The sequence below is a fragment of the Panicum virgatum genome, chromosome 1N (genome assembly GCF_016808335.1).
Source record: "Panicum virgatum strain AP13 chromosome 1N, P.virgatum_v5, whole genome shotgun sequence".
NCBI classification, from domain to species: Eukaryota; Viridiplantae; Streptophyta; class Magnoliopsida; order Poales; family Poaceae; genus Panicum; species Panicum virgatum.
In genome coordinates this window covers 14692625-14764243 of record NC_053145.1, presented here as the reverse complement: position 1 = coordinate 14764243, position 71619 = coordinate 14692625, and the positions used below count along the sequence as shown (strand labels likewise).

General features: G+C 43.5%; 4 protein-coding genes and 1 long non-coding RNA gene across 8 annotated transcripts; all 5 read right to left on the bottom strand.

Moving 5' to 3' along the window:
* Nucleotides 1-34849: 34849 nt before the first annotated feature.
* On the bottom strand, nt 34850-36514 carry LOC120653976 (putative UPF0481 protein At3g02645). The gene has a single exon (XM_039931619.1). It carries the CDS (start codon nt 36504-36506, stop codon nt 34917-34919), a length of 1590 nt encoding a protein of 529 aa, XP_039787553.1. The 5' UTR covers nt 36507-36514; the 3' UTR covers nt 34850-34916.
* Nucleotides 36515-38479: 1965 nt separating this feature from the next.
* LOC120653975 lies at nt 38480-39640 on the bottom strand. Its single transcript, XM_039931618.1, has 2 exons — nt 39525-39640; nt 38480-39111 (listed from the first exon to the last, which is right to left on the bottom strand). The coding sequence occupies exons 1-2, from the start codon at nt 39571-39573 to the stop codon at nt 38789-38791; spliced, it is 372 nt and encodes a 123-aa protein (XP_039787552.1). The 5' UTR covers nt 39574-39640; the 3' UTR covers nt 38480-38788.
* A 5325-nt stretch (nt 39641-44965) lies between these two features.
* On the bottom strand, nt 44966-46736 carry LOC120653974 (NAC domain-containing protein 76-like). Its single transcript, XM_039931617.1, has 4 exons — nt 46515-46736; nt 46244-46422; nt 45852-46132; nt 44966-45746 (listed from the first exon to the last, which is right to left on the bottom strand). The coding sequence occupies exons 2-4, from the start codon at nt 46410-46412 to the stop codon at nt 45141-45143; spliced, it is 1056 nt and encodes a 351-aa protein (XP_039787551.1). The 5' UTR covers nt 46413-46422; nt 46515-46736; the 3' UTR covers nt 44966-45140.
* Nucleotides 46737-56339: 9603 nt separating this feature from the next.
* Nucleotides 56340-61760, bottom strand: LOC120655279 (RHOMBOID-like protein 9, chloroplastic). 4 transcript variants are annotated; one of them, XM_039933029.1, is made up of 8 exons: nt 61394-61647; nt 61186-61298; nt 60568-61067; nt 60373-60487; nt 59444-59609; nt 58045-58215; nt 57459-57613; nt 56340-56787 (listed from the first exon to the last, which is right to left on the bottom strand). In XM_039933029.1, the coding sequence occupies exons 3-8, from the start codon at nt 61058-61060 to the stop codon at nt 56562-56564; spliced, it is 1326 nt and encodes a 441-aa protein (XP_039788963.1). In that variant the 5' UTR covers nt 61061-61067; nt 61186-61298; nt 61394-61647; the 3' UTR covers nt 56340-56561. The 4 variants fall into 4 exon arrangements, with proteins under 4 accessions (XP_039788963.1, XP_039788965.1, XP_039788966.1 ...); XM_039933031.1 differs by lacking the exon at nt 61186-61298 and having other exon boundaries at nt 61394-61760; XM_039933032.1 differs by lacking the exons at nt 58045-58215; nt 61186-61298 and having other exon boundaries at nt 61394-61666.
* An 8047-nt stretch (nt 61761-69807) lies between these two features.
* On the bottom strand, nt 69808-70594 carry LOC120655278. The gene is made up of 3 exons (XR_005667403.1): nt 70460-70594; nt 70277-70376; nt 69808-70199 (listed from the first exon to the last, which is right to left on the bottom strand). It is a non-coding gene; the product is annotated as an uncharacterized LOC120655278 (long non-coding RNA).
* Nucleotides 70595-71619: the final 1025 nt, after the last annotated feature.

Genomic DNA, 71619 nt, shown 5'->3' with positions numbered 1-71619 from the left:
GAAGGTCAAGGTGCTTTGGACTGATAATGGTGGAGAGTTCTGTTCGAATGCTTTTGATGATTATTGCAGGAAAGAAGGCATTGTTAGGCATCACACCATCCCATACACTCCGCAGCAGAATGGTGTGGCCGAGCGCATGAATAGGACTATCATCTCGAAGGCTCGTTGCATGCTGTCCAATGCTTGAATGAACAAATATTTTTGGGCTGAGGCTGCTAATACAACATGTTATTTTTGGGCTGAGGCTGCTAATACAGGTCGCCTTCTATTCTACTCAACAAGAAGACTCCTATTGAGGTATGGTCTGGTACACCTGCATATTATTCACACTTGAGAGTTTTTAGCTGCACTGTTTATGCTCATGTTGATAATGGAAAATTAGAGCCTAAAGCTATTAAATGTCTGTTTCTTGGTTATGGTTCGGGAGTCAAAGGATATAAATTGTGGAATCCTGAAACTAGAAAGACTTTCATGAGCAGAAGTGTTGTCTTCAATGAGTCTGTGATGTTTACTGACAGTTTGTCCACAGATGATGCTTTAGTTGAAAAATTGCAGCCACAAGTTAGTGTGCAGGTGGAGCTTATGGATGACCAGAAAAATGATGTTGTTGGTAATGATGTTCCAGATAGTGTTCCTGATACTGTTCAGCACTCACCTCCAGTTTCACAGTCTGTTTTGCAGCAAGAGGAGGATCTAGATTTACCTATTGCTATTCGCAGATCAAAGAGGAGTTGTGGACCTCCAAACCGTTTAATTGAGGAGTGTAATCTGACTTATTATGCTTTGAGTTGTGCTGAACAGGTGGAGGATGCTAGTGAGCCAGCAACGTATTCTGAAACCATTGATTCTGTTGATAAGGAGAAGTGGATCTCAGCTATGCAGGAGGATATGCAATCTCTTGAGAAGAATGGCACATGTGAGATTGTTAGCTTGCCTAAGCAAAAGAAGCCTGTTCGCTGCAAATGGGTCTTCAAAAGAAAGAAAGGTTTATCTCCTAGTGAGCCTCCAAGATTTAAGGAAAGGTTAGTTACAAAAGGCTTCAGTCAGATTCCTGGTGTTGATTATAATAATGTGTTCTCTCCAGTTGTGAAGCATAGTTCAATTCGGACTTTCTTTAGTATTGTTGCTATGCATGATCTTGAGCTTGAGCAGTTAGATGTGAAGACTGCATTTTTGCATGGAGAATTTGAGGAGAAAATTTACATGGATCAGCCAGAAGGATTCATAGTGCCAGGCAAGGAGAATTATGTTTGCAAATTAAAGAAGTCCTTGTATGGTTTGTAACAGTCTCCTCGCCAGTGGTATAAGAAGTTTAATTCATTTATGTTGTTACATGGCTTTAAAAGATCTGAATATGATAGCTATGTTTACATTAAGATTGTTGATGTATCACCTATATACTTAGTGTTATATGTTGATGACATGGTTATTGCTGCCAAGAGTAGAGTAGAAATCACTACATTAAAACAATTGTTGAGTAGTGAATTTGATATGAAGGATCTTGGTGCTGCTAAGAAAATTCTTGGTATGGAGATTACTAGAGATAAAAATATGGTTTATTATTTCTTAGTCAGCATAATTACATTAATAAGGTTCTTCAGCGTTTCAATATGCATGATGCAAAACCAGTTAGTACTCCTATTGCACCTCATTTTAAATTGTCAGCCGCTCAGTGTCCTAGTTCTGATGAGAATGTTGAATACATGTCAAAAGTCTCATATTCTAGTGTTGTTGGTTCTTTGATGTATGCCATAGTTTTCTCTCGCCCAAATTTATCATATGCTATGAGTTTGGTTAGCAGATACATGTCTAATGCTGGTAAAAAACACTGGAAGACTGTTCAGTGGATTTTCAGGTACCTCAGAGGGACAACAGATTCTTATTTGAAGTTTGGGAGAACTGATCAGGGACTTATTGGTTATGTGGATTCAGATTATTCTGCTGATTTGGATAGGCGCAGGTCACTCACAGGATATGTGTTCACTGTTAGCAGTTATGCTGTGAGTTGGAAGGCTACTTTGCAGCCTGTTGTTGCTATGTCCACCACAGAAGCAGAATATATGGCTATTGCTGAAGCGTGCAAGGAGTCAGTTTGACTGAAAGGTTTGTTTGCTGAGCTGTGTGGAGTTGATTCTTGCATTGATCTATTCTGTGACAGTCAAAGTGTTATATGCCTCACCAAAGATCAGATGTTTTATGAGAGGATAAAGCATATTGATGTCAAGTACCATTATGTTCGTAATGTTATTTCACAAGATAAATTGAAGGTATGCAAGATCAGTACTCATGATAATCCAGCTGATATGATTACTAAATCAGTTTCTGTAGTTAAGTTTGAGTTTTGCTCAAGCTTAGTTGGTTTGACAGCTTACCCCAAGAGACTATTTGGCGCCAGAAGCTCTGTTCTTTGTTGTGTTCAGGTGACGATTTGATATGCTATAAGAAGGAATTTGTCTCAAAGTGGAGTATGTTATATTGTGATCCAAATTCTATACAAAAAAAAGGCCAACTTCCGCCGGAGCGGAGCGGAGGCCCGTCGCCGGAAGGCTTGGTGGCTAGATTAGGGTTTGCTTCACAGTTCATTATTTCTCTTATAAGCTGCCGCTAGGCGTTGTAAACACACACCCGATATAGTGAAGTTATTGCTGGCTGGCGCCCGTAGTTTTTACCCTTCGCATTGGAGGGATTTTTCACATTAAATCTCGTGTCTTTCTACGGTTTGATCTTTCTATTCTTCGTCGTTTGTTCGCCGTCGCTTCTAACATTTCATCCATGAACATAGCCATCCGACCGCATCCGGCGGACGCCGCTGAAGAATGACATCAGGAGGTCGTAGCCCCGGACCGTGACCGGGTCGACGTCGTCAGGGTCGGCAGGCTCGCCGCACTTGGTGGCCGCCGCGGCGGGCAAGCCAGCCTGCACGGCGAGGTGGTGTGCTATGGTGCCGCCCACCGAGTCGCCGGTGACGAACACGCGCCCGAAGTCAGCGGCGGCGGGGCTCGCGGACTGTTCGTGGAGCCAGAGCAAGAACCCGGCATCGTCATCGACCGCCGCGGGTAGGTGGTGCTCCGGGGTGAGGCAGTACCCCGTGGAGAGCACGATGGCGCCGGCATTCGCGGCGAGGCGAGGCAGACTCCCCTGTTCAGCCCACAAGGCAGAAAAGCAGAAGGGTAAAGACCCATTGCCATCCTAGGTGGTTTAGGCCCAAAACACTCCACCAAAGTTGCCCAAACTACTCAGCATTTGCATACTGCCATCTGGTAAAAGAAAACCTATGAGGCTTCTTTGCAGCCCAACTGCTAGCGTGTGGCCCAACTAGCTGGGATGCCCTAAGCGATCCTCCTAGCCCAGACTTCTCAATGGAAACGATCAAACGATACTACGATAGACGCGAGAGCGGCGTGTATATATGGCACGTGAGAAACCTAGCGGCGGCTTCGTGAGAGATACGCAAATCAAAATGCCACGCGCCGCCGCCGTGCGACCCTGACGAGTACTCGCCGTCCTGTCTCGGTGCTCCCTGGTCCATGGATACTCTTCTTCCCCACCGGGATCAAACACGGCCGCCGCCTTCGTTTCCTGGTACGGAACCCCCCGAATTCTACGATTTTTCTTTTTTCTGTTTTTCCATCTGGATGTATCCACTAGATTTGCGTGTCCTGTGATCCAAGTAAATCTGATGGTTCATCACTATTGATTTCCTCTCGGATTGTGTTGCCAGGGTTTCAATCCAGATTCTTGAAATTGATATTCGTTTGACCATGGTGATCCAAAGACCAAAGCGACCATGCGACCGGCGATCTGATCGCGAAACGGAATCAAGATTTTCCGCATGTGAAGTCGCGACTTCAAAGTAAGATTTCTAATTTCTGCAATATTATAAAGAATATTCAAATATGACAACGAACCAACTGATGAATATCCCACGGCTGATCAGGTCAGCAGGTGAACTCATCAGTCGGGAGACACGTACAATTTCGAGGAGATGATAGATTATCCAACTTTGGACTATATTCCAAATAAATTAAAGGTAATGAGTTAGTATTTGTTGTCTTTGAAAGCTAGCGCGGCTTGTGCTTCTCACTACTCCAATAGCTAAGGAATTCTTCCAACAATGATTTTTTTAGAAAACATGCATTAATTATTCATCGGCAATTCCAAAAAATCGGTTCATAAAAATATCTAGCGTTGCTTGCTATATGGGTAAATGATATCTAGGGTTACCAGCTATGATAATCCATGGCTTTCAAAATTTCGGGCTGTAGGCGGAGTTTATAAATGCAATTTCGCTTCATAAGTACTGCAGGCTGTTTTTTTGGAATTGTTACTGTTGAGCCATATCTTCACTTTGTAAGAGCATCTCCAAGAGCTCTTATATTTATAAATAGCTAAGATCTCGATATAGCTATTATGTAAAACGAAATAGCTAGCGAAAAGAGATGAAATCCAACAACTTCTCCAAAATGCAAAAAGGGATGCCTAGCATTTTAGCGCTAGGCAAACAGAATTTCTGTTGGATGAGGTTTTTTTGTCTTCCTTTTATTTTTTTAGCTAACTCACCCAGTATACAAGATTTCTTGGAGATGCTCTAATGGGCCAGACTGCTGCATTTCATTGATGGCCTGGCTAGGTCTTTGGTTTGCTTATTCTTCTGGTCCTACAAAGCAGTAAGCACTTTCACTGCAAGTTTTTTTTGTTGTCTATTTTAAATTTTCTTTTTTGAAAAATTGGGACTGTAATATATAAAATTATCATTGCTAACACTTTTGACAACCAAATCAAGCAGGATTGATGGTGAACCCAAAATATGATCGAGCTGCCTAAGTGAACTGGGCATGTGGCACATTAAACGGGTCAACTATGCAATTGATGCTCGCAACTGATGGAAGCGATAGTTCTGGTATGGCCAACAACAACAAAGGTAACCAAATGACAACCATCCTTCAAATTTCTATGCTAGCACAATTAGTCAGCTTTCTTTAGACGTGGTTATTTTCGGGGCATGTTATGAAATTCATTCACTAAAGCTAAGTCATTGAACCTATAAGCGGTAAAAGGATATTGGAATTTGAAAATCAAGGCCCGCTCTACGGTTTGGTGGGCCTTGGATAGAACTGGATACTATGGTTCCTTTATGCTAAATATTTTTTTTCATACATGTAGCATAACTAAGTTTCCCCGTTAATTGGTATAAGTGATAAAAATGTTTCATAGCAATACTCAATAATTTTAAAATTTAACAAGGTAAGGCATGGTATCCAAATCAGGGTTCACCAAACCGGCCGGAACCGGTCCGGTTACCGCGGTTACCGGTCAAACCGGCCCGGACCGGTTCCGGTTCCGGCCAGTTTTAAACCGGCCCAAATTCAAATTTTAAATTTGAATTCTAAAAAATGGAATAATCCCAAAAAAAACTTAAAAATACTTCAAGTTGCGACGAATTTAATGATGTCAAATTTTTTCAAATATTCGTTCATTTAGTATACTTTGCGAGCATTTGAAGTTAAACAAAAAAAATGTGCGTACAAAAGTATACAAATACAATGTAAAAGTAGTACAAAAAAGGGTTGGAGGGTTCATTTAGCCTAAAACATGTTATACAAACATTCATTTAGTATACTTTGCGGATATTTGAATTTAAACAAAAAAAAGAAAAAATTGAATTTAGCGGGTTATCAGTCAAACCGACCGGTAACCGGTCAAACCGGACCGGTAAACCGGTCTAACCAGCCGGTTAGCCGTTCGAAACCGGTATAAATGCGGGTTTTGAATTCAAATTTGAGTTTGACCGGTTTTTACCGGTAACCGGTCAAACCGGACCGGTTAGCCGGAACCGGGCGCCGGCGGTTCGGTCCAAACGGTCGGATAAAAAAACCCTGATCCAAATCAACATAACTTGCTATGAAATAGTTTTGCCTATAATGCGCTTAACATATTTTTAACTTATTTAGAAAGTATTCTCCATCGTGCATTTCTGTCAAATATAAAAACATTGGTTATGAAGTTTTGCCTCAATGCCTAACCATATATGTAAATGCCTATTATTGTGTGATTGGTAGTAGTATAATGTCTTGGAAAATACATATTATACTCACTGTACAGGTTGGTGCGCTTTTAGCATGGTTTCATGCATGCATGTATAGTAAAAAGGGTAGCTAGATAAATATGAGTGAGTGATTGAATTATCAATTATGTTAATAAATTATATATATTAAGTTATTAACCGAACATGAGATGGGATTAATCTTAAGTTACTCATCCATGTAAAGATCATCTTTGTGGCAAGCATAATATGCAAATACCGCAATTGTGACCGCAACAACACATTGGAAATCATGGCATAAGTATTCCATGTGAGCTAAGTAGTAAGTACCAATGGATAATCTTCTTGTACAATCCGACCTTCTTGTACAATCTGCATCGACCATGAAACAAATGATATGTCAACTATCAATTCTGAGCAACTGAGCCGACAAGAAGCCACCCTTTCAATAAATGGATATCCAATAACAACAAAAGTGGCACATTCTGAGTTTCATGTGCTGCGTCCAGTGCTGTGATCTTCTTGTACAATCTGCATCGACCATGAAACAAATGATGTATCATCTATCTATTTTGAGTGACTGAGCCGACAAGAATCCACCCTTTCAAAATGGATATCCAATAACAACAAAAGTGGCACATTCTGAGTTTCATGTGCTGCGTCCAGTGTTGTGATCCAACAAACAAGTCCTAGCATAAGCATCAAATTCTTGCAATAGATCACACACACCAGGTCACATCATCAATCAAAACAAATCGGTACTTGTGGTTCGCCAGGTGTGACGGTGATGCAATCCTTGCAGTAGTACTACAGCTCCATCGTAATGAGCAACCTTATGTTGACAGCCACCTTGGCTTTGTCCTTGTGCTGGTGCGCGACCCCCGCCTCCTAGTTCTCCATCGGAACCCAAGAATGCCCCAAGCTGATCAGAGCAGAAGTAGGAAAACACCACCAAAATTGCCACTATCAAATGCGAAAAAATCACCTTGAACCGACGGACGATCTGACCGGTACCGCCGCCTCCTGGTCATACCCAAGACAACGACGTATGATATTTCACTGCAAGAAACTATTTAATTTATGATGAAATAAATTCAATACAGATTGCTAGTCATACCCAGATCATCTTGAACCAACAGTCTGGCTTCAAAAGTATCTATGAAAGATGCTGAACCAGTCTCCACAATGCTGATGCCAACATAAGCATTTATGAACTTCAAAGGGTTGATTTAGTACATATGTGTTTGCATGTTTGTATTGTCGACATAGATCTGAAATGATAGTACCTCATCTGATATAAATCCATTTGTCACGTTTGCACACAGCTGTTTTGTTGTGGCAGTCATGTTACCTATTTGTACCACATCAGCGTCTTGGTAACTCAGTCATACGAAGGCTGCAGCGTCAAAGTCGTTTTGAGTCAAATCGTAATCTTCATCAATAATATGCTTCCTTGGTGGTATATGTGGAGAGGAGTCGCCAAGCCCCTCTGTAGAGGGGACGCCCTGCTTCTGCAAGTTCATTTCCTTCTTTCCATTTTTTGTGATTGTTGGTTCAGCAACAATTCTGCCATATGCCTTAGAGAAACTTAATGTTGGCTGCTGGACCGGTATGTGTGGCGGTACCTGCGATTGGTATTAGTTGTGTTGTAGAGATCAAATAGTTCACTAGCAGTAGCTCTTGTTTATTAGTAGGAGTATGTAATGAGCCATTTAATCCTGATTGCCGGTGCAATACCTAATCATGTGAAGATGTGGGCATATATAGCTTCCCAACATTTCTAGGTGTGGGCATAGATGCCTGAACATATTGAGGTGTAGTTGTAGATGGATGAACCATACTCTGCCCTAGCTGCAGCATCCGCATGATTTCCTGTTGTCCCTTTCGCAATTCTTGTTTTCAGACAAATTATATTAGAGAATGAATGATGAGTGACTAGTTGTCATTCCAAACTCCTAACCTTTTGTTTATCTCTGGATTGCTCATTGTAAAAGTAGCTACAATTAGTACTCTCATGCTGGTTACCTTTCTCACCCTTTCCTCCAATCTTTTATCATTCTTAAGCCTAGATAACTCCTCCTTTTGTGCTATTAGTTTCATATTAAATTTTTTGCTCTATGCTCAATTTTTTTTCTCCATGTCTAATCCAATATCCGTTCTGGTATCGTTCACTGTGTTCTAATAGCTGCTTATACATAAATAGGAAATAATGAATTAGGCACACAAACTAGGTTGGGCAAATAAATAGATGCCATACTTGCTTGTCGATTGTGTAGACCATGCTCACGTATTGGCTTAGGTTCATGCTCACGTTCCTTGCGGTTTGGTATGCTTTGTATCTCTGTTGTTTTATGTTTTGGCTGTATGGTCCGATAAACAGTGTGTTTGATAAGCTGCAAACAATAAATAAGATGGTTAGATTGTACATGTAACAACAGCCACATATTGATGCAATGTTTGGAAACTTACATTTCCTCCATCTAAACCGTCTAAATGGAAAGCCTTCCATCGACAGTTAGCATTGTCTTCATTTGTCACACCCGATTTCGAAGGACAAACCCGGATGTCTCTCATATGTATGCCAGGATCAGTTAAACATACACACAGTGACTTTAAGTGTACCATTACAGTATCATTACATAACGATACGATAGAATTCGGTACAAAAGGACCCATAGGCCTAAAACAAAATATAAATAAAGACATCCAGCGAGAGCAAGTCTTCATTATTCCACAAGCAGTCGTTCAGGGAATCGCCAGCCTAGTACGGAGCATCCGGGTCGAAGTCGTCATCTTCCTAGTACTCCTCTTCCTCTCTAGCCTCTGAGCGCCGATAGGAAAGAACATAGCAGGGGTTGAAAAGGAAACGGTGAGTACATCAAAATGTGTGAGGGGCGCTCAACACATTGCATCAGCACACAAGCAAAGATCCAAATCATTACAAGTTCACGCCACATGCTAAATAAACTAAACAAGCCACGAAGGTTCATTACATGAATAAAATAAATGACGCTAGACGCAAATGACACTAAGATGATTTATTCTATCCAAGGACTCTAAACTCAATCGTCGTCCTCATCGTCTGCTGGCGGGTCCTGTGCTGGCACCACTATAGCTGCATCCTGACGAAGCTTCTTGCAGGGTGGAGAATGGATGGGATCAGGGTGCTCCTCTGGGTCCTCCTCAGCATCGCCGTCCTCCAATGCAAGCTTCTCCTGAAGCTCCTGGATGGTACCCTGGATGTCGTCGTACCTCTCGTACATATCATCTAGTTCGTCGCGGGTCCACAACAGCTCCTGGAGTAGGATCTCGGTGAGGCGAACCTGCTGAACCAGTCTCGCATCGGCCACCCTGTTGGTTGCAGAGAAGATATGCACCAGACTGCCGCCGACACGCTGCGGGTAGAACTCGTACTCTGAACGCCCAAGCACGCCCTAGTGCTGTCCACAGACCACACCGAGCGCCTAAAGTGCTGCGTCACGGATGCATGCGTCGAAGGAGACATGCTGTGCGATGGCCTCGTGGACTCTCTCCACCTGGTAATACCCATCATCTGCAGTCCTCTTGAAGATGGTGACCTTGACCGACCAGCTGTAGCCATGGCCCTCCATTGGGGCGCACCTTCCCACGTAGACTAGCATCTTCTCGTACCGAGCCCCTGAAGTAGCGTCCGTAGCTCACGAGCAGGTCCTCCTGCATGAAGTCCATCAGAGTAGGACTTGGTCTCTGGCTGATGCACCTAGGTAGCTGCTGCAGGTGCACGTGGAGGGATGTAGCCGGTGTCAGACTTCCTGGCAGTGAGCTTGGTGCGGGCCATCCAAATAAAAAATTTGAATAAAATGAGAGATCAGCAACCATATTTATTAAAAAAAATGAGGAACAACTGTAAGGTAGAAAAAGAACAATAATAAATACCTTAATAAAATTAAGGAGGACAAGAATAAAACGAAAGAAAACAAAGAACTAAGGTTTTTAGTAAAATAAAATCCTTATGAGACGACCAAAACTAACTAGGTTTGCGTCCTACGGTCGACGACTCTGATACTACTTTGTCACACCGATTTCAACGGACAAACCAGATGTCTCCCATATGTTTGCCAGGATCAGTTAAACATACACACGATGTCTTTAAGTGTACCATTACATAACGATATGATAGAATTCGGTACAAAAGGACCCGTAGGCCTAAGACAAAATATAAATAAAGACATCCAACGAGAGCGAGTCTTCCATTATTCCACAGGTAGTCATCCGGGATATCGCCAGCCTAGTACGGGGCATCCAGGCCGAAGTCATCATCTTCCTGGTACTCCTCTTCCTCTTTAGCTTCTGAGTGCTGATAGGGAAGAACATGGCAGGGGTTGAAAAGGAAACAGTGAGTACATCGAAATGTACTCCGCAAGTGTGGGAAAAACATGACATGCGGCTGAGAGCAAGGAAGGCTTGTACAAGTTTCGACATGCGCTTAAGCCAACTCCCTAGACTCAACAAAAGCATCCTATTTACTATATGTGATTACTCCAACACCTTGACCAACACCATCTTGATTTCCATCCGGACAATCAAGAACCACCACCAGATTCCATCTGGTTCCCAAACCAAAACCACGAACCAACCAACCATTCCCAACCTGACTAATCATAAAGAAGTCCAAGCCGCTCTTGTCCGTGAGCACTGCTGATATATCAGATTTACACTCTGCAGAGGTTGCACACTTTACCCATGAATCGTGCTTTCCCCTCACACTGAACACCACAAAGGCGATCAGCCAGGGTCATCACACTTCAAGGCCTTTCAAAAGTTGTTGATTCCCACCGGTAGACACCCACTGAGGTTTCACCGCTAACAGCGAGTCTATTGTCCCTCCACTGCAGAAGCCCCCTTTTGTGCCACTCAACTGTCCGACAATGTAAACAGGTGGGGCAACCAATTAATTAGCCAGGTCTAGAGCCACATAGACCTCGTGGTTGCGCGTTTAAGCTAGGTCACTTGTCTATGAACCGGTCCTTTTAATCTGAGCAGTTACTAGCACCAACCCAAACCACCAAAATATATATTCCACCACCAAAACAAACCCTTGCTCGGATTCTCTATACACCATGTTATTAGTACCAACCCAAACCACCAAAATATATTCCACCACCAAAACAAACCCCTGCTCGGATTCTCTATACACCATGTTGCTACAAAAATTACCAACCCGGTTGCATAAGACCTTTAGTCAAGTTATTACTAACCACCCAGCCCAACCATGACTGCGAGCTAAGCATGACTCTGCCCAACCCACGACCCGAGGCTTCAAGGAAGGTATAAACAAATCACTAGTAAACCATAATATGGGATTCCAATTTAGACTCAGCATGCATAAAATGTAAGCTACTCTAATAAAAATAAATACACTGTCAGGACCAGCGTTTACATGGTATAGTAAGTTGGCTCCAGGTTGCATCAAAACATGGGAGCAGATGCAAGATTCTTTCCTTGAGTGCTTCTACAACACTCAAAGAACAGTTGGGTCACAGAATTGACCCAAACACTTCAAAGAGCCAATGAAAAGGCTGCTGACTTTATTAATAGATGGAGGAATTTAAGCCTTCACTGCCCACAGCCCATCACAGAACAAGAAGCAATTCGGATGTGCATGAACAACCTAAGCCCTGATATGGGTGCATCCGATCACTTTTGAAGAATTGGCATTGAAAGCCACAGATATAGAAAATTACATGCAACACATCTCTCGGCAAACAAGGTCACAAAATAAGCCCGCCAAAAAAGGCCAGCGTGATAAGTTGCCCGCAAAACCAAAGCAAACGCAAGCAATGGAAACCACAATAACCCCTCAGAAATACCATACTGGGGGATCTTCCATGAGAGATCAAAACAAGGGAGGCCCATCAGCTCCTAGGAGACCCTCCCTCAGTGAGCGTCAAAACCAAAATTATTCCTTCCCTGCAGAAGAAGTGGAAGACCTCTTCGTGGGTCTTCGTGAATTGGACTTCATAGAACTTCCCAAGCCAAAAAGGCCTGAAGAAGCGTTCAAGTTCAACGAACCAAATTTCTGCCACTACCACCGCATCCTTGGCCATACCCTCAAGGGTTGCTTTTTAGTAAAGAACTTAATACAGAAATTGGTAGATGAGGGCACAATTGATGCAAATCTGCTCAAAAGCATGAAGAAAGAGAAGAAAGTGGCAACGTCAAATGTTGCTACTTTTGAAAATGATCCGGTGAGTTGTGCAATTCCAAATATATCGCCAACTTATGATCAATATATGATGATATCAAATCATGAGTGTACTCATATGACTTTCTCAGGCTATCCGCAACAGCAAGCTGAGTGCCAGCATGAAAGCAAGGCTCTCCTTCAACGGATCCACTGCACTAGACGTGGGCCATCAGTCTCTCGAAGGTCAAGAGAGGGTCGGCAGTAGCTCTCAAGACGACTTGCTCTATGACGACTGATGGAAGAGGATGATGTCCCACGCCTCTCTCAAAATTTAGAGAAGCGTGAGGACCAACCCATGGAAGAGTGTGCTATGCTCGCTATCAGAGTTTTTGAGGACGACAAGGAGTCCCTTCACTTCCCGGAAGAAGAGGACCTAGAAGTTGATGAAATTCAGCTTAGATCGGGTCGTCAACTGCCTGACCCACGTCATCAGTTAAAAAATCCTCAGAACAAACATGTAACTCCTAGTGATGCGACTGACCATTCCCATAATGTGTCAGTCAAATATGATGTAATAGCTCACTTAAAGAAAATACCAGCTATGTTGTCTGTGTATGATGCTCTGTGTCTCTCATCTGATTTACGCAAGGCATTTATTACTGCACTTTGAGTGGAAGTATCTTAGGTTGATGCTGAACTTGCCCAAGCTGAAGATATAACATTCACTGATGAAGATCTATTGCTGGGAAATAAAAAGCATAATAGACCTCATCTCATGTTTGGTGAAATTGATGACATGCCCACCAATCGAATCATGGTTGATGGTGGTTCAGCTATAAATTTGTTACCCTTGCATACTCTCAAAAAGATAGGGTATTCCGTTAGAGATTTAGGTCGCTCAAATGTTATCATTCACGGCTTTAATCAATCTGGTCAAGAAGCCATGGGTACAATTTCTTTGGTCTTGAAGCTAGAAAAGCTTATGACCTATGTAACTTTTCACATGATTGATGCAGCTACATCATATAACGCTCTCATCGGTCACCCATGGTTGCACGAAAATGGAGTAGTGCCATCTACTTTGCACCAATGCATTAAATACAAAGATACTTCAGGGGATATAGTGAGGATCTTCGCTGACAAAAAGCCATTCACAGTGGCAGAATCCTTCTATGCAGATACAAAATTCTATTTTGAGCCTGTTGATAAAGTCTCAAAACCAAAGACGGTGTCAATAATAGAACCAGATTTTCCAGATAAAGAGAGTGGGGGATCTACATTACAAAAGAAGGTATATCAACATATACCAAGCCATCAAAGGAAGAAGGGTGATCCGATATTACGTGTCATAAATAAGACACCCCATGACAAAGGTATTAAGTTTCCAACACCTTTACCTCCTTTGGTGCAATATAAAATAAAATAAAACAAACACAAATTGAGAGGCTTATGAAAAATAAAATGGCCGCTCAAATTACCTTACTATATAGAGACGATGAGATTTTGCCTATCACTTTATATGGTAATAGAGTTCTTTATATGATGCAGCAAATGGGTTATGATACATCTACTGGCCCCTCATTATACGAGGGCCGAGGGCAGCTTGCACCATTTGAAAAGGTGATGTCCCCACTCAGCTTGACGCTTTACATGAAGATCAAACACTAAAAGAAGAAAAGTATGGGCTAGGATATGAAGTTCATATGACTTCTGCAGAGCCTATCAATGTTGTACCAGCATCTCCGCAAATGGAAGATAGAAATCAACCAACCATCGATGAGTTGGAAGAAATCAACATCGAGACACCTAATGACCCTCGTCCCATCTTCATCAGCAAACATCTAGCTAAAGAAAGTAAGGAAGAATATCATAAATTTCTTTCTGCAAACAGAGATGTGTTTGCTTGGTCTTATGAAGAAATGCCAAGTTTGGATCCAACGGTTGCAGCGCACAAGCTGGCTGTGCAAAAGGATGTGCGCTCGGTGAAGCAAGGACAAAGGAGATATCAACTAGAAATTCTTCCACAAATCGAAGCTGAGGTCGATAAACTCATAGCTGCTGGGTTTATTAGACGAGTAAAATACCCCAAATGGGTATCTAGCATTGTACCTGTTGAGAAAAAAATGGTCAAATTCGCATATGTGTCGACTTCAAAGAATTAAATAAAGCATGTTCGAATGGTGATTTTCCTATCCCAATTTCCGAGATCCTTATTGATTCTACTATGGGATATGAAATATTTTCCTTCATGGATGGATTTCTGGTTATAACCAAATAAAAATGGCGCCAGAAGATCAAGAGTTGACTGCATTCCGAACACCAAAAGGGATATATTGTTATATAGTCATGCCCTTTGGATTAAAAAACACCGGTGCTACATATCAACATGCCATGACAATAATTCTTGATAGGCTATTATACGAGATCGTTGAGTGCTATATAGATGATATCGTTGTCAAATCTAAACATGAAAAGGATCACTTAGAACACTTGGCGATGGTGTTTGAATGCCTTAGGAAACATAAATTGAAAATGAATCCAATGAAGTGTGCGTTTGGACCTCCGGAAATTTTTTTTGGCTTCATAGTTACGAAGCGAGGCATTCAAACTGACCCAACTAAAATAATAGCAATTAAAAAAATACCGCAACCCACAAACCTTCGCGAGCTAAAGAGCCTCCAAGGCCACTTAGCATACATTAGAAGGTTTATTTCAAACTTATCTGGGAGATGCATACCTTTTTCCCGGCTAATGAAGAAGGGAGTCCCATTTCAGTGGGATCAAGTATGCCAAAACGCGTTTGAAGATATTAAAAGGTATCTTACAAATCCTCCCATCTTGTGTGCGCCAGTTAAAGGGCGTCCATTGATCCTTTATACGGCTGCTATGCCTACCTCCCTAGGTGCACTCTTGGAACAAAACAATGTCGTTGGGAAGGAAGTATCCCTATATTATCTTAGTCGTACTCTGTTGGGGGCAGAATGCAACTACTCAAACATGGAAAAAATATGTCTAGGACTTGTATTTGCTGCACAAAAGCTCCGTCATTACATGCTAGAACATACAATCCATCTCGTGTCAAGGGCTGATCCGCTCCGGTATATTCTAGGTAAAATGACGCTATCATGCAGATTAGCTAAGTGGGCGATGTTCTTATCACGATTTGATATTGTGTTTGTGCCTCAAAAGGCTGTTGAGGGCCAAGCACTAGCTAATTTTCTGGCTGCTCATCCCGTGCCGGATGACTTCCCTATTGATGATGACTTCCCAGATGAAAAGGTCTTCACTACTACAGTGGTCCAGTCCACATGGAAATGTATTTTGATGGTGCTTGCCGAAAATCTAGAGCCGGCGCACGGGTAATCTTTGTCATGCCCAAAGAGGCAATTATTCCATATTCTTTCACACTTACTTCGGCAATTTCAAATAATGCTGCCGAATATGAAGCTCTAATCATTGGGCTTGAAATAGCTCATAATATCGGGGTAAGTACGCTCATTGTATACGGAGACTCTCAATTGGTCATCAATCAATTGCCGGGAGTATATGCAGTAAAAAAAAAAGGAAGGGCTTGTGCCATATTTTCAAAGAGCAAAGGAACTTATATCCATGTTCCCTATCCTAGAAATTCAACATGTTATACGAAATCAAAATGAAAAGGCAGACGCGTTGGCAAGTCTAGCGGCCAGCATGGCGTTAAATCCAAGCCAAACCATGGATATTCATGTAGAGGAAAGGAGAGTTCTCCCTATACTCGCTGAAGAAGAGGAAGTACAAATCTCTTCCTCAATGACCATTGATACATGTGAAATAGAAGTGGGGGATTGGAGGACACCCTTTTTTGATTATCTGCTTCATGTATATTTACCTTTAGATTCTACAGAAAGGTCTAGAATCTGAAAAAGGTCGATAAATTACACGTGCATAAACGACGTACTCTACCGGCGTTCATGTGATGGCAACCTACTCTGTTGCCTAGCTGGAGCGAAACAATAGAAGCTCTGAATGAAATCCATACTGGAACATGTGGGTCCCACCAATCTGAACCTAAATTACATTACCAGTTAAGACATCTCGGTATTTATTGGCCTACAATGTTTGATGACTATGAAATTTGCAAAAAGGTGTCATCAGTGTCAAATACATGGTAATTTATACATCAACCCCATGAACCTTTACACCCAACAAATATATCTTGGCCTTTTGAAATGTGGGGGATGGATGTAGTAGGGCTAATTTACCCTTCGTCATCTAGGGGGCACAAATTCATTTTAGCCACAATTGATTATTTCTCCAAATGGGCCGAAGCTGTGCCATTAAAAGAAGTCAAAGCTGAGAACGTCGAAGATTTTATAAGAACAAATCTTATATACCGCTTTGGCATTCCTGCCAGAATGATGTCTGATAATGGACCTTCATTCAAAAATAGACAAATAGAGAAGATGTGTGCAAAATTTAAAATTAAGCACCACTTCTCGACGGGGTATAATCCGGCTGCTAATGGCCAAGCCGAAGCTTTTAATAAAGTACTTTTCAAATTTCTTAAAAAGGTGGTGTCTCAAAATAAATGACACTGGCACGTGAAATTACTAGTCATTGTGGACGTATAGAACTACAACTCGTACAGCGACCAGGATGACCCCTTACTCTCTTGTATATGGAGGGGAGGCAGTTCTGCCATTGGAAGTACAAATTGCTTCCTTAAGAGTAGCTATCCATGAAAAGCTTACCGAAGATCAGACGGCCAAACTGCGCTTGAGGGAATTAGATAGACTTGAAGAGAAACGGCTTCAAGCACTACAAAAATTGGAAGCTTATCAAGCTAGAATGTCTCGAGCTTTTGACAAACGCGTAAAAAGAAGGTCATTCAAAGGAGACTTAGTTCTTGCTGTGATCCGACCAATGAATATCACACATCAGATGACAGGGAAATTCGAACCTAAATGGGAAGGACCTTACATCGTGAAAGATGTTTACTCTAGTGGCGCATATAGAATTATTTCTCCGGATGGCGAATATTGTACTCCACGAGTGAATGGGAAATTCTTAAAGCGTTACTATGCTTTAAAGAAAAAAATAAATCAAATAACAAAGCTCCAATGCTATATGAGCCTAAACTGCAAGCAGCAAAAAAATGTGTATCAAATGACAAGCTCCAACGCTTCAAGAGCCTAATCTGTAAGCACTAGAAAAAATCAAATAACAAAGCTCCAATGTTATATGAGCTTAAACTGTGAGCAGCCAAAAAAAAATGTACCAAATGACAAGCTCCAATGCTATATGAGCCTAAACTGTGAGCAGCCAAAAAAATGTATCAAGTGACAAGTTCCAATGCTATATGAGCCTAAACTGTAAGCACTAAAAAAATCAAATAACAAAGCTCCAATGCTATATGAGCTTAAACTGCAAGCATATAAAAAAATAATAATGTTACACTCCATTGCTGCAGAATAAGCTATTAGCAGGGGGAGATCAAGTTGCAGGTAAAAAAAACATTGATGCTGCAAACATCAAGAACTCCAGATTATAATTGATGCAGTAATGCACATTTACGCAATGCTGGCCTTTGTGCTAGCGTTATAGTTGATTGATTCAGGCTAACATAAATTAAAGAGTGCAAAACGTCAACCTGCAGACCCTGTACCCGAGAGTGGAATAAATGAATGGATGCAAGCTCCATCATACAACATCTTGGAAACAAATAAAGGTTCTGACGTGCTCAAATTAAACCGAGGTTCAGAAACAAAACATCTGGTGATTACAAACCGAGTAAATATTCTGAGCTAAGTGATAGAAATACTCAAACTAAAAGTTCTGAAATTAAATAGGGAACTTAGATAAACTGCTGCAAACAGCAAGGGCTTCTAAGCGGAGCTAGAGCCTTCAGATTTGTTAAGACTTGCAAAAAGCTGTGCAGCCTCATCATGCAGATTAGCCGTCTTCGCCTGAAGCTTGTTGGTGACTTGCTGGTTCGCTTTTGCAGTGACATCGCGCAGCTGGCGATCTGACTCCTTCACCCCCAAATCATGTGATGCCCATGTTTTCTGAAGCCGTTCTTCCTTTTGTTCAGCATCTTGCAAAATTACATTAAGCCTAGCAAGCTCTAATGAAGTATCAGCTTTCAGCTTTTTAGTAGAAATAAGTTCCTGGTTGGTGGCCTCAAGAGTTTCCTGCTTGGCTGCAAGAGTGCGCTTGGCTTCACCAATTGCAGGATCTTCTTGCTTTGAAGCTTCCTCAAATTCAAAATCCACTTGCTGCAATTTCTCAGAGATGATGACCAGCTTTTCCAGCATGTTCTTAATCCTAGAAGTGCTAGCAAAATTTTCAAGGATGCAAATTGAAGCGAGTCACAAATCTGAACAACGGCTGGGGTTCTTCAAGGTGACAATGTCCAGCCCTGCTAAGACTTTTGCCAACATCTTGTTTGCTCAAGTGCTGCATCCATGCTCGGCGTGGTCCCTGGAATTGGAGCTGCTTCACCGCTTGACTGATTTCCATGTTCTTGCTATCCACACACTAAAAAAAAGGGATAGAGAACAGCGTCAAACAAATGTGTAATCAGCAAGTAACATACAACTGGTACAAAAGAAATCTGAACAAAATCATATAGTGTACTAAAAAAAAGGAGAAATAAGCAGAAAGAAAATTACGATTGATATAAGCATTGATTTCGCTTGCCTCTACAGCAGGCATATAAATTTGAGTGGTATTAGATGGTAACTCTGATTGATCATGACTTGATTCACCAGCAGCATGTACTAGCGGTATAGAGGGATCAATAAAAGGGAGAGGTTTCGGAATTCCTTCTATTCCTACCAGGGCAAAATCTGCAAGGTCATCATGATCATCTTCTTGAGATTCAGCAACCAAAACAGGAACCTCATTGCTGATTACAGTAGGAGGAGAATTGGTACAGTCCTCTATATCATCCAACACGAGTTTCCTCTTAGCTTTTGAACTTTCCGCCTGATCTAAAGAGGCAGCTTGATTGGATCTCTGTTTCCTATTACCCTCATGCGAGGCTGAAATTTGATTGTCTGCCAAGTTTTCATGGGCTAGTGGATTGTCGATCAATATAGAGTGATCTGCTTCAGCATCCATGTTGGATTTTCCTTAAACAAAAGTGGGAAATATGAAAGAACAGGATTAGTACATGACAAGTAAAAAGTTCTGCTGAGAGCAATACATGTATGTTTCAAAGAAACCTACAAATTCTGGTTGATTTGGAAAAATAGTTTGCACATCCAAGGAAGCAAGTAGTGATCTTTTCCAATGTTGGTCGATAGATGCTGTTTTGTCCTTGATAGACATAATGGGTTGCTGACAACGGTCATTGGCACTTTTTGCACCACAACTAGATCATAAAAAAGAGATTCCGCGAAGTAGATACTGGATGTGTATGATAATCATGGTTTCTGTTTCCATGGTTAATATAATTATATACATTGCTTCCACCAAAGTTGTTCAATATAGGGATGATTGGTTCCATGAACATACTAAACCACCTTATCCAAGCTAGTGTGGGACGCCCAACACGAGTGTCATCTGGAATGAGATGCAGATCGTCATGTACCGGACAAAGCAATCATTGCCAATGGGCATATGTTATTCCGACTGCATTCTCAGTCACCAAACTGGTCAAAGGGGGATATGGTATAACCTAGTGCAATCTAAATTGCATGGCCACACGTTCTGGATGATATGGCTCAAGAATGCAGGAATCTGTTTTGTGTGTAGCAACTCTCCATGGTAGCAGACCACGACGACTTACAACAACAACAACAACAACATAGTCTTTTTTTCTAGGCAAGTTGGGGTAGGCTAGAGATGAAACCCGAAAGAAATAAGTTCAAGGTTCAGGCACATTGATAGCTAGTCTCCAAGCGCTCCTATCCAAAGCTCTCTTTAAAGATATTCCAATCCTTAAGGTCTCTCTTAACCGACTCATCACACGTCAGTTTAGGTCTACCTCTACCCCTCTTTACATTATCGACCCGCTCAAGAACCCCATTACGCACCGTCGCCTCAGGAGGCCTTCGTTGGACATGTCCAAACAAAATGTTTCTCGTACCCGAAGCAGGGTCGTTTGGTCAGCCTGATTGGGGTTAAGTGGCTTGTAATGATTCCACAAGATATTGTTTTCCCTGCACATAAACTTGTGGGCTCTCTCAGGGTCAAAGAGTTTCAGCTTTCTGGACATGGTTTTCAGCAGGCTTGGCCTTATCAAAGGATATGGGCAAGAAGGGATACCTACATTCCTCACCCTACCACCAAAAGCTGGTTGCATATAAGCCTCCATCCAACCAATCAAATAATGGTCAGGCCAAAGTTTCCTTGGATTGGTGAGATCAACAGGTTCTGTACTGAATCAATCTTAAAGAGTAGTACAAAGAACAGAGAGCAGGTTGGGCCAAAGCAAATCGACGACCCAAAGTCATCCATGAAGCCATCACTAGTACACTCGGGCGGATATATGGTCCTCCCCCCACAATTGCAAAGAAGCAGATCCACAATGCCAAAAATGCAGCTGTATATATACGGGAGCACTCGCCGGCATCAGAATGCAAAGGGCCTCTTGGGTGATTGTAAAAATGGTCACACCATTTTTGAAATGATACTTTTCCATGATCCTCAAGGCTGAGCCATACTTTCAAGAGGCATAGTAATGTCCCGGGATATAACAGAGTGGCTGAGTCTAAGTGAGCGGGGTGGAATAAATTCCTCATAAGGTTCTCCATCCAATGGTAAACCCGCCATGCAGTGCATATCAAGGAGGGTAATAGTGCGCTCTCCCCATGGAAACAGAAAGGTATTTGTGTTTGGATCCCACCTCTCTAATAATGCTCTCATGATAGATGGTGAAATAGTATACCTCCCTAAAGAGCAGAATACAGCCCCATAAATGTAATCTGTGCCTGGTTTATTTCCCTTTAAACACAAAGGGTGATTGGTCAATACATCAGCTGCCCATTCATGATATCCAAAAGGAGTCGGTATGTGTTCAATGTCAAAATTTTCCCAACCAAAATTCCCTGACACAACTCTGCTGCTCAAAGGTGAGGCCTTGTCAGATTGGGGCATAGATACTAAAGGGTGAAAGAAAAGAGCAGGAAAAGTAGGTCCCGATCTCCATGGACGGTTAGGATCATTAAGATTGAAATCCCCTGCAACCAGTGATTGCTCTTTGAGGACAGGACTTGCTAACCCATGGGTGATTGGTTCATATAGTCGTAACTTAGCTATTTCAGATAGAGGCATTATATGGGGGCGAGAATGTTGACCCGTGTCATCCATCTACAAAAAAAAAAGGGATGTCTATAAGAGGTCGAGCTAAATGTAGTCATATTTGACTGAAATAATACGAGTGTGTCTCACAGCAAATTGCAATGGACTGACCAAAAAAAAACACATAAGAGCATACCTATATCATTAAATTTTTATTCGGACAAGCCTACGGTAGTGGCTCATGCAAGTCAGGTGGATTTTTTTAAAACAAATAAGGCTCAAGTCTGAAGCCTGAACCCTGGGCGATAAATAGACAGGGATGTGAGTGTGTTATGCTTCCATGTACCCAAATACAACTACATACTGAAAACAGATACAGGGTGATGCGTGGTTGTTATGGACAAAAAAAAAGCATTCGACCAATAGCAAACCGGGATCAAAAAGAAAGCCTACACCAATCCACGCCAAACCCCATGGAAATGGATTAAGCAAGAAATGCTGGATCACGATAATGCAAAGAGAGGTGCAGAGCTGCCTTTCCCACGCCCGGCGCGGCGTCGCGGCAAGCGAGTTGATTCACCACCGAATCCAAACTGAAACTCCTTATTCCCTGAACCTTGTTGATGAGGCAAGAAGAAAGGAAGCAAATGTCAGCGCTGGGGTAGAAAGTAGTTGAAATAAGAGATGCATCCAAGCTAGCATCACCTCACGAAATGCAAGTGATTGCAGATCGAACTCCTGCTGAGTTTTGATTGTTGTGGAGCCTCGTCTCTGCCAGACTGCTTGTGGGCTCAGGATGTCGAGTTCCCCTTGTTTAAGTTAGCGGATGAACATACGTGCTAACTGACTCTTGGAGTTAAGCCAACACTCCACTATCTCCTATACCCCTGGGATTTTGGGTTTTAAAAAAATAGAGATAACAGAAAAGAGGAAATTCAGTTGCCGATGCCTACGTGGGCAGTAAAAAAAAGAAAGAAAGAAAAAACGAAGAAAAAGAAGGCGCATATTTTAAAAAATGTCTATATCTTGTTGTGTGCATATCATGTTTACATGAAAGCAAATCAATTTATAAAGTGTTGACACTCGATTTTGACAAATCCGATGTAAACTGAATTATGAAGATCATCGGATAGTGGCATATGTGCATTAAATTAAGAATATGGTGACCAGTTCGATTCATTAAGGAACATGCATGTGTGGCGTATCAATTCTATGAGGGGGAGACAAATTAATGGTGTTGATATGCACAGTCCATTCTAGTGCGTGGAAATCGGCTATCTTACAGTGGAATCGGCTTATTGCCTGATTTCGAGTCATGGTGACGTACATGCACACAATATTAAAAAGGAAGCAAGAATCTTTGTGCTGGGCAAGCGTATACTTGTGTGCGTGATTGATTTGCGGGGAGCAGAGTTCGAGAAGGAATATACAATAACAGATGGATATGCTCTATACGCCAGTCAAGAGGTTATTATTAGAAAGGATTCCACGAAGGAAATAGGAGTCCGTGTATTTTAGTATTTTCTTTTAGTTTAGATTATGCTTGTCAGACAAGTTAGTCTAGACTATAAATATGTACCCCTTAGCTTCTGTAAAAGGTTATCACACGATCAACAAACAAACTCTACTTTTTACTTGCAATTTACTTTTCGGCGACTTCGCCACTTTTCTTTTCTTTTCGGCGAGTTCTTTCGAGTTGATCAAGGACGCCTCACATTCGAGCAACTTGATCTGCTGGTAAGTTTTTGTTTACCGAGTAAATCTGAGCTTTAGCTTCCAGGCGTATCGCTGTCGCTTCGTTCAGATCTATTCAAAAGTTATCGAATTATATTTAGGCTTTGACTTCCGGGCGTATCACTGTCGTCTCGTCTAGATTAATTCACAATTTATCGATACCTGCTAGTTCTATAGATTTTACCTATTGTTTTAGCTTTTATCGATATCTATCCATCTTTAAATACGTTTGATCGGCTGCTTATTGTGTTATTATATTCAAAAACATCGTATAGCCGATTAGATCTATTTCAGGTTGTCTGATAGCGTTGTTTAGGTTACACATTCGTAGCCTTTATATTGCTCCCCGTGTGCATAGGCTGATCTAGCCGATCGTTTATTTCAAATCGGCTGACCGAAGCCGATTTTGTCGCTTTCTGTATCGGCAATCGCCTGCCGATACAATTTGTGACGGAACCCCAACCGATACACCCTCGAATTTAACGTTTACTCTGTCTCTTTGTCAATCAACATGTCAGATTGACTAGCACGCTTGGTTCACTTTCCGTGCTTGGCGAACACTTGCTCTCGGATTCCAGTGTGTTAATTTTTGCGTCAACATAAAGTCATGTACCCAAATTCAAATTTCGAGCTCCGGATCCGTAGTGCATCCTTTTCGCATCCGGACCACGATGGGGAATCTGTTGACACCAATTTTGGCTCAATCAAAAGAAATACTTATACCTTATCAAATAAAACATGATAATGGATAGATTTTATTCAAAATCAAAAGGCATAAATAAAAAATAAATGCCTTTTCCGCTCGGCTCGAATACGCGGCCGGCAGGCTGGCTACTCCAAAGATACGAATAATATATGAAAGAAAATACTCTCTTGATTCATTAAATAAATAACAAATTAATTGGCTCACGTAGTCTACTATATGAGTTACGTGTTGATCAATGTTTAGTTTTGGCTATCAGACTACCATTTGAGAATGCATGATGCTAAATATGCTAGTTAGAGACTACTCAAACTAGTCTCTCAAAGTCCACTACGGCATACATGATATAAATGCTCTAGTGAAATACTAAACAAAATTACTTTGTTTTGGCTGCATGTGTGACACCCATGATGCATATACATCATGCACAAGCATCATATATGAGCTCCCAAAAAGAAATGGGCTCATGCTATATTCTAAAGACAATGAAACATGCCCCACGGTAAGCATGCATCACCACACGGCATTCATCACTATGACATGAGGACTGAAGATTTTTCTTTCGTAGCTATGTAATAGGCAATCATATGATGTAATCTTTCTTTTATTGTACTTATGTTGGAACTCTTAACCAGGGGTGTTCTCTACGGGGATGTAATTAACATAATTTTTATATAAATATAAGAATTATGAAAGTATGGAGTCGCAACACCTGAATTTATTTACTTTGTTCTACTTAAATAAACTAGAATTAAACTTGTCTCTGCTGACGTGGAGGCGGGCCATCGCCTGCCTGTTTTCCCGCCATCAGTTTCCATGATATTGATGCATAGTTGTAATTATTTTATCGAGTTAAATGTTTAGAGTGGTTGTATGTATTTTCTCATTTTGAGTTATCGATACCCGATAGTAATCGGCATGCTCTCGACCGACTGATTCCGTTCTCACTATCCCGTAAGACCGATTTGTTTTTTCCGTCCGACTTTCCCATTCCCGCTTCTGTTTCCGACCAAAAAATATAGTTGCTGGAATGGTTAAGGAATTTTCTCGACTGTTCCTGACCATTTTCATTCCTACGGGTGATGCCACCACCCACCCCAAAATCAGTTCCTCGGCAGCATCCACATCATCGATCCACGTCCCTACTCCCTACGCCGCTGGTCACCACCGCAACCACTACATCACCATTCTTCTCCCTCACTGAGCGCCAAGTACTCGCGGTCTAAAGCGGCTAGCAGTAGATGCGGCGACACCCAAGAAGAGGTGAGCAAGCTATGATTTGTTATCTTCAAGTCCGACGCTCTCTCAATATGCGAACCTTATTGTAGGAGAAATCTTTTTATTATCTTGTTTTTTTAGCAACCTTTTTATTATCTTGTTTGCTAAGGCTACCCACAACCTATAGTATTTATAGATGGTGTCTAAAGAAAAAAGAGAGTAAGAAACTGCTCATAGACACTACCTCCCCAATGCATAGTTTCTATAACTAGTAAATTTGCACGTGCGACATGCATGTGTTTTAAAAAATCAAATAAAAAAATTGTGTTACAAAATGTGTATTTGTAGCTACATCTGTCATTAGCTTTTGTGGATATAATATTCAATACATTCAAATTTACCATAAAATGAAAATTTTAAGATATATAGATCATGTGTACATGACCATACATCTCGTGCAACCCATTAACGACACCACATGACCATACATCTCGAATTTTGAAGAAAAAAATGATAGAAATCTGAGCAAGCATCTGCTATCTGCTTCATCCTAGAAGCACAAAGCAAATATCTCACCACTCTCCATAGCGTTAGAAGTGAGCATGGTGTGTATCTTAAAGGAAGCAAAGCCATATTGGCTGCAGAAGAGCTCCTTTACAGTAGGCTGCAAAAAAGAATAAATTAGTTGTATATTAAATTCAGAGTTCCAATTAAATTGAATAAATACATGTCAACTTGGCATAAAATCCTACAGAGCTGCTCCCAGCATCACGGACCTAATTCTTGATGGTGCAAACTGTATGGATCCAACTATATCTGTAGCATAAAGCGTATATGCAAAACAAACAATGAAATTACGAGAATCTAAAGCATCAAGAAGTAGCAAAGCAAGCAGCCAGCATCTGTTTGTGATTAAAATACCTTAACATATAGTAGAACTTCGTAAATGCAATGGCTGGCCGGCCGACGTCGCTGCAGTCGCCTCCAACCGAGCCTTGGGGTTTGTAGGACTTGATCTCGGAGAGCGGCTGAAGTGGCCTCAGGGCCTCAAGCACCTACGAGCTAGCTCTCATTTGAATGACCCTGATTTCAAGCTCGCCTCAATGGCCTAGACCAATGCCAACACTATGCGCGTTTTGGAGAGAAACAATGAAAAAAAAAGGAAAGTCTTCTGGGTGCCGGAGAGAAATCAGTGGGCGATGCAAAGAAAGAGAAAACGTAAGGAAGGAAAGGAGAAAAAAAGGAATGTGTGATTTGGGGCGGGATTGATGACGTGGGAAAAAGAAAAGTCTTCTGGGCGCCGGAGAGCAAGTATTGGACGATGCAAGGAAAGAGAAACACAAGGAAGGAAAAGAGAAAAAAAGAAATGTGTAATTTGGGGGCGGGATTGATAGTGTGGGAAAAAGGCAAGTCTTCTGAGCATCGGAGATAAAGCAATGGACGATGCAAGGAAAGAGAAAACGTAAGGAAGGAAAGGAGAAAAAAAAAGAAATGCGTGATTTGGAGGCGGAATTGATAGCGTGGGTACACGGGTGTGTATGAATTTTTCGAGGTGAAAAAAGTAATGCCAAAATGGCAAAAGTATTTTACTGCATACAGACTTTCTCCCACCCTAGACCTGACAAGTGGGGCTTTTGTGAGGGGTACAAAGATGTTTTTTAGGTGGGAAGTGTTTTCAATTGTTTTGGTTCTTTATAGTGTAGATAAATAAAGAAAATAAATCTCATCCAATCCTCTCTCTTCTCTCTCCTAACATCATTCTATCACTCTTCTTCCTTTCTTGGTTCTTGTGTGGACATAGTATCTTGCAAAAGAAACCATGCCTATCTTTTTCCTCATTAACTCGTTATGTAATAAAATTTCTTATGTGGCATCATCTTTAATGCTATGAAAATTATCCTAGTAGAAGGGTTGGGACTGGTCTAAGTTGTTGAGTGATTTATCTGTAGGAGGACAACAGAGAGGGTGAAGCTCAAGTGAGGGAGAGCTCGTCAGCTGTTGGCGATATCTCGGCCGACGAGTCGGAGGAAGTACGTTGCTGCAGGCTCCGGGGTGCGGAGCGTAGAAGGGCTAGGGACGCGCAGCCGGCCTGGCCTCGGCTCCGGCGACGATGTGCGGCGCTGTAGGCGTGAGGCTGGCTCGGGGTTGGTGCGGCCAGCCCGAGCAACGGTGTCGGTGTGGCACTGCTGCATGCTCGGGGCTAGCTGGGCTCTGGCGTCGGAGAGTAGAGCTGTGGAGCGAGGCCGATCGATTGCTGGCGCGGCCGCCGCACCACTCGCACGTGGAGCTGCGGAACCGGTACAACAGCCCCGAGTGGCGCCACCATTTTTTTGTTTTTTAATCGATTTTTAAGGGCAGATCGCCCTGGCATCCGCCCTTACAGATCTATCTTTAGTGGACGGTGGGGCTCACCCGCCCCTAGAAATAGATTTATAGGGGCGGATGAGGGTATGACCCGCCTCTAGAAATGGATTTTTAGGGGTGGTCGTATTACCCGCGCCTTCAAATACTATTTTTAGCAGCGAAAACTAGAGACGGGTGCGCCGTGCGCCCCTAAAAAATTCGGTTTTGCCCGTCCCTACAAATTTTGTTTTAGTAGTGCGGGTTCCATACGGGATGGACTATGAACCACTTGTTAATGACATAAGATGGACCAAATCAAAATTTGAGGTAGAAATCTTACTCGCTTTAGTAATAAATATAGATTTGTAGGTTTATTTCTTAAGAAAAAGAATAAATATGCCGCACTTTTTTATTAAAAAATATGAATGGAAATATATGCGGGAAGATTGTGTTCTTGATTTTTTTAATTGACTTACTTGGTTACAAAAGGATGGCAAGTGATCCATCGGTAAGCTTCTTTTACGATCAGAAAAAAACTAAAATTGTCTCACACTGTGCCATAGCCCCTCGTCAGCGACACCATAGAAGTCGGTATAAGTTTTTGTACCCACACAATATCGGTCAGTATACAGTTATACCGACCCCCGCTTTTGATCATTTTAACTAGAGTCGATATAAAGTTTTACTGACCGATCGTTCGACGCAATAGTTAAGTTATACCAACTAAAAGACCAGATCGGGTGCTCTAGCCTAAGAGGGGAAGAGGGTGAATTAGACAAATTAAAAACTTAACCAATGGCTCCAACTAAATTGCACAAAATCAAACCAAAACATGCTATCTATATGTGCAACTAAGATTGTTCTAGTGTGAAACCCCTATCCCAAAAGAGTTTAGCAACATATAGTCATTCCTATTAAGATTCTACTCTAGAAAATAAAGGCACTCAAGAATTGCTAGTATGAAATGCGGAAGCTTAAAGAGCGGGATATAGGGAAGCAAACTCTCGACGTGGGTTCTTATATCGTGGTTCGGTTAGTCACAAAGGCACCTCTAAATCCATGTTGTTGAAGCACTCACTAAGAGTATCGCTTCCTGGCAATCAAGTCTCTTCCGCGGACTCAATCACGGTCACCTTGATCCCGTTTTTCTCTAAGGAGTTTCTCCACAAAGGATGGGGGTCTCCACGTCCCCCGCACAAGGTTGTCGTCGCCGCTCCACACCAAGTCGGAGGGTCGATGACGTGCCAGCGAGCCACCAATGCTGCAAGGGGCCGGCACACTGAAATCTTCTTTTGGTTCACTGAAGAACCACAGCACAAAGGCACAAAGCCTTGCTTGTTCACTCTCTATAGAGCTAACCTAGCACTAACACTCTCAAATGTGTGCTAAGGACTAAAGATATGATCAATAAGCACTTGGATGGTTTGGAGATGTTCTTAGGTGTGTCAGCAACCTTGAAATGCCCGGGAGATGGCATATATATAGCCCATCAAGTCCATAGAGCCATTAAGAGCCGTTGTCCATTATCTGCGTAAAGTACTGGATAGACCGGTGGTAGGGCACTGTAGCATCCAGTCACTCGTGGCTCTGCACTATCCATTGGCCTTCTGACGTGGCTGTCACCGGTTAGACCGGTCCCATGCACTGGTGCTTCAACGGTTCATCCGGTCCTGAAGAAATCTTCAGCTTCTGTCTTGAAATTACACCGGTGCCTTGCCTGGTGCACCACCGGTTCAACCGGTGTTGAGTCATGCCTACTTGACATGCTCTCTGGTGCATGACATGTTGCTTGCACCGATGCCTCGAATTAGTACCACCGGTGTAACCGGTGCTACTTTAGACTTCTCCCCTGGCCTGGGCATTGCTCGGCCCATTACACCGGTGATATATGCACCGGTGTATCCGATGCCAATCGGTTAGACCGGTGCAGTGTCACCGGTGCATGCGGTGCCACTGTTTCTGCAGAATTCATCCAATTCAGCGTTTCTTTGAGTTTTTTCTTCGTGTTTTGCTTTATTTGGCTTTTTTGCTTCATCCCTGGGATCTATTAATGTTCACTTGACAAACACATTAGTTCCATTGATTGCGTTGTTAATCAATCACTAAAATCACAAAACAATCTTCTAATGGGGCCATGTTCCTTACAATCTCCTCCTTTTTGGTGATTGATGACAACACAATCAAAGCAAGTATAAAGTTTGCAAAGATTGAAAAAATTGAACCACTTACACTTACTTAGATGCTAGCCATCATCCAATGTTGGCTTGGCCTCCCCCTAAATCCATCATTCCCTCTTTGTTTCTCCCCATGTTTGCTACTTCTTCTTTTCCTCCCCCTTTGGATTCAAGGTTGTTCTCCCTTTGCGTGATATTCATTTTTACCTTGCTTTGATCCAAACTTTTCCCCCTTTGAAGTCAAATCACCTAAAAAGGCTTGGCAAAACAATATACCTCAAAGGGAAAAGTTAGTAGCCAAGGGAGTTAGTTCCATGAATCATGATCTAATTGTATGATATCAATGAAGATACCAATTGAGCGATTACTAAGGTGGATCACAAGATCACAAAACTAGCATGATATGAGCTAAACTTTCCACAAAGTGTGTGCACAAAATGATAATGTGAGAATCAAGTGCACAACTAGACATTGAAAGAAAAAGTTTAGATCATATCATGCACGGAGGTAGCCTTAAAATAACAAAAAATTGACAAAGATACCAATTGAAGGGGTTGTAGATCATGCATACCTCCGGGGGATAGTAGTTACCTTGCATGTACCAATTTGAAAGAGACTTGTGCCAAATGATATCAATTGAAATTAAATACTAATTGTAAGTCTTTGAGGTCAAACATACTTGGTACACGAAGGTGAGAAAATGTATGAGCACATAGCCTATGAACTTAGATATGAAATTTTAGTTCAATAGATCATGGCTCAACATGAGACTACAAAAAAGATAAGCTTGAAAATATGTTAGTCTCAAAATCACAAACCATAGGATGAACTCCCCCTAAATGTGTGTATTTAGTGTTTGAATCACCAAGTAAATATATGCACATTGTTTATGACAACAATGGGAAGTTTTACCCTATAGCTTGTGTTCATGGTACACAAATAAAACACATACCTCATGAAGTCCATGCACCATGAAGGGTAACCTTGTGTAGCTTTCTACACACTTATCAAACCATGTAAGTTGCTCGTGGGTTAGAGTCATGACACAAGCAACCCACCATATATAGCACTAGGTGATGCAATGCAAACAACCTAACATGGGCAATGGAGCTACATGATGTTTGAATTGAAATCTAGCTACCATTACCTTATGGGGGACTTGGGCACCAAATGTCCAAGTTCTGAGCTTAACTTCTTTGGCTTGAACCTTCTCATCATCTTGTAAGCTAAGCCTCCAAATTCTCCGAAGCCATACTTGGACTTCGAGTCTCCTTTGGAACCCACACTATTTGAGGCCCCTTTATATCGGTGATGACATCCTTGGGCACCCAAATGGAGTGATTCCAACTCCTTTCTTGCTTCCCAACCTTGTGAGCAACCACCTTTCCATTGGTTTTCTTCTTCATCATATAGGCGGTGCTATTGCTTTTGTTCCGGTTGGGCTTGGTGTAGATGAGAGAACTCTTGATTGTGAGTTTCTTCTTATTCTTCTCATCCGAAAGCTTCTTCCTTGGTTGAGGGAACTTATTTGACTTGTGGCCTCTTTGGTGGCACTTTGAGCAAGTCACGGTGGACCCCTTCTCAAGATTCTTCACCATGTCTTTACGGTTATCTTGAAAAGGTTGGATATTGCTCTCTATGCTCTTGCCCTTTAATCTAGCCTAGTCCTTCATGAGCCTTTCCAATTCTTGCTTGAGTTCATCATTCTCTTTGGCAATGAGATCATCATATAATTCTACAACAATATTCTCATAGCATTTCTCATTGCAAGGGTTAGATTTATCAATTGAATCAAAACAAAAAGTTGAAGCACTATTAGTCTCATTAATGCTCTTAATTTTCAACTTGAGCTCTTCATGCTCTTCGCTAAGCAATTTGAATTTGCATAACAAATTTTCATAATTTGTAGTGAAAATAGCATTAAGATCATTAAGAGCATTAATGTTTTCAATTTTATTTAATTGCTTCTTAATAACTTTTTGGTGCTCATGTATTAATTCAAGAAGTTCTTCATATGAAAGAGAATCGGAGTCATCATCACTTATATCGTTTTCCATACCTCGGGCCATAAAGCATGTGTGTGATGATGATCCCATGTTGGTGCGGGTGGTGAATTTCTTGCTTGATTCATCACTTGAGCTTGCGCTTGATTCTTCACCACCGCTTACCCATTCGCCAAAAATGGCAAATGATTCATGTTTGGGCTTCTTCTCCTTCTTTTCTTTCTTCTTCTTGAATCTTCTCTCAACCTTCATTTATTGGTGATGTGGTCCGTCTTTGAGGAAGACTATGTACCCCATTGAGTTGATTTTTTGCAAGTATTTGTTCATCTTTTTGATTTGCTTGTAGAGATTAGGGTTCATTGGCTCTTTTTCATCATTTGAGGAGCTTTGGCATGCCTTTTCTTCTTCCTCTTCACTTGAGCTACCTTTGATGGCCATCTTCTTCAACTTCTTGATTTGCTTGCATGCAAGTACACTATGTGTTGGTGAAGAAGCTGGCGCTCTTGGCTTGATATCATGGCGTAGCTCATGGGCGATCACTTTATTGGCGTCAAGGTGTTGATTTCCTTCTCATAAAAAATTGTGATCACAAATCATAGTCCGGCCTCCGGAGTGAATGAAGGATTTTGCGAATGAGCTCCAAATCATCAATTTTCTTCACATCTAAAGAGTTAATTTTATTCACAAGAATATTCAACCGTGAGTACATAGATTCGGCATTCTCATCATCAAGTTGCTTGAAGCTATTAAGTTTATAAATGAGAACATGATATTTTTCATCTGCAACATCTTTTGTGCCCTCATGGTTCTCAATAATAGTTTTCCATAAATTCTTAGCATTTTCACAAGCAAACACACGGTTGAACACGTTGTCACCAAGAGAGTTTAAAATGGCATATTTTGCTATAGCATCATATTGCTTCTCTTGTTGACTATTGTTTTTTACTCATTCACTAGTTACCCTCCAAACGTTTAGACCCTTTGCTTGGAGGTGGGATTGCATTAAAATCTTCCATCGTTGGAAGCCCGTGCCATCGAAACATGGAGGTGGTTCTAATGAATCCATCCCTTCCCCAAAGAGCTAACTCACTAGGCGGTGAAGCCTAACCGATCAAGTGAGCCAGTAAACACAAATTGCCAATGGAATTGGCTTTCTTTGTGAGAGATGTGAGTCCCGGCTCTGATACCAATTGAAAGACCGGATCGGGTGCTATAGCCTAAGAGGGGGAGGGGTGAATTAGTCAACTTAAAAATTTAACCTATGGTTCCAACTAAATTGCACAAAATCAAAATAAAACATACTGTCTATATGTGCAACTAAGGTTGTTCTAGTGTGAAACCCCTATCCCAAAAGAGTTTAGCAACCTATAGCCTTTCCTATTAAGATTCTACTCTAGAAAGTAAAGACACTCAAAAATTGCTAGTATGAAATGCGGAAGCTTAAAGAGCGGGATAGAGGGAAGCAAACTCTCGATGCGGGTGTTTATCCTGTAGTTCGGTTAGCCACAAAAGCACCCCTACATCCACGTTGTTGAAGCACTCACTAAGAGTATAGCTTCCCGGCAATCAAGTCTCTTCCATAGACTCAGCCACGGTCATCTTGATCCCGTTTTCCATTAAGAAGCTTCTCCACAAAGGATGGGGTCTCCATGTCCCCCGCACAAGGTTGTCGTCGCCGCTCCACACCAAGTCGGAGGGTCGATGACGTGCCGGCGAGCCACCAATGCTCCAAGGGGCCGGCGCACCGAAATCTTTTTTTCGTTCACTGAAGAACCACAGCACAAAGCCTTGCTTGTTCACTCTCTAAAGAGCTAACCTAGCACTAACACTCTCAAATGTGTGATAAGGACTAAAGATATTATCAATAAGCACTTGGATGGCTTGTAGATGTTCTTGAGTGTGTTTGAGGCTTGTAGCAACTCCAGCAACCTTGAAATGCTCGAGAGATGGCATATATATAGCCCACCAAGTCCATAGAGCCATTAAGAGTCGTTGTCCCTTTTCTGCGTAAAGCACCGGATAGACCGGTGGTAGGGCACCGGTGCATCCAGTCACTCACGGCTCTGCACTATCCGTTGGCCTTTTGACAGTTGATGTGGTTGTCACCGGTTAGACCGGTCCCATGCACCGGTGCTTCAACGTTTCATTTGGTTCTGAAGAAATCTTCAGCTTCTGTCTTGAAATTACACCGGTGCCTTGCCTGGTGCACCACCGGTTCAACCGGTGCTGAGTCACGCCCACTTGACATGCTCTCTGGTGCATGACATGGTGCTTGCACCGATGCCTCAAATTAGTACCACCGGTGTAACCGGTGCTACTTTTGACTTTCCCCCTGGCCTGGGCATTGCTCGGCCCATTACACCAGTGATATATGCACCGGTGTATCCGATGCCAACAGGTTAGACCAGTGCAGTGTCACCGGTGCATTCGGTGCCACTGTTTCTGCAGAACTCATCCAATTCAGCGTTTCTTTGAGTTCTTTCTTCATGTTTTGCTTTGCTTGGCTTTTTTCTTCATCCTTAGGATCTATTAATGTTCACTTGACAAACACATTAGTCCCATTGATTGCGTTGTTACTCAATCACCAAAATCACAAAACAATAGCCTAATGGGACCATGTTCCTTACACCAACCGATGATTCAATGCCATAGTTTATGTGAATTAAAAAAAGGTGAGATCTAAGCAGTTAGTACATATTTCATATTGAGCTTCAAAGGTTCATTCATCGTATACACGAGTAGATTCAACTTCAATAAACATACATCTTCCTAACATATGTCGTCCTTTTGCATAACGGTATCATGATTGATACTATGTTACACATATCTTACATACATATCCTAGCTGAACATAGCTCATGGTATCCTATCATCAGCTCAACACTTTAATTTGATCGGCTTAGCTTCTGCCTATTACCCCTCCTAGAAATTCTTAAAAATTCAAAAGTGGCATGCAATCAGTGACATCCTACAAACCTCCATTCTCGATGCATAGAAACAAACACAAAAATAAGAAGATTGAGATTCTGGATCACAAATGAGTATTACATGGCAAATCCAACTCTGAACAATATCACTTTGCAATGCAGAATGGTATATTATCAAATGACAAAGGCACAAAGCTATCTGGTTCGGATCAAGTACAAGCATTTCAATGCAAATACAGAATACAGATTGTTCGCTAGTACTCTTTGCCGACCGATGGCTCATCGGTAATTGTCTAGTTATAGCGACTGATGTCTGACATTAATATGGGGTGTGGTATAGTGCCATTTTGCACAATATACATGCATGTATCGATGTAGCACTAGCAGTGGCAGTAAGGATGGGCTAGGCCGTAGACGGTCGTGCCGAATTTGATGACCGCGAAGCAGAAGGCGCAGCCGGCGACGACGAGCGCGAGCACCGCCCACGGGCTGCTGCAGTGGTCGCGCAGGAACCTGGCCTTGTGCCTGCGCCAGCTCGAGTGGTAGTACCCGCTCAGGTCCCTGAACATGGCGGCGAAGTGGTGGTCCCCGTAGTCCAGGCTGCCGCAGTCGCCCAGCTGCTGGAAGAACCTGGTCGCCGCGTCGCCGTCGCCAGAGAGGAGGTTCTCCGCGACGCCGCGCTTCTGGAGGTGCTCCACGTCCCTGCCCGTCCGCACCAGGGCGCCCACCAGCGCCGCGTAGCTCGACAGCAGCCTGTCGCCGCCACCCATGGTCTGCTCGAATGCGATGAGGTTCACGAGGTGCGCCTTGTTGGCGTAGTCCACCTCCATCCGCGGCATCCTCAGGACGCCCCGCGCCGCGTCGAACGTGACGTCGAACATGTGCCGAGGCGACGGCGCCTTCTCGAACCGGACGCCGGCCTCGCGGAGCTGGGTGACGGACGGGACCACCATGGGCGGCGGCGGCGCCGCCATGCTACGGTCATCCGGCTCCGCCTCCGTCTGTGTCTTCACTCCGATCAGAGCCTTACTGAACCAGGCACTGACTTTGCGCAGCAGTGTCATGGACGCGGACAGTCTCCTCCAGCCCGGCACCCGCGGCATGTCGCGGACGAAGGCGAACCTTTTGGACACGGCCGTCTTGAGCCTGAGCCCCATCCGGGGCAGCCGGGACTCGTGCCGCGGCGATGGCGGCGGCGAGGCGGAGGCCTGCGCGGAGGCCAGCTCCTCTTCCCTGGGCACCAAGGCCTCGTACAAGAGATGCAGTAGGTGGTGGATCTCTCCGGCGGCTTGGGTTGGCACGACGCCGGCCAGCACTTGTTTGCAGAAGGTCGAGTCCTCGACCTTGAAATGGGGAACGATCAGCATGAGGAGACCCAGCCTACTAGCTTGGGGGTTCACCGCGCGGAAGAGCGCCTCGAGCACGAAGAAGGGGATCTGATTCTCCAGCAGCAGCAGGTCGGAGAGCAGCAGGGGGAGCCCCCAGCCGACGTCGCAGAGCTTGTCGGGCTCCCTTCTGAACCACTTGATGAAGAACTGGAGGATGAAGCAGCCGTCCAGAAGCAGCATCTCCGCGAACTCGCTGCTGCCCCCCTGGGCCTGGGCGGCGAAGATGACGGGCGGCCGCTCACTGTAGCAGCGCCGCGCCTGTTGCTCGACGCCGCGAACTGTTCTGACGCAGTCGGCCAAGGAGGCCGCCGGGTACTCCGCGAGCAGCTCGTGCAGGTACCTCCACTTGTGCTGCTCCATGGCGCGCAGCGCCGCCCGGCCGCGGTAGTAGGGGCCGACGGACACCAGCCGGGGCTCGTACAGCTCCTTGCTGGCGTCGCGGACATGGGCGGGGACCCGGAAGATGGTCATCGGCGAGCTGCTCCCGTCGTCGCCGGCGTGCTGGCGGAGCCTTTCGTCCACAACGATCTCCAGGTTGTCCGGCTGGTGGGCTGCTGGTGGTGGTTCCGCGACGGGAGCCATGGGGTGCGCCGGCTCCGGCGTTGACGGTGCGGTCACGAACTCGGCCTCCGTTGCCATGGAGTTAGGTGCCGTGATTTTGGTCTCTCAAATGGCCGCAGCTTGTAATTACTTAACATAAGCAATGAGTTGACTTGGATACTTAGCTTGGGGAGTCTAGCACCAAGAAGTCTTGATGAGAAGTGAAAGAGTAGTGGAAGGTGTAAAAAGGTTTTTTACTGACTGATCACCAAGAGATACATACAAACCTATTGTAGCATGAGGGGTACCAATTTGGTATACTTCCACTATACTTAAATATATGATATCTAGGACGAATTAATTAGTTTATTATTCTATATTTAATGATGCAGGAGTACTTGATGTATCATTTTCGACACTTAGTTATCAAAAATCAAGTTACAATTCCCCAGACCCCGCACAGTGCGGGAAGCCTACGGCACTGGGTACGCCCTTTTTTTCATTATATCTCTTGATGGAATGTAAAAAGATTGTAGATTGGTGATCCTAGCTGTGAAATCACCATATTATGCGATCCCGCCATACCATCAAAATTCAAAACCAGTCTGATGCTAATCCTCTCGCCCGAATTATATTCATGCTCTGCAAGATTTTATCCCACAAACCTTTCAATATTTGAGACTAGCATCATAACATATGGATAATTGAGATGACACGAGTAGTAAACTAGCCAAACTAGTCTTAGACATGATATATTATCACACTATTACTAATTAGAGACTCCTTTTGAAGTTTGACGATAATTCCAATAAGACACAATGCTAGAACAGATAAATCCTAAAAATTCACATAAAAATCATAAATCCTGTGTATCAAATTCGATAGAATAGAATCATCAAAGCCATTGAATTTCTTAAGTTTTTTAAAACTAAATTACCCGCCTCAGCAATTATGAAACAATCCAATAATGTAAATCCTTAAATTTATATCTAAATTATACACCTCTCCAATTATGAAAAGTAACCTAATGTAATCCCCTAACATTTGTCCAAATATAAAATTGTAAAAAAATAACTTAAAATAGCTGTTAAATTAAAATCTAAATTAGCCAGGAACTGTAATATGGATGAAAAACTGTATATAGTACTAATTACTAACTGAAGTTTATCACAACTGATCAGTATAGACTTAGGGTTTCCCAACTCCCTCTCCTCTCTCGACTACGCCCCTCCCCGGCTCCTCTGCTCACCCTCTCACTCCTCTCCTCTTCCCGTCTCCTCTACTCCTCTCCTCTCCCATAGGCGATGGCGCAGGCCACGCGGTGGCCCGTAGGTGTGATAGATTGGCATCCCTGCCTCGGCCTCCTTCCCCACGGCCTAGGCATGGCAGACCGCTGGCCCGTCCTCGGCCTCCTCCCCAACCGAGGAGGGCGCGGCGGACCGTCGGCAATGGCTCCTCCCCTAGTGAGGCGGGCATGGTGGACCGGCGATAGGGGCACGACGGCATGGCATCCTAGCAGCGCGAGCGTGACGTCGCGTCGTCCAGGCCTCACCCCTCCTCCCCCATGGCGCGGACGCAGCGGACCGGTGGCGCAGAGGCCCGACGTTGACCCTCCTCCCCCACGGCGTTCTCCACTGTCTCTACCATCTCCAGCTCCAAATCCGGCCACGGGGCTCGCGGATCCGGCCACACAGATCTGGCCAAGGGGATCATGGATTTGGCCTCGGGGCTTGCAGATCTAGCGAGCTTGACGGCGGAGGACGCGCCCCGGCAGTCGCCGCCTGTGGATGGGCTCGGCGGGCCTTGGGCTTGGCAGGCCTATCCACAGGCTTTCTATTTTTTTTATTTTTTTATTCGATTAACCAAGGCGGGCAGACAATCATCTCGGAAAAGGGATCATTTACCATAACATTTGCTCTGAGGCGGTTGGCCAAAACACCTCTGTTAAGCTGTTTTGCCTGTCTCGGTTAATTTTTGTGTAGTAGTGAGAATTTTTATTAGAAAGAAAAGAAAGGACGACAAAAGCCATTTCGTTCTAGTTGCTTGACTAGTTCATCTCACTAGACATGTCCATGTCAAGTTTGGCATACATACATGCACACCACACGCATGCAGCAGTACGCATACAAGTAGACTTGGCACGCTGAACTTTTTCTTTTGAAAAGACATACTGAACTAATTAAACACACATGCTCTGATGCTAACGAAATGGTGAAGAGCCAAGACTGTACGTTCTATTCATCCACGCACCACTATGGCAATATCCTGGCTGATCTTCAGACTTCAAACATCAACAATTGATTGCTCCCCACAGTTCGACCGTCTCACTTCGTTTTGTCTTTGTTTCCCAAGATAATCGAAGAAAACTTCTGGTGCAATGCCTTGTCCACTCTATCCTTCATCTCACCAGCCTTGGCCTTGGCCTTGGCCTTGAGCCCCTGCCGAGATGGGGACGGAGGGGCCTCTGGCCGCGTTGCCTGCAGCTCCAGAGCTGGCCAGATGGGCATGGGGACGCCGGGGACGGTGTACGCCGGCCTTGCCTCGTTCTTGTGTCGAGCCTGTGCCGGCAGATTCCTCTGGCAGGTGCCACCAGGCGCAGGTACGCCCTCTCCTCCTCCTGCTCCTCCAGCCATGGCCGCACGAAAAGCTGAATTGACAACATGGAACAATTAGATGACCTATCTTTTAAACCCCCATTTTGAGTTTTGGAGGCTAAGAGCTTTTGTAGTTGCTTGTAGACATTCACTTGTGAACGTTCAAGCCGGAATTTTCCTTAATCTAAAAAGATCACCTATCTGCAGAAATAGGTAGCTAACAGGCAGGAGAAAGAGAAATCTTTGGAGGCATATTGTTGCTTGATTTTATAGGCCTTTTTTTTTCTTTGAGGAGCTTGATCGATCTTGTAGATGCATATTGCAAGCAGTTAAACACATGACCGTCAAGAACGAAACAGAATTTGCGAACTGAAGTTTTTTTAAGAAAGGACGACTAAAGCTTTCCCGAACTTTTATTACAAGAGAAGCAAACCACGGCTACAAAAGTTCTGGTCTAGCTAGTTACCTTCTCCAGGGGCGGACGTATGCAGCTTAGCAAAAATGGAACCAGCCATTTGGTCGTCTCTCGTTAGTGAGGTGAGAAGCAAGAATGGGCTACCGCTGGGGTTAGCAGGGGCATCAACTGCTAGTATGTATATACACATGCATGTCATCTCTCGTTAGTGAGGTGAGAAGCAACTTCCCTTGATCCCTTCCGCCCCCTCCCTCCTTGACGAAGTCAAGTCAATGCAAGGGACACGGTCTCAGAGTGCCAGCGCACGTACTGCTCTACTGAACTGTTTCGGTGGGCGGGACGATACGATGGCTCCAACTTTTATATCATATAGAAAAGATTGAAATAATCTCCAAGGTAAGAGTGGGTCACACAATGCAAGAGGGGTACACTTCCACCTCTATTCACAACTCACAATGCAAGTACTAGCATGTTTGGTTCGTTGAGCGCATGCAGTCAATCTGTCAGTATTTGGACCACCTCTTCTATAGAAACTAGTAGCGAGTAATTAACAGCACACTTGCATACAGTTAAATTATCCTCCCATGCATTGATATATAGGCAACATGCTTAATTTTCATATAATGAGATGTGTACACATCATCCTTGCATTATTTTTAAAAAAATATCACTATGAAACTAAAGAACCAATATTGCCTCAGGCAAGTCAACTGATCGATGTGAGGCCACAATGTTTGTCATGAACCTTTGATTAAACACCAAGATTTCTGAAGGACCGCAACAGGCGACCAGAGGGGGACTGAATGAAAGCCTTCAAAAAAATTTCCTCGATGAGAACAAAGACTATTTCCCGATTGCCACCCGACACGCCTCTCTTCTAACCGTTAAGGTGACACAAGTTAACTCGTGACGAGCTCACCTTAGGAACGGTTAGAAGAGCATGGAAACACACTCGCCTATCAGAGCGCGCCATTCTGACTCATATGGATCATGGGCCCACCTGAGCAAGTTACCAACTTAGGACAATGGGGACTCAGGCAAAACCAACCTTAGAGCCCATCTAGCAGTCATCCAACTGAAAAATGAGCTGGTTCGAAGCCAAACCCGGTAGACCGACCAAGTATTTTGGCCACCGACCTTCTCCTTTGACGAGGCACCTCCTCATTGGCTCCTCAAGTCGGTTCCGAGAGGCTCCACCTCTTGACGGCTCTTAACTACCAATTTTAGGCCGTCAATCCTGCATGAAGACATAAAAGGTCAACACCAACCTAGTGATAGGGGTTCATTACTAACCATTTCCACAAGTGTTGGTAAATATTTGTATGTAGGTGAAATAAGGTAGAAAACACACCCCATGAGAAAGGAAACATATTCCTAAATCCAAGGCAAAGGGCATCAACCAATCAGAGCATGACAAGTGGCGTCACATGGATCAAAGGGCCCACATGCACAAGTAAACCGACATACCAGAAGTTTAGGCACGCGGAAACGGGATTAGGGGACACGTGGCAGTCTCCTAGCCAAATTTGGGCCGGTTAGGGGCCAGAACCCGGTCGGCCGACCACACCGGTCGACCGACCAGTAGTTCGCGCCACCGACCTTGAGCTTTGGTGTGCAGCTTCCTTGAAGCTTCCTTAAGGCAGTTTCAAGTGCCTCCTCTGCTGAAACGCGGCCAAGAAGCCCCCTTTGTTCCCTTCTATAAATATGAGAGGGGGGTAGGAATAGAAACATCCATCAAGTGCTCAACAAGCCTCCTCTTTAGTTTAGAGTTGTCTTGCAAAGGTTAAGGGTAGAGGTATTGAGGAGGGTACCATGTTGTCATTTCTTAACGTCGCTACCAGGAGTTGTTAGTTCCCGGCAACGGCGCTACCAGGAGTTGTTAGTTCCCGGCAACGGCGCTAGAAATGCTTGTTAACTTTCCTTAGCATAATCATTAGTCCCTAGCAACTGCACCAAGAAACGTCACTTTCGTGGTATAGTCTATACGATTACGAATGGGATCCTCAAGCGCACGGATATACTGTTGTAGCATTTCACCCGGAGAGTAAGGGTATCGTTATTTATATTTTTCCAAAGGATGGCAGTGGCAAAGGTATTGTACTTGACATTAATCATGACATTGTGCCTCAAGCAATAGACATAGCTCTAACAGGGGTTAGCCATAATAAAGAAGATAAATCAATGTAATGTGACACAAACACACAAATAACACCCAAGGAAGAAAAGAATAAAAGAACAAAAGAATGAAAGAATGAACTAAACTATCCTATGTTAAGTTAGTTGGAGCTTAGGCTATGTTAGATGTTCTAATGCTTCTATTCAAAGCAAAGGTTATGTCAAAACATGGTTAGGGCTGCAGGTGCCAGGAAATTGGGATAGTAAGGAGAAGGTCCCGCGCATTGGAGAACATCCGGTCCAGTTACCTCTTTTCATGAACGCCTAAACTGTACCCGAACATCGGGTAATGCAATAATCGCAACACAGCTGTTACGACGAACAGACAGGACTGTCACCTCCTGCCGTCTACCCCAATCACACCGCGGAGCACGGTCATATCCGAAGGATTTCGCATACTCGAGCACCACGCCCGTGTATGAGGTCACTACTCTAGCGTCTCTGGGTCTCCCACCCTTCGGATGGACAAGTAAAACACTAGAGAAAGACCGAAAGCACAACGAACCGATATCCGTACCCAGATCATCTGGCCTAACCATATCCGTAGCACAACTCATGAATAACCAAAGCATGGATTACTAAACTATCGAGATAGTGAAGCAACCATGGCATTAGTCTATATTATGAATAGAAAGCTGATAGTTAGAATACAAAGCCATACTAGGAGCCGAGGATTGCTCAACGACCCCAAGGACGACTTGATTGGCTAAGAGAAAACTAGTCTAGCTCCACTATCCTACACTAAGAGCAAGAGAGCCTTGAGAGAGTAATGTGGTGTGTGTGTGTGTGTGTGTGTGTGTGTGTGTGTGTGTGTGTGTGTGTGTGTGTGTGTGTGTGTGTGTATGTGTGTGTTGAGAGGGGGGTGGAGAGGCATATTTATACTATTGGAGGTCGGTTCCCGCCAAATCCAAGTATGGAAGGTGATCAGGTAGCGTGGCCGTGACTCCTCCTCGAAATGCACTTGGACGGGTGCCAGGCTAGGTTCGGCCGACCTGTGGGGTGGACCGACCCCATCTGGTGTCCCCTCGTCCTTATCCTCTTCTGGCAGGCTGATACGTGGGCCCTCAACCTTATCCTTTCGTGGCGCCCCCGTTTACTCTGCCAGGTGGGCCCTTCTTGTAAGTGTGTGATGCCAGATGCGATCTTCTACGTAGTTGCGTGGTGTCTTAATCGTGTTTTTTTTCCTTATTTCACTCTTGCTCATCTGAAATCATGAAAACTCCAAAACAGCTGTGGAACTAGGTTAGTGATACAAATATGCGAGTAAGGCGTATAGTTTTTCTTTATTACTAGGTCTAATTGACGGTCAAATTTAGCACTTAACGTCCGTCAACAGAGGGGCGCCGGCCTTCAGCGCTCTTCTCCAAATTGTACCTCTATGAGAGTGAGAGAGTAGTTTGGGTGATGTGTCAGGGTGTCGGCATTCTTCTCTGAGCTTTTACCTCTATGGATGCTACTACATTCTTCTGGGTTTAGTAAGTATTCATAGTTTCTATCTCTAGTATTTTACTTGGTACAATAGATGCTAGTAGTCGAAATAGCCCCTGGCTAGCCCCGGGGTGAGTGGGTACAAGTGTACAACCTCTGTAGGGTGAAAACTATATGTATAACTGTGTACTCGGTCACATACAACTCTAATCATGTTTCACTTCCATAGAGTAGTGTTAACTTATTTCTACCTCTCTTTTAAGATGATTTTACTACCGGTGCGCAGTTGAGGTGCGAGGAGAGGGAGTTCTCGCACCGCCTTGGTGGCATACGTTATCTGAAGGTGTGAGTAGACTGAGATTCCAGGGTGCCAGAATGGCCCGAGAATGGAAGATTGGATGATATATTTGTGTTACTGCATGCGCATAGAAAACCCCCTACCTCTCCTTGGTATTATTTTTGAATCCATGGTTTAGCCCACTCAAATCTTGCATTCGGATGGTGACATGAACCTATCCCGTCCTTGGGGATAGCTTGGTAGATGCAGGGTCCGACTTGAAGATGAAGCCCGATGACGATGAAGGAAGCTAAGGACGCCTCGTGCTATGCGCAAGTTTTGCCTGTGGAGAAGAAGTGATCGTGAAGGATGGCCCAGAAGCTTAGCTACCGCTTTCTGCTTTCTGTTTGTTTTCCTTTAGCTCAAGGGGACTTGTATCCGGGAACTCGTATCGCAATCCTTTCGATTATGTAATAAATAAATCTGTGTAATGGATTACTCAAGAAGTATGTCTATGATATATAATTAAAATGAATTTTGTGTGTGATAGCTATTGATTCAGGGACTATCACGATGATACAGGACTCGGGTTCTCCTTCTGGAAACCCGATTCATTTCAGTGGAGCACCTCTTGATTAGCTCAAAAAAATCTGGAGTGGAGCCAATTTTTTTCTAGAATGGAGTGAAGTGGAGCTGGCTGACTTGTTTGGGTATTTTTTTCATGGAGTGGAGCTGATTTTAGTGGAGCAGAGCTCTCCCAAATACCCTCTTAATTAACAGCACAAATGGCAGCCATCGCCGCTACGTGCGGTTACTGAGCGCTTGATGGGCTACTAAGACCCAAATGTGTGGCCTTTAACAAATCAATAAGACCCAAAGCGCTTTATATTTTTTAATAAAATATCAATGTAATGCTTCAACATTTTGACTATATGTGTTTTCAATATTTTGAGTATACAGTTTCAACATTTTCACGTAAAATGTTGAAATGGTTTATCTGAAATGTGAATTTAAGTTTTGCCGATTGTTAAATCAAGTTTATTTAGGAAAATAATGTTGAAACATGTACAAATCTTTAAAATCATAATCCAGTAAACATTTTACGATAAACCTTTCAATTTTATTGGATTATAGTAAGAATTTCTTCCAAGTATTTCAATGATAAATGTACAAAATAACTCATGTTGTCATAAGAATTTCTTCATTCCAGGTATATTCAATTTTGAAAGGATACCAGGCCAGGTATTCAGTTGTTGAGTAAGGAGCAAGTTTTACAAGATTAATTAAATAACCTTTTTACGTTTTTAAGATTTAAATATGGTTGTAATATTAATTTTGTTCACATACAGTTTCATTTTGTCGATTATCTTTTAATATGCGTATTACAACTTTATTTAAAGCTATTGCACGAAGATAATTATTTGATACTATTCTTTTATTAAGCTCCAAAAATATTTTCTGAAAATGAATTTTATTCAGAATATTATTTGGCTTAGTTCATTATGGTCAATTCTCTCCATAAACCTTTCAATTATGGGGTTTATTTATGCCATAGAGCAAAATTCAAACACCAACAAGCATCACAGAGAAGAAATGCTGCGCCAGTGAAGACTGTAGACTGGTAATTATAGCTTATAAACATTTGGAAAACAGCCAAAACTTCAGAAAGCAATATAGGAAACTGATGATCCACCAATTGACCACCGTACCCACAGTTTACGAGATCCCGTGCCCGTCATCTTCTCCAGGGACAGGTGACATATCGTTCAAATCTAGCTACATGGAAATTAAAACTTGAGATCATCAGCTGTACCGCAGCCAAGGTAATGGAGAGGCAGCCTCTGCAGTGTGGACGCGCTCATTCCCATTAGCTGCTGCTGCTGATAATGGTGAGGCACCCCTACGGCTGTTCCTGTTCCCCCCAACTTGCCATGGAAGAGCTGGTCCAGGTTCTGGTGCGACGCCCGCAGCTTGTCGAGGATCGACCAGTCGGCACCGGGAGACCCGAAGCGGTCAGCGCCGCTCAGGAGCATGTCACCGACAGTGCCGCAGGATGCTGTCAGCTTCACCATGTTGTGGGGAGTGGAGACCATGTCGAGCGGATTCGCGGCGGCAGCCGGCGGCGCGCCGGACATAAATGCCAGGGCGCCCAGCGGCGGCGCCTCCGCGCTCGTGAGGTGTGGAAGGTGCATGGAGGGGTCGAAGGCGGGGAAGACGCCGTGCATGAGCTGGTGGAGGCCGAGCTTCTGGTCCACCGGCGGCGTTGCGCCGCCGGGGGAGTGGTGGAAGGACTGGAGCTCGTCGTCGTCGCCGGCCGCCGCCACGCCCTGCTGGTCGAAGCCTCGCTGGATGCTTTTCTTCATGAAAACCCTACACACTACCCATCCATCCTCCTGCATCCAACATTTCAAGAACCATTGTTGTCAGTTGATCTGTGAATACTTACTATCACTGCACCAAACAATTACTAGTTTAATTTGTGCTTGGTGCTTAATTACCGTTATTGGCACCTCAGCGCTGTCATCGTCGAGGCGGTACTCGTGCATGATCCAATCAGTCTTCTTGCCGTGGGGTGCCCTGCCGGTGTAGAACACCAGCGTCTTCCTCAGGCCGATCTTCCTCCCAGCGTTGCCAAGGAAGATGGCCTTGTCCCGGCCCGTCGCCTTCCAGAACCCGGCCGTGGTGGCCCGGTTCGTGCGTGTCCCCGTTGGGTACTTCTTGTCCTTGTGGCTGAAGAAGTACCACTCGTCCTGAGGCCCCGTCCCGATCCTGCACCGATCTGCATCCACCATGAATAGATCTTGTGAGTTAACCGCGCATTATTAGCTACATGCTTTTGGTACATTAATTACATGCATGGTTAGCAGGTTGGTGTGAATTTGTCAGTTACCTTTGAGGTCCCATGGCTCAAGCTTGTTGAGGTCAATCTCCCTTATGACATCAAGATCTATGGGCTCATAGGCGACCTTCTTCCTCAGGTAGTAGTAGAGGAGCTCCTCGTCGGTCGGGTGGAACCGGAAGCCCGGAGGCACTGTCAGAGGAGAGCAGCTCGAATGCATATTTCTTCACCTGAGAAATCACACCACAAGTCTGCTCAAATTCAAGTTCCAACCTTAACTATATAAGTTTCCCGCTGGACAAACGAAAGTACATGCACATACCTTGGAAAGGAACCTTCTCTTGGCTTTGCTTGGATGTGCTCAGCTTCAGAGCAAGAACAAGTGAACAACAGCCTAGAGACAAGCAGGAGAACCAGATGGGGGTGTGAAAGCTTGTGCTTGTGATGTCGCAAGAAGCGTCAAGATTTATATAAAGAGGAGGGGAGATGGTAGGACTGGGAACTTGAGATAATGTGGGTTCTCACCACAGACAAGAGCAGGGCTATTGAATATACAATTTAGCCAGTGGAGGAAATGGGAGTTAGCTGTGAAATCCTGTAGGGTGGATACTGGATAGTCCTCGGTATAGTGAGAGTGTTTGCATTTGGTCATGGCCGGTTTTGGATGTACTGAAGGAAAGAAGGGGGGCTGTCTCTGGACTAGGGAACCCTGCCACAAAAATGGCCTCAGAAGGAGCAATGGGGTGTCTCCATCCGCAAATAGCTTCAGAGCATGATCTTTTGCAAATGTACCCTCACAATCCATGGTTAATTAGTCCCTAATGATTGCACTCTTCACATAAACATCTTTAGCAATGTCTCTGAAATCTGAAGTATCCCTTGGGGGCTTATGTGTAATGTTTGGTAGTGAGTAAAACAAGCTTTGGGTCGTCATTTGACCAGCCTTGTGGGAGTCAGGGAATTAACCTACTAGCTCTCATTCCTTCATTCCACATTCCGTTTCTGTTCTTCTTCTAATCCTTACACACATGCTACCTTATTTTATTACGCTAGACTAAGAGTACTTTTGTTATTAGTCTTTCAAGAGACGACTGGATAGCATTGATTGTAACATATATAATTTACGTGTCCCAAGTATAGATCGATTACTAGTGTAGCGTAAAATTTTCAAATGTCCCGGCCGGCCCCTCATTTCACGCTTGGTATGTATCTGATCTCAAATTAAATTTGGACTCAGGATTATATATTTGATCAGCTTGCATTGAGTGAATCATTGACTTATATGTAGTCTTTTTTCCATTGTCTTTTAAATAAAGTTCCTGATAGATTCACCATTCGGCAATGTTTATCATGCAACAATGGTTATAAGTAGTCCTCCCTCCGTTCCAAAATGTAAAGTTTTTTTAGTTTTGCTAAGTTCAATTTTTAACTAAAATTTAGTTATGTTTACATATAAATATATCAATATGTACAAAATCAAATAAATGCACTATTATCAAGATATTTCATTATAGATTTAATAAAACTAAATTGATGATGTAGATTCTGGTGTATTTTCAATAAACGTGGTCAGAATTTGACGAGCTTATCATTTGAGTTAAGGCAGAATTAAAACACCTCATATCATGTCTATAGTGAAGTGTGTGCGAGTGAGAGAGAGAGAGAGAGAGAGACGCAATCATAGGAAATGTGAAAATTTCCATGCATGCATTGGTGAGATTCCAGATTTGCTTGTGTTGTTGGCAAGCTTGCAAGGCGTACAGTACACTTGTTCCATTTTTCTAAGGTTACAGTGTGACCATTGTATACTATATATAGTGCGAGACTGTGCAAGTGCAATATTTTCAAGACGTGCGCCGCGCCGGTGTTGCTTGCATAGTGAAGAGAGTGTACAGCCTGCAGCCAGCAGAAGAGATATACCAGCTGGCTGCTTGAAAAACCTTTTCTTGACTTATTCCTAAAACCTTTCTTCATCAGCTGTACTGTGTACCACATGTAGTAGTATCGGTTTAGAAAGTCTTCATTAATCCAGTTTTAATTTCTTTCGAGGAAAAATAATCAAGATCGTCATTAACTCAATCATGACCTTGCTTGTGTGTTAAGGCTAGCCGCAGCAACTTGCACTGCAGTAGTACTGAATTGTCCTGCGTTACCATCGAGCTCCAGCTCTGGGTACACGCACGTACCAAAATCTCTGCTGCCACTAGCTTTTCCGGCCGCCAGCTTCCCCAACAACTGGGCCTGAATCGATACCCACGGCGGAATGCCACCGCCGGCGCCGACGCGCCGCCACCGTGCCATACCGGACGGTTGCAGCCTTGCTCTCTTGCAGACGATGCTGCCCAGCCAACAATCGACCGGCACCCCATCTGACTGTGCACGCCCTGGCGGATTTTTCACAGTACAAGAAGTCAAGAACAGAAAAACATTCAGGTGGCGCTTTGCGCGGCAACCGGTCGACCCACGGCACGCGCCGCCGCCGGCCGGTCGCCGGAAAAGATGGATCGATGCATGGCCGTTAACTGGCACACCGCAGGTCGTCGCCGCCGCGCCGGCGATCCCGGCCGGCCAGCTAGCTGCGCGTTCGTTCGGGCGCGTGCATGCATGCAAGCGCACAAGGCCAATCGAATCATTGATGAGGATCGGATGGATGCATGACGAGGGAGGGAGAATGGACTGAGGAATGGCAGCATTATTATCTTTATTATTATTTGGTGTGTCGCTGTCGAGAGGTCGGTCGACCAGGGACGCGCGCGAGCTGATGATGAGAGGTGGAAGACGAGGCCGGCCGGGCGCCCGCGGCAGGAGGCCTGGAACTCGGGGGCGTGGCGCGCGCGGGCGTGTCGTTGCAGCTGTACGTGCGCGCGCCGCGCGCTGGTCAGCTTGTATCCCGGCCCTGCCCGGGCCCTCACTTCGAGGGATACCACTCGTACGTACATGATGATGAAGAAAATTCTTTTGAACTCCGTTATATATACATGAATAAATACAGTATGCGATGAGCGCTGACGATCGAACAGAAACCGCTGCTCTTATGCAGCTAATGTACGCTTGTTATATTTTACATTATTTTAACGAAAAGTAGACCCTTTCTTTTCTTTACAAACATAGCTATTTCATTTTGGTAGAACAATGATTACTCCCTAATTTCATTTATTTGATACAAATTCGTAATCATAAGTGAATAAATATCTTTCTAATGCGAATCTATTAACATCACTTTTTCTGAAAAAATACTAATAGAATAATTGTTAGTCTTGCAAGAAGATGAAATATGACCTGTAATTTGGGGGGGGGGGGGGGGGGGGGGATGGAGTGGCAATCAAAGTTTGAAATAGCTGACTTCAGATAACTAGTGTCGTCGTCACTTCTTTGCATTGTGTTTGGAAGATGTAGGTATATACTCATCCCCATCCGATATGTCTAGGCACAAAGTGTTTGTGTTTTTTGAATGGCTTGCATGCATAGTCAACTAATCAAATAAACCTTGATAACAAATTACTTTTGAAAGCGATCGGGTGCTCTAGCCTAAGAAGGGGGGGTGAATTAGACAATTTAAAACCTTAACCTATGGCTCCAACTAGTTTGCACAAAACTTAAACTAAAACGTGCTATCTAAATGTGCAACTAGGGTTCTTCTAGTGTGAAACTCCCATCCCCAAAAAGAGTTTAGCAACCTATATCCAATCCTATCAAGATACTACTCTTTGACACGAGGATTTATCCCGTGGTTTGGTTAGCCACAAAGGCACACCTACATCCATGTTATCGAAGCACTCACAAAGAGTATCGCTTCACGGCAATCAAGTCTCTTCCGTGAACACAATCACGGTCACCTTGATCCCGCTTTCCACTAAGGAGCTTCACCAAGAATGGTAGAGTCTCCACGTCCTCCGCACAAGGATGTCGACGCCGCTCCACACTAAGTCGGAGGGTCGTTGACGTGCCGGTGAACCAACAAGGCTCCAAGGGACCGGCGCACAGAGATCTTCTTGTGGTTCACTCTAGAACCAGCTCACAAGGTAGCACACCTTGCTCTCACACTAACTTAGGAGCTAAACCTAGCACTTACACTCTCAAATATGTGCTAAGGACTAAAGATATGATCACTAAGCCCTTGCATGGATTGGAGGTGTTTTTGGATGTGTATGGGGTGTTCTTGAACTCCAGCAACCTTGAAATGCCTGGAAGAACCCATATAAATATGCCACCAAGTCGAGAGAGTCGTTACTAGCTGTTACCCACTTTTCTGCAAGAGCACCGGTGTAACCGGTCACTCACCGCACTGAACTAGCCGTTGGCCTTCTGACACTGTACTCCATAAGCCACTAGTTAGATCAGTGCATTGCACTGGTGGTGTACTGGTTCAACGGGTCTTGAAGCATCTGCTCTCCCTTGCTTGACATCGTCTCTGAAGAATAGTATGGTGCTTGCACCGATGCCTCTTTTGCACACCGTCGGTTCAACCGGTGCTACTTGGGCTTCTTCCCGGCTTGACATTTCATGGCCCATTTGTACCGGTTAGACCGGTGCTACTGATTTTTGCAAGCCTTGTCCAAAACGTCGCTGCGGTCATTTGGCATCGCGACGGTGAGTTGGACATCTCAACGGTGACGTCTTGGAGATGGTTTGGACATCATCCATGGGACCTAATAAATCCTACAAATATAATCTCACAAACTTGTTAGTCCCATTGATTGTGTTGTCACACAATCACCAAAATCACAAACAATGGCCTAGTGGGGCCATGTTCCTTACAACTTTGTATCTATTGAGAAAATGGTATATATGGATAGATGATTAGTCTTAAGGAATAGATTGATATTGGTAATTTTGTTGATTTATGTGTACTTCGTTGTAATTTAGTTCACTGACCTCCTCCAACCATGCTTACAATCTCTTATATGATATTAATATTAATACTTAATAGTTGTTTGATTGCTAGCTTAGCCAGAGGGATTCTCACGCTATCTAATACACGAGCTCCGATGCATATCCATGACAGGTCAAACATGTAGCCTCTAAGAACATGCACTAGCTCGTGTGTTACACCTCAGTTTAGTTGTTACCAGGCTTGATATATGGTGCGTCTTTAATTTGATATAACTAAATAATAATAATAATAATAATATCTAAGAGAAAAATATATGAAAAAGTTAAAAATCTATATTTTGTGTGGATCACACAAAATATAGATGTTTAACTTTTTCATATATTAGGTTTAGACATATCTATTACTATTCATAATTCCGAACAATACTATAATTCTCAGATAATTGGCATATTGGGTAGACATAATCAAAATGTCATAAAAAATGATCTCTCAGTTTTCCTACATGTATTTACCACGTACACCTTTGTCCATTGTGACCTTGCCCTTAACATTAAAATATACACATGCAACTGCAGTTCAGACTTCAGAGCATTGTTCCTTCCCAAATTATTCTACCCACAGCAGCAACAGCTCGAAGCATTGCCGTTCCTTCCCGAATTATTCCATCTTATATATATGTATATGTATATATATACATATACATATATATACATATACATATATGTATGTATATATACATATATATATATACATATATATACGCATAGTGTTATGGTATAATGCACCTGGGTGCATTCTGTATAGAGAATGCACCCACCCTCTCAGTTGCAACTACTGTGACTGTTCTAGTTGCAACTGGATTGTGTCCAATTGCAATGGTTCGCGTCCAGTTGCAACCGGGTCAGTCCGAGTTGCAACCAAATCTGTCCGAGTTGCAACCGGTTTGTGTCCAGTTGCAATTAGTTCTGTCTAGTTGCAGTTGGTCTATTCTTCTTATTGCAATTGATGTAGTCTCTCCGTTGCAATTGCAGGGTATAAGTGCATTTTGTACACAGAATGTACTTTATTGCAACGTTCACTAACTAGACTTGCAACTAGGTTGTAACTAGTTGAAACCAGTAGCAATTGTGCAAAAACAAGGTTTTAAGTGGTCGCAACTAGTGCTAACTACGCTACAGCCAAGTTGCAATTGTAATGTAGCTATGATATAAACTCATAGTATCGTGATGTTGCAATTATATACTTGAAAAAAATGTTCATCAAATATAGTCTTCATGGATCTCGTTTTGTTAAGCACATTTTTTCGAACAACCTGATGCAAATAGATCTGAAATCAAAGCTACGGTTTAAGAGATATTATATTTTTTTATCCAAATCAATAAAAAATTCTCTGCATGTGGCTTCCACCAGTGGGTGGCGGGATTGAAAGTCTCAGTCGTATATATATAGTCCTGCTGAGGCGTGTGCTGCACTGACTTCCTACTGTGCATGTCCTGTTCCTACCAGCGATGCAACATTCGAACAGATGGGATGCACAAGCAGACAAATTACAGTTCAGAGCAGCAGGTTCGTCGAGGGTGGAGCCAAGGTTCTCTTTTCCGATATTCTCTCCTGCCAACCCATTCGTGTGCGCGATGAGAGCTCGGCTTTTCTATGGCCTTGTGTCCCCTTGACCCGTGGACACACGCGCGCGCATTGGTTACTTGTTGCAGCTTACAACAACGCATGGGATCTATTCTTGCAATCTTTTTGCGTCAGTGTGTGTATGCATCTGAACATCCCGTCAGTTTGCAACGAAAACTTGCCGCTAAGCCGGCCAATTATAGTTTGACCACATAGTTTAATCCGTCGTGGATATCACAGGAAGAAGTTTGTACATGGTGGATGTGATCGAGGAATGATCTAGCGCGCGGCTGGTCAATAGTCATGAGTCGCAAGTAAAGGGTTTGCGGGCCATGCCTAGTTCGTGCGGGTGAATATATATATATATATATATATATATATATATATATATATATATATATATATATATATATATATATATATATATATATATCTTTTTGTAATAATAAATATGTTTTGTTGTCAGATGCTAGAGTTACTACTACAGAAACATCATGTAGTTATGGTTGGGAACTGGCTTTAGTCCCAGTTTCACAACCGAAACTACGACTTCGGAACTAAGTATCCTAGTTTTTAATCCTGGGTGGTTCAATCAGGACAAAAAAGTAATTTTATAACCCAGTTAGGGTTAATCCCCAACCGAGACAAAAGACGAAGAAAAAATGAAAAAAAAGGACGCTTGCTCGTCCCGCCGCAGCTCCATGCTTCTCCTCGTCCACCACCTTCTCCCTCTTCAATTTCAAACTCTACCACAAAATCACATATGCTTCAACTTTCTCACAGAGATGCAATCACACTTAGAAGAAATTTAAGATTGAAGCTAGAAACATGCTCATCTCTAGGACAATCATACATTACACAAGATAGTACAAATCTAGTTCATAACACATGAGAACACATGAGATTGATTTGATGCGAATCACATAAAAATTCAATAGCTCAGTCACAAACGAAAAAAAATAACAAACAAAACCTTGGCCCGTCCTTGCCACTACTAAAAAAAAAAATTAACCGTGACCTTTAAAAATATCCTCGGAGGTGGGCACGAACCGCCTCGATTAATACATGTGATTAACCGATGCGGTCATTTTTTATTAACTAAGGTGGTTACAAAAAAAATCGCTTCGGAAAATCGATTAACAGAGGCGGACGTCTTAAAATTTCTGCCTCGGTTAATAGACATTAACCGGCATGAGCCTCCCAACCCCTACGCTCTTGCGGTTATACAAAACGGCTTTGCAAAATCGATTAACAGAGGCAGGCAGATGTCTTAAAATATCCGCCTCGGTTAATAGACATTAACCGGCATGAGCCTTGCCGCCCCCTATGCTTGGCCGCGGCTCGCCGCCCCACGCTCGCATCAGGCCGCGCAGTGGTGGTAGCTCGACAGCCCACGACAGCGGCGGCGGGGGCTGTTGCTCGCCGGCTCGCGCCCAAAGCCACCATCAGCGCATCGCCGACCCCGCGCCCGCGTCGGGCGGCTGCGCGGCAGGCTGCGTGCAGTGCCAAGTCGCAGGCCTGCGCCGCGCTCGTCCCCACCCGCACCTGGGAGCGAGGAAGGGAGGGGGACTCGAGGAAAAAGCTTGAGGGTGAAGGGGCTGGGAGGAGATGCAGGAAGAGAAAGAGATAAGGATAAGAGTGAGAGAGAAGAGGAATTAAATGAGAGGACGAGAGGGATCGGGCCGGCACTTCTTGTCCCAGTTGGAGATTTCAACCGGTACTAAAGAGTAGTCATTAGTTCCGGGTGGAGTCACGAACCGGGATTAAATATTTTAGTCCCGGTTGGTGACTCCATTCGGAACTAAAAGCTACTATTTAGTCCCTGTTGGAGTCTCTAACCAGGATAAAAATTGTTTTCCATTCTTCAATAGCCTCTAGACTTTAGAATCGCGACTAAAGTTTTTATTAGTCCCGGGTTCAATAATGATCGGGTAATATGTTGGACCAAATACTCTTTCTGTACTAGTGAGTAGTGGTACATTTCTGTTTGTTCTTTTTTTTTCTTTTTGCATAGAAGTGGTAACATTTGTTACACTGCCTTTGTTTGTGCAGCTTGGTCGGCAGTTTGAATGGGATGATGTTGGAAAAATTCGCTCCTTCCGATGATGATATTGGCAAGGGCAGCCGTTCCTTCATGCATCTTGCTTCATCCCGATACATCGCTTGCTGCACGTACGTCAACAAATTACGGCGATGCGTCGTGCAGAAGCATCGGGGTTACGCACGTATCGCGTGGATCCATGCCGTGTTCGTTCTCAGCCCTCGACACCTGCGCCGCACCACGATAAGTAGTCGGTGCTGCTCGTCCACCTCGAGATCGCAGGCTCAGCTAGCTCGCTGTTCATGTGGAGAGCTAGCTAGGGTTTCGTTTCTGCTGACGCACACAGGCCATGTATCTTCAGAACAAAGCAACATCCAACCTGCTGCTGCTTTCGCTCCGATCGAAGCGTTGTTTTCTCCGTACGATTCGATCGAGGGGGAGAACATTAACGGCCCTTATTGCCACGCATCAATCGGATTGAGTGAATTCCACTCAAAAGAAAGATTCCATGGTCTCCATGCCGAGTGCCATTTTTGGACAGTCAGAGTCGCCGAGCTAGGGTCTGACAAGACTGAAATCAAACAGCAAAATGTGTTCACGGCCCACAACAAGTCCATCGTTATGTGCGTGCGTCAGTGCGTGCGCTCCCCGAGAACCTGATGGGCCACTAAGAGATTTAAGGCCCAAACTGAACTTTGTTTCCGATCCCAGTCAACCGACATGACGAGTACAGATTGGCCAACATGGAGAGTTGGATAGATTTTAAGATGCCACTTTGAAAATCGTTTGTAACTAATGCAATAAAAATCAGACATGAATATACTTTGAGTTTTTAAAATCAATATTTTTAACATAGAAAAAAGCATTGGAATATTATTTATTTGACAAGATTATTTTTAGTTTTCCCTTGCACAATTTTTTTGTCTGGAACATTTTTCCTCAGGCCATTCTGTTTTTTATTCTAAGAACGATTTCTTGTTTACGGAATTATCTTTATTTCTTAATCGCTACATATCTTTTCTCAGGACACCTTTCTTTATTCCAGAATAACTTATGTTTTATTATTGACATACTTTTTCCACCACATTGTTCTTGTGCTGATAATAAAAATTCCTGATACACCGTCTCCTTTTAATGGTTCTGGTGGGGTGATCTATTTATGAAACAAAATAGCTATAAATCTCGTAGTACCCTAACCTTGTGATAGGCTAATTAATTTGAGGATCTAGATTCCCTGTGCCTTTTAGGACTCGTCAACGATGGAAATTGATCAGTTCCTGAACTGACAGTGCTCATGATAATTTCTACCGTGCAAGATTACAGTCGGTTCCAACATTTACCGACTTTTAAAACCCTTCAGAACCATCACTTATTGTGTGTTTAGCTTTAAGTCGCACAAGCATTTGCGAATTGAACTGAGTGTAGCTAAGCTTGGTGATGGAACATGCCCACTTGGGTTCGAGTTCTAACTCAACACGAGTGTTTGCATTTTTTCTATATTTGTTATAGAATTTAACCAGTGCTATTCATTCAGTGGTATACGATGTTACAGTCAACAGTGAGACACCTATGGTGACTGCGTGAGTGTATTCATAGGATAGGTGCGTACGTGTTTGCAAGCGCCTATAACATCAAAAGAGATTGTAGTATGATGTGTAACCTCCCTTATATTAGTGCGTAACCTGTTTTCCAAGTAACATCAAAAGAGATTGTAGTATGATACAAAACACAAGCTCCAAACCTGGCTACATATGTAATTGATCCAGACCACAGAACCAACTATATATTTACATCTCATGCTCATTTCACATTATAGGATGCATAGTTGACGAGCTACCTAAGCATAAAAAGGAAGCATGAGAAACACCTAGCTATTCCAGATCCATATTAGTGAACTGAGTCCCGCAAGCGAACGCGATCACAGCAAATGCTAGTATGCTTAAGACAAAGACTGCAGCGGATTTGCATGGACTGGCTTGTCGCCGAACAAGAGCCACAGCCTCCTTTCGACCGTTCTTAGCAGCATTGTCCAGTTCTATGCTTGGGCAAGTAAGATAACCAAAGAAGAGTCCAGAAATGGTTGCCCCAAGATGCGACCTGCAATTAATTAAAAAACAGAAATTAATAACCTTTGGAGCCATTGATTGCAAGACAAAGCATAACTGCATAAGCACTACGATATGTGGTTGCCCTAATATAGTTCTGTATATATCAGCTCCTGTACTATCCTCAATTGTATGACTGATCCTTATGTCAATTTTTAAATACCATACCTAATATTCTTAAAACAAATAAGGGTTACGGTTGTTATGACAATTTACTCTATAGTTCTAACCTTTAGCACATTTTAATTGTTGTAAGGTTGGAAAGACTATCATGGCCTACTGACAAGCGTGATAATAGCAAATAAGATAAAATCATATTGAAGATTTAGTACATTTCAGGAACAGCCTAAAATGGAAGGGAATACTCACTGGTGTTGTTAAACTTTCTGTGCAATGTTAATGTTTCAATATATTCCTTTCAAAAAAAATGTTAGTGTTTCATTATACACTAGTTCTGATGGCAATAGTTGCATCCAGACTAGTGACCAGTATGATGTAAGGGACTCTCAGGACTAAACAAAATATAAAGATTTTCTAACTGCAAATAAGGTTATTCTCAGACTAATTGGGGCAGATTAAAGTCGTAGGGGTTCTTTAATCATCAATATGAGATTAAAAGAACTTATAATTTTAGTAAGAAAAACGATAACACAGTTATATTACCAGTTGTCAATTCCCCCAAAAATGCTCAGTAAGAAGCTCAAAGATGCAGCTATCACGGCCTGCCAGAACATACTTTCTGAAACATCCTTGTCAATGACTTGCTTGTTTTGACTCTGATACACCAGCCATGCTCCAATTAGAGAAAATACTGGGCCCTGGATTGAGTTTCAGAAATGAACATTAGTGTCTTGGCTTCAAGATACATTCTTTTCAGCTAGCAACATGCTATACTGATATAACCATTCTAACATATGCCTAAAATAAAAGCAAGTTAATTGCGCAAATATGAAGTTATAATCCATCTGGATATGACTTGCCTCCAAAAAGAAACGTTTGATACCAAAAGATGCTAATTGTTGATCAAATGTCGGATAGAAAGTTTAAGATGATTTTTGTTTTCCTTTTCCTCTGTAAATTGTGTCCATTAAAAATTTTGTGATCTACTATACATTACTTTTCTTTCCTACTTTTTGTTCAAAAGAATATATGTCAAGATAGCTGTTAGAGTGATATGTGAAAATAATAAAGCAGACGCATGGGGCTTTTTTCCATCTAAAATGATATACCAGGTAGGTTTGTAACTTACTGTGCCACAGACAGTTGTCTCTGGAGTGTGAGCAAAACTTGTCAAATTACCACAGATTCCTCCAAGTATGTATATAAGAAAAAATGGCATTTGACCATATGCTCTGCATACCCGAGGTCCAAATATAAGCAACACCCAACAACCAAGGGCTACATGTAAGAAACCAGAGTGCTGCAGAAGCCAAGTTACAGAAACAGTTGAGATAAGCTGAGACTGAGTGGGTTGTGGACTAATAGTAATAGGGCTGCCTAAATGACAGAGAATAGCTAGTGTCAAAAACTGAGATGAAAAAGAGATTATAAGTTATTTGATCGTGATGCACAACCTTTTGACCATTTGTCCTCCATAGCTTCCATCTTTCATGCAAGCATGCAGTTGACTAATTTTGCAGGGAGTGAATATGAAAATGCATCTCCTACTTCATAATTAGTATAGAACCCGTGGTCATGAATTGTACTTCTGGTTGGATTATATGGGTCAAGTGGTAGAAGGAATAGTTTTAGCTGTTGCATTCTACAAGGTATATCTATGATTATCTTATGAAGCGAAAAGGAAAGCCACAAGGACCACTTTACAGTAGCTTGGGGAGTGGAAAAAGATTTGCACATAAAGTTCAACTCCCGACTCATGTGTTTTAGAGTAACATACTAACATGGTTAGTTTACTTTAGTAAATCAATGGATAAATGACATTTAAATATGGATATCATAATAGATCCATTCAAAGAAATTATGAGATATTTGTGTTAGGTTTCATGCACCAACCAGATGAACCCAAAAGCTTAAACTCTTGGGAAGAGGTGGGCAATCCACTAATACTTCACAACACTCCCACTCATATGCAGCCGGAACAAGGCACAAATGTGGAAATAAAGAAGGGAGCGGAGGACTTAAAAGATGCCTCTACCAAGACTCGAACTCGAGACCTCTGGCTTTGATACCATGTTAGGTTTCATGCACCAACCAGATGAACCCAATTACCCAAAAGCTTAAGCTCTTGGGAAGAGGTGGGCAATCCACTAATACTTCACAACAATCTGTACTTCTTGTCTATTCATGGACCAACCCACAAGTTGATCTGACATTCTAGTAGCTAAACAATTGGCTGATATGTCAGTTCTGCATAGCAGTGCATGCAGCGAATAACAACACAAAATAAAACATGTATGTTACTTTGTTCCAACAAATTCAAGCAATTCTGAAGTTCTATGCTTACTAACGTAGAATAAGTTCAATATGACGTACTTTTGCACAACAGCTACGAGGAACCTTGGAACTTTATTGTTTGGAGAGTAGATAGCTTTTTGCATTTCTAGAATTAACAGGTCGCATACCACAATATATATGTAAGCAAAGAGAATATTGTTATACTTCATCTAGCATAGATGTAGAAATAATACCAGGCACATTGGTGTTAGTAGTCTCCACCACTCCCCTGAAAGTATTAAGTTGTTTATTTTGGCACCATACAACAAAGGGAGAGACAAATATTCATTTTCAGAATTTTTCACTGGGCTTGCTGTTTCGAATAACAGAACTGCAATATTAATACCAGCCAATAAGTTTCTGCATTATTACACAGTTCAAAAGTTAGCTAACAAAATGTGACAATATGGAAATTGTTCATAACTTCTGCTAAACTGTGCAGCGGGACAAATACCACATGCATGTTAGACTAGAAGGATCTTAAACGGCTAGCAGAACTACCAGGATAATCTGGTACCTTGGACATGAGTTTGTTTGGTTGTCTGAACCCTGAGCATTTTCTCCCAGTTTTGTTTGTCCCAATTTTATGGGCATATCCATATTGTTGTTTTTCTTTCGTTAATATCACAATTTGAAAAACTCAACTAAAGTTGTAGGACAAAACCGACCCGGATTAAATTTGGGATCTGAGTAATTGGCATAGCAAAAGAAAGGACCCTTTTTAAGGCAGAAGTGATCTCCATTTGAAGTAGAGATTAACAAACACCACATTTTAAACCACTTTAGGTTTTCTGAACCCTTGATTTTAGAACATATTGGTCCCATAAAACAGGTGACACTATTTATCCATTTCTTGTTCTTCTGGTCAATTCCACTTTAATGTCAATTGCAAGAGATGGCGCTAGTAGACTACCACTGCATGTATGATAATGATACTTACGTTTCTTAATATAACCACATTTTGAAAGGCATAACTTTGGCTAATCTAAATTTTCCATTTCCTCAAGAGCAATCTGTATAGGCAGTGTAAAATATATGCATCATGTTGGCTATTGTGGTTGAACAAAAATGACACCAGATTCAGTATGGTTTGAATACTGTAATTAGTAAGAAACATACTTACGTCAAACAGAAACCAGACGTCTGATCATCTGTATGCATGTCCAGGAAACTCTTTTCATCAAATATCAAGTACTCCTTGTAATCATCAATGGAAGTGTTGCGATAACTCTTAGTACCTAAAGCAACAAAGTTCTTTTTAATAACTAAGTTTTGATGACGATACATCTGTGGTAATTGCCAAGTCAAGTGACTTTACCTGAGTTTCCTCTGTCAAACTGTACCCGCAAGGAGTCTGCCCTGTTCCTCAAATTGGCATTATCATCAGCAAGGATTGTGTCAACTTCATATGAGGATGATAGGCCATTTTTGCATTTGTTTTTTTCAGACAAAGAGCATTGCTGCTGACTGGGATTGAGTTTAGAAAAATAAGATTCCAATGCCCTCAGTTGACTTCTTTCTTTCCTTTGAGATGGACTAGAAATAATCTTATTGTCCTCATGAGCAAATCTGGAGCTGCAATTCTCCTCGACATCTTTATTGTTCACCTTGACAATAACACACTGCCTTGTCTTTGGTTGTAACATTGACTTCAAAGAATGAAAAATGGAATTGTCATCCTTCCCATTCCCAAAATCGCCAAAATGTCCGAAATTGTGATTCTTGGGGCAATTAGATCTTAATGACAATCTCTCTTGTGCAACTATTGTGTATTCACAAGACATCGGTTTCCATTTAACCATCCTGGCCATTAGATGCCTGAAAAATTTTAGAAGCTTATGGTGTTTGTCAATTGCAAAGGAAGCAGAAAAAAAAAAGCCAGAAACGCCTCGGACAATATCGCGGCAAGAACTGCAACTGCAACCAACATCTATACCACTATATGTACACGTGCAGGTGCAGCGCCATGAGTGCCTATGAGGTGGTGGTGGTGGTGGTGGTGGTGGTGTCGCCCGCAGTGACCGGAGCTCTCCGAGATGGCGGCCACCGCTGCAGCGAATGCACAGAGCCACAGACGAAATATGCAGGTGTTGCTACTGCGTTTAGGTGGCCTAATTACGGGCATTCAGTTCCAGAACCCTTACCACCAAACTGCTCGCCTTGGTGAATAGCGTAGGTGGCAACTGGTTGGTTGGTGAGGATTGGCGACCTCGACACCTCTTCAGCCCGGTGCTAGGGGCCGCAGCTTGCAGTCCGGCCGCGACCGGCACTCGTCGGAGCGGCAAGCGGCGGCGGGCGGGCATGCGCGGGCGGCCGAGGACGAGGACGCGCCCCAGAGTGGGCGGCGTCCTGGGCGAGCAGGGCACCCGGGATCTGCGGGTAGGAAGAGCAGAGCGCGGGAGGAGATGGGCCAGGGGAGGAATTTTAAAGCTCCTGGACAAGGACCCCATGGGGATCGGAGGGAGTGGAAGCGGGAGGAGTGGCCAGGGCGAGGGGATAAGGATGCCGCGGCCCTCGTGCGGCCGCTCGAGCTTGCCGGCCACGTGGCGAAAAAAATCACCGCCCGCGCTGACCGACGGGAGGATGGAGAAGCTAACCAGTGGGGCCCATGATTAATAATTCCTTTTTTGCCATGGAATATTTCCCTCCTCTCTTTTCATAATACTGGCTGCTGAATTACTACCAATTTTTGTGCTTTTGGTATTTTCTTCTCGTTAATCCTTTCGAATTTAGTGTGGCGTTTGAACTAATTCTCAAAACTCCAAAAAAATAGATTATTTGAATTCTAGTGATTTATATATGATTAGTCGGAATAAGTTGTATAAACTTTTAGTTTCTTCACAAAGGAAGGTGTAACTTGCCGCACAAATCACGACTTGAATTTGGATTCAGATGCATACACATGAATGGTAAAAAAAAAACTACTCAATAATCCATGCCCGTGCATCCAGGAATTGAGCTGCTACACATGATAGGGTTCCCCTTTACCGGTGGGAACCGGTCCGGTCCGGTTCCGGTTTGGGCCGGTACAAAACCGGCTCAAATTCAATATTCAAATTTGAATTCAAAAAAATGAAAAAATTTCAAAAAATTTCTAAAAATACTTCAAGGTGTGACGAATCTAATGGTGTCAAATTTTCTCAAAAATTCATTCGTTTAACATACTTTTCGGGCATTTAAAGTTAAAATAAAAAAGAAAAGGAAAAAATGAGACGGCCCATTAAGGCCCACTTGATAAACCGGTCTAACCGGCCGGTATACCGGTCCAAACCGGTTCACATGCGATTTTAAATTTGGATTTGAATTCAAACCGATCAAACCGACCAGTAAACCGGTCAAACCGACCGGTAAACCGGTCTAACCGGTCAGTATACCGGTACGAACCGGTTGAACTCAGTTTTTTGAATTCAAATTTGAATTTGACCGGTTTCTACCGGTAACCGGTCAAACCGGTCCGGTTTACCAGAACCGGAGTGCTCCGGTTTGGGGTGTCCGGTTGGGAAAAAAACCCTGCACATGATTCAGCTATATATACACACGTCACTTCAAAATTAGTACATAAATTCACACATCAAATGCACACATATGTATGGTGCTGGTGGCGCGGGCCGAGGCTGCGTCGCTCGTGCTAGTGGTTTCTGCCCGGCCGGGAGGAGGTGCGGTGGTGCGGCGTGCCGGGAGGAGGTGCGGTGGTGCAGTGTGGCGCCGGTGCATTGCCGGGTCGCGAGGACGGTGGAGGGAGTTGGAGTTTCGGCAGCGGGCTTTGTTGAGCTGTGACACTGGCATCCCTCGGTTGGGGCGGCCGCAGTGATGGTGCCGGCTTGAGGCGGCGAACGCGTGCAGTGGGGTGCCGGCACTCCGGACAAAAGCCCTCGCCAGATTCATTCTGGTGAAATAGCGGCGGTGCCTCCGGGCGTCGCTCTCTCTATTGAGGGCGTCATTTTGGAGTTGCAACCCTCCTGCATGAGGTCTCTGGGTGAAAACCCGGTCCAGCTTCTGGACGAGCGACGGCGGCGCCTGTGGGCATCGTGACCTCCTTGGAGCGTCGTCTCTAGAGACACCGTTTGGCGACTAGGCCGGCCTACTGCTCGCGATTTTCTTCATCCGGTGGTGACAAATCTGTCGGAGGGCGTGCGGAGAAGGGGGTTGCCTACCTCACGCCAAGACGCATGCTCTTCTGTTGGTGGCTGGGGGTCAGCACTCGGCTGTTGTTCGCCTGCTTGCAGCGTTCCGCGGTGCCTGGAGCTGCGTGGCAGTCTCTAGTGCGGTGCGGGACAGCATTTGAAGGACGACGCTAGCGGCAACGACAATCAGTGACGACTTGGCCTGCAGCGGATCACGGCGGGGTGTTCAACACGGCTGAACCGCTCCGGTGCGGTACAACATCGGAAGATGGCGCAGGCGACATCTTCGGTCTTCTAGCTCGAGGGCGGCATCTTCGTGCGAGGAGGAAAGCAACGTGATGATTTCGAACCACGGAGGTGGTCTGGTGCCTTGGTTCAGTTCCCGGGGGTGGGCACCTCTTCTTGCTACCTCGACGGCAATTCTTGAAACGAGTACGGAGCGTGGTGCCGTGTGGTGGGTTGGAGATCCCCGCACACGAGAGAGACTTGCTGAGTGGCGGGTTGAATGTGGCAGCCCCGCCCGACATAAACCGGCTTAAGTGCGCTAACCATCATCAAAACGACAATCGGGGTTAACACACACTTAAAACGGAGTAATCCGGCAGTGCTGTCGGGTAAAATCCCGATAAAACCACTTAAACCTGGATCGAACAAAGCAGCATAACTCACACGAAGGCGAGTCCAGAGATTACAACACCTCACAATATATTACACCACAGAGTTTAACATAAAAACAGAATTACAAACCAAGTTCCAAATTTAACAAAGTACTTTTCAAACCAAAGTAACAGAAGTTCAACAGAGTCCTTTATTTTAGCGGCAAAGTAAACATGAGAACTAACGACGATATGGATGTCTCGAGAAAGCCCGATACAAGACATCACTCGTTCTTGTCATCATTGGCCGGGGACGCATCCCACTCCACGGACCAACCAGGCGGAAGAGTGCAAGGCCAGGTCAAACTGGCAATCATATCCTCAAAGGTTTCACCTGAAACAAAATATAGCCACAAGCAAGGCTGAGTATTCTAATACTCAGCAAGGCTTACCCGACTGAGGGTATACTTAGCCCTTTATCTAGACATGCAAGGCTTTTGGCTTGAGGGGTTTGTTTTGCCGAAAAGCGATAAAGAGTGGGTCCTTAATTGCAGGTTTTAGCTTTCAGGTTCTAGTTCAATTACCCATTCTAAGTGAGCATCTATCCAACAACATACATGGTGAACAAAATTTATCTTTCATCAATCAAACATATTCATCATCGTCATCAAGTTCCACTTCTTACTCTATGTAGCAGAAGAGTTAAGCAGTCCCATTATCCGTGAGAGGCGGACGATTCGAATCGAATTTGTTAACCTTGCAAGGCAGACCTAAACACACGTCACGTGGTTACTCCCAGAGTCACACGTGCAACATTTCCCCTTTCTTTCCGGGTTGTGGATCAGGGTCACCGTCCACGACTACAGAGTACGACGACTCTGCACCCGCATGTGCGCGCATGAGAAACGACGTTCAAAGAAGGTGAAAGTAAAGTCCACTTGCCGGTCCAATCAGGTACTTAAGCTTACCGATTACCATATTCTCGGCATGTGTCTAGTACGTTCAAACGCTTAACCACCACTACCACACACTGCGGCCTTATCCAATTTCACTAAACAGACGGAGCATCACAAGTACCACAGCCCCGCCCGTAAGCCTTATAGTTACAGCAGGTATTAAACAATCAACTCCTATAATTCTCGCGAGTGACAGGAAATCACTCGACTTCTACCGAACAATTAGCATAGCCAACTAGCGACCTACACATACTAGTGTTCAAGCATAGGTACCTAGGATCATGCCACTAAGGTTCCAATCAACTCCTGTAACTTAGATGCATCAGTGGATAGAACAATAATAAGTTGAATAAGTTTACAATAATAGGAAATGCTCCGGGGCTTGCCTTCCTGGGCGTAGCTGGATCTGGGCTCTTCCGAAATCGGGTTCGGGTCTTGCGCAGCTTCAGTTAGATTAACTTGAGCTTCGCGCTGCTCACTCTCGGACTCGGGCACCAGCTCGTAAGTTCCGTCAGCGAGAGTAGTAGTATCTATATGAGATGCAATGCACATGAGTAAGTCGTTGTGATGGTAGGAATTTATGAATTATTTCACAATAACGGTGTAACGCAACCAAAACCCGAAGTTAAAGAGTGAAACACTTTCATTCATATTTTACTGGGCAATCGTTTATAGAGTAGCAACTCAACCTATCTAACTACACAAGACATCATGATCAATAGCTCAAGAAAGCTATACTAATCTCCTAAACAAGTGGGAGTAACTTCCTATAGCAATTAAATCATGGTTGGTTAATAATTTAACAACTCAGCACACATATAGTAGTAAACTCAACAAAAATTACTTCAAACAGAACATAAACAGGACTAGCTATCCTACAAAACTCATCTTAAATCTTGTAGCCAATTATCCAGAGCAATTTATGTAACCAGACAATTCCTAGAACAAGATTGAATTATACAGCTCAGACCAAAGTATAAAACAATTTCAAACTTTAACAGCAGGTCTAAAAAGGGATGAATTAGCTACTGTGAATTTTTCAGGATTTATTATTCACAGAAAAAAATAGGAGAAAATAAACCAAACATACATTAGCTCATCAAGATTCATTTTTAGATCCTGTTCTAATCATGAACAGAGGCTCAAACTCCATGGACAAGCTAAAATATGCAAAAAGAACACTCAGAAATATTTGCATGATTTATTATCAACATAAACTATTTATCATAATTAATATCTACTAAACAAGCATTAACCAAAAGAAATAGCTACACAAATCTAAAAATATTAAAACCTGGACAGTGGTGCTCATTTAGTATTGGAAATACACAGAAAAAGTTTCACACATATATCTAAGTCATAGCATCCAGAAATAAAAAGCAAAATATTTTACTAGATCTAGCCAAGACTAGGGTTTCATCTAGTTACAAAGGCCAACTGGTGCTCAAATTTTTACACAACACTAAACATGGCATGTACTACCTAACAGCCAAAAATCACCTATAGATTCTAAGTAGAACTCCTAGAACAATTATAGCCTTTGAAATCTAATCTTTTTCCTAGATTAAAATACAGACAGAAAATAAACATGTGCATGTAATGAAAGTTGTAGATCTTGTTGCAAGGATTCCAAAACATTTGGATTTACATTTTTCTGATTTTTCTATGAATTTATATCGAATTTACAATTTTGCTGGTTTGGAAAACAAAAAGAAAAAGAAAGAACTTTTTGCGCAGAGGCCCGTGGAAGACTTTTTCTTCTCGCAGATAGGCCCCTGGCCGGAGTTTGAAGCAGGGGAGCGGCGGGCGGCCGGATTTCGGCGCCTGGGGCGGCTGGCGGCGAGGGGGAACATGGGGAAAAGCAAAAGGGTTGGGCGCGGGGCGGCCTGAGGAGGCTCCTCCACGGAACAGGGGCGGCGGCGGCGGCGGTCCGGTGGCCCGGGGCGACGTCGAGCAGGTCGGGGAGTACCAGTGGAGGGCGAGGAAGGTGGCTGCGGGGGTTGTTGGGCACAAGGAAGGGCGGAGGGGGAAGCTCGGCGGCGAGCAAGGGGGCGGCGGCGCTAATGGCGGCAGCGGCAGCTCTGGTCGCCGCGGAGGGCTCGGCTCTCGGCTCAGAGTGGAGGGAGGAAGGATGAGGACGCCTCAGGGCTCGCGAGAAGGGTCTGGGCGGTCAAGGGCGCGAGACGAGGCGAGGGGCGGTCGGCCGAGTCGTCACGGCGTCGCCGTGGCGCATCGGCGTTCATTCTCGACGTGCGCGCAAGGGGGCAGTGCCGCGTGGCGAGGTCGAACGGGTTGGAGGGGGCCGGGTTGGGCGAACCCAGTGCCGAGGAGGTGGCCTGGCCGGGCGGGCGGCGCGTGGCCGGCGGCCTCGTGCACGGCCGGCGCTGGACAGGGGAGGGAGAGAGAGCAGAGAGAGAAGAGAGAGAGATTGAGAAAAAGAGATTTGATTCCAAATTTAAATTTTTCTCCAAATTTTCTTTTGAAACATAGAAAACTTTGAATATGAAAGTTGTAAAGAATTTCAAATGCTACCCTTTTTGTTTCAGGCACCGAATCGTTTGAGACTCAAATCAAAAGTTAATTTGAAAACCCGACGAATGTACGTTAAAACCCGATTCGATTTAAATTCAAATTTTCTTCGACTTTTGTATCGAAACTCGAAAATATTTGCACATGAAAGTTGTTTCACAACAAAAATGCTACAACTTTGGTTTTGGGCAAAATTTTGTTTGAGCTATGTTTTTGGAATTATTCTCTAAGAATATTTGTTTAAAACTTGAAAAGAAACAATTTAAATCTTTAAAACCTTGATTCAAATGATTCGTCATTTCATGTACTAAACTTCACTTTCTCACTTTGATTTCAACTAGACTTTGATTTATCGTGATGTTAATGACATGCCAACTCAGATTCAAAAGCACACTAGCATTGGATTAAAAATTATTTAAGGCTTCCGAACTATGCACATAAACACAATCACCCGCATACATACACATGCATTTATTTCGACTTTTCTTGGTTAAGGTGCAGGATTTGATGCTAATGACCCTGGTTTAACTAATTAAACACCTGGGGTGTTACATTGAAGGTCCCCGCGCACGCGAGAGTGGCGTCCAATGGCGGAAGTGGCGAGGCCTCCGCACGTTGGGTTGCTCTGGACTTGGTGTTTTTCAGGCCGTCGGACGGTCGGTTTGGGTGCAGCAACACTGCGGCGTTGGGTCCTGTACGGCAGTGGCCTCCTGGTGTGGTGGTGTCTGCCCCTTCTGCTCCTCTATCAACGCTGGAACACTTCAGTTGTTTCGATAGCCGCAAGAGTGCGATGGTAGGTGGAAGCTGTGGTTGTACCTTTTCTCCTCTGTCATCGTTGTGATTAGAGTTTGGCCGTGTTGATGTCCCAATCCAACCGGTCAGTGAGTATAGTTGAGTGGTAACCCGTGTTGCCGTCTCAATCTAATCGGGCGAGTTTGTTGTTTTTTTCTTTTTTTTTCCTGCCTATGGCCTCCTAGAGCCGTAGTCTTGTATTTTTCTGCTATATCAATAGAAACGCACTCGTCGAGTGCCGTTGGTTCAAAAAAAAGAGTGTGGCCAAATATATATAGGACCAATGGCAAACGACACCCTGATTCTTACGGATCATGCCGGGGAAAATGATAGTTGGAGCTAGCCTTGTGAAGCAACCGTCTGGGAGCTAGCTTCGGTAGCATATGTGTGGACCTGGGAATTGGGGTACTTGTATTTCCTGCAAGAACATAGATGCTGACAGAATTGGGAAATTACAGTGGTTGTGGCTGAAGAAAGTGTGTGTGGCCATGGCGCGGCCCATGGAGAGCAATTAGAAGCGGTGGACGGGCCACGCCTGCCGATATGACCTATGGCAATCGGTATACTGATTCTTGTGTCTCCTTCCTGCCAACTGCCGAGGAAAGAAAGCGGCAGATGCTGGGCTTTGAGGGGCATCCATCTCGTTCGGAACTTCTTCTCTAGCACGTGCGAGCTTGGAATACTACTCTTGTAACGCCTCAAATATCGACATATCTGAAGGTTACTATTAAGAGCATTAAATCACACAAAGTATAAATATTTTAGTAAATTTCGGCAAAATCTCATCTGTAATTTCTAACATTCGTGGGCTCATAAGTCTTATAATAGCAAGATGATATAAATAAATATTATCAAGAACTCAACATCGACTAACATGATAAAACGAATTTAAGCGGCATCCAAACGACCACACGACAGTGCTCGATATCAAAAAAAAATAATTCAGACTAGGGATTTGTTTAATGAATCGCAAAAAGTGTGCATGCTCATCATGAAGTGGCTACTCCCATCCATGCAAACTTGATCAGCAAGTACCTAAAAGCCGAATAAACACAAAAGTGAGTAAAAATACTCACCTGAAACTTCCTTTGTATTTATCGGTAAAGCCGAATAAGTGGGGCCAGCACTTATTCATAGGAACCTGAACATAAGAACCAAATTGCACAACCGGTGTTTATACAAACCTCCGGCACTTGAACGATATGAAAGACAACACACGAATGTTGAACATTTGACAGAACCAAAAAATTATGACATGATTCTTAAAGAAATTGACATATAAAATAAAGACATTGAGTAAACATCGTCCAAGGGCAGCAAGGAAGCCACAAACATAATCACACATCAAAAGGTTCGTCGTTGTACTTGCCTTAATCTTGTTGGGAATCCGGCGTCACATGCTTGCCACTAGAATTTATCAAACTTGTGGAATAAACCACCCTTAAGAACTAGTTCCTATCGATTGAAAGCCTATATACTCAAAGAAATCCCGAACTTAAAGTCTAAACCATTGACTCTCGCAATTTCTGAAAATTCGACTAATTTTCTGAGTTACTCGCTGTTTAGCCCATAACTTTTGATTCTATTAACCAAATGCAGTAAATAAATACATCTTGAACATCTACAGAAAATTTCCTACAACTGTCGTTACAGCGCCCAGGGGAAATTCGGCCTCTAAATAAGTCGAAACTATAAAAACAGTTTCTGCGCACAGATTTTCTAAATGAACAGCAGCACAGTTTCATTGATATCTCCTAAACTGCTAATCCAAATTGAACGAAACTAGCGCCATTGGAAAGATATCGACGAAACATACAACTTTCGTTATAGGGACGACTTGAGATTCCTTGCCAATTAATTCCAGAAATTCGTCGAAGAAATCAGCCTAATTCATACAACATAACTAAACTCGATCTTCCTGTTGAATAAACTCCAGGCCAACACCCATTGCATCTGTATATTGATTTGGAGATTAATGTCTTCCGCAGCCCAATTTGTAAAGGATTAAAAAAAATTAGATGAAACCTAACCTTCTCCTGCCCTCCCCTTTCTCTGCTTCCCTCTTAATTGCCTCCTTGCCCCCTGCGTCCCGCAGAGCACCACCAGGGAGCAGCCGATCCTCCCTCTACTCTGTGTCCAGCAGTAACAAACGACATGCCCCTTTAGCACAAGGAACCAACACGTACAGCAACAAGGCAAACCAATAGAGTTACCTAATGAGCAACCGGTGCTGGCAGCAGCTCTCGTGGATGGAGAGGTCCGCCGATTGGGGCTGCAAGCTTAGGAGCAGGGGCGGCGTTAGGGATGAGAGGAGGCGGCGCTGGAAGAAAAAAAAAGGCGGCGCTGAACAGGAGTCGGCCCAAGAAGGTGTCGAGAGAAATATGAAAAGAAAAAACTAATGTGTATCCAACGGCCTAGATTTATCGGCTCACCACCAATTCACATGTTATCCGAACTTGGCATGTGAATAGTAAAACGGATTCGTTTCGATGAGCCCTACGCAACCACGGTCTCCGATCGTTCATACGACCAGCATTTCATAAAGTCAACTTTTGGTCAACTTCCTAATCTCTCTCGGCTTGAAATTAAAAATTATCTAAATAACTAGGATATTACAACTCTAGTTCTCTCGTCCTGCAAGAATAATAGATGCTGACTAGCATGGGCGGAGCTAGGGGTATGCCCCTGTATTCCTTGGCATACCCAAGATTTGGGAGAAAATACTAATAAGTATACACAGATTTAAAGTATCTCTAAGAGTCTTTCTAAATTACACTCTCTAAATTATTATTTGGATAGTCTTTTGCACAAAAATCGTATTCTATATGTTTTCACTCTGTAAAAGTTTTTCTATATCTTGTGTACACTCTAGAAAGTTATTTCCATTATCTATCTTTGACTAGCGAGAAACGCGGAATGGGGGATGGCTACATTTGGATAACCACTTATAGAAGCTGTTGGATGATATTTTTCCATCAAAATCTATATTCCTAGCTACGAAGAAAGATATAGAGAGTCTTGCTCTGCGTGTCGCGTCCGCCCCTGATGGCCTGACCTCCGTATCCCGTCCATTTAGTGTTCAGTGAGACGGTGTCTCCCCGCTCAGGGGCTCCTCCCCCCACTCCGGCAACCTGACAGCCTCGTGACCTCGGGTCCTTACCCCCATCAGCTATCACTCATGACTCATGTCCTCTCCTCCTAACGCGAGTTGCGAAGGACGGAAGGTGCCGACCACCGGCCCGTTGGGGCACTGGGCACTGTCGGCCTTGCAGTGGCGCCCAAGATGCCAGCAAGCGGCGCACCTTCTGCGACCCTTCTTCGACCGGTGGCCCTACTCGGACCACTATTTTATAATATTATTTAATTATTCATG

What these genes read in the sequence shown, in the direction of transcription:
- LOC120653976 (XM_039931619.1), bottom strand. Translation starts at nt 36,506, where the DNA reads ATGGCTCCCGTCGCGGAACCACCACCAGCAGCCCACCAGCCGGACAAC.
- LOC120653975 (XM_039931618.1), bottom strand. Translation starts at nt 39,573, where the DNA reads ATGGCTGGTTCCATTTTTGCTAAGCTGCATACGTCCGCCCCTGGAGAA. An exon ending in TACGTCCGCCCCTGGAGAAG is followed by an intron (nt 39,112 to 39,524) that starts GTAACTAGCTAG and finishes TTGTCAATTCAG; the next exon opens with CTTTTCGTGCGGCCATGGCT.
- LOC120653974 (XM_039931617.1), bottom strand. Translation starts at nt 46,412, where the DNA reads ATGCATTCGAGCTGCTCTCCTCTGACAGTGCCTCCGGGCTTCCGGTTC. An exon ending in TGAGCCATGGGACCTCAAAG is followed by an intron (nt 46,133 to 46,243) that starts GTAACTGACAAA and finishes TGGTGGATGCAG; the next exon opens with ATCGGTGCAGGATCGGGACG. An exon ending in GCGCTGAGGTGCCAATAACG is followed by an intron (nt 45,747 to 45,851) that starts GTAATTAAGCAC and finishes TGTTGGATGCAG; the next exon opens with GAGGATGGATGGGTAGTGTG.
- LOC120655279 (XM_039933031.1), bottom strand. Translation starts at nt 61,060, where the DNA reads ATGGCCAGGATGGTTAAATGGAAACCGATGTCTTGTGAATACACAATA. An exon ending in GTTTGACAGAGGAAACTCAG is followed by an intron (nt 60,488 to 60,567) that starts GTAAAGTCACTT and finishes TTGTTGCTTTAG; the next exon opens with GTACTAAGAGTTATCGCAAC. An exon ending in TACTAACACCAATGTGCCTG is followed by an intron (nt 58,216 to 59,443) that starts GTATTATTTCTA and finishes TGGCTTCTGCAG; the next exon opens with CACTCTGGTTTCTTACATGT.